This window comes from Delphinus delphis, chromosome 5, assembly GCF_949987515.2.
Source record: "Delphinus delphis chromosome 5, mDelDel1.2, whole genome shotgun sequence".
NCBI classification, from domain to species: domain Eukaryota; kingdom Metazoa; phylum Chordata; class Mammalia; order Artiodactyla; family Delphinidae; genus Delphinus; species Delphinus delphis.
The window spans coordinates 65,816,600-65,888,352 of NC_082687.1; the positions used below are offsets into that span (position 1 = coordinate 65,816,600).

General features: G+C 46.4%; 1 protein-coding gene across 3 annotated transcripts; it reads right to left on the minus strand.

Moving 5' to 3' along the window:
* Positions 1-3,417: 3,417 nt before the first annotated feature.
* PDGFRA (platelet derived growth factor receptor alpha) lies at positions 3,418-49,481 on the minus strand. Of its 3 annotated transcripts, none has more exons than XM_060012518.1 (23): positions 49,374-49,481; positions 39,820-39,880; positions 38,040-38,357; positions 34,319-34,579; positions 32,958-33,088; positions 30,822-30,993; positions 30,539-30,728; positions 27,286-27,401; positions 26,232-26,358; positions 24,981-25,174; positions 24,103-24,197; positions 23,751-23,883; positions 21,950-22,054; positions 21,454-21,564; positions 21,055-21,208; positions 20,047-20,213; positions 17,726-17,841; positions 17,242-17,364; positions 16,196-16,307; positions 15,006-15,105; positions 14,786-14,891; positions 13,316-13,557; positions 3,418-6,797 (listed from the first exon to the last, which is right to left on the minus strand). In XM_060012518.1, exons 2-23 carry the CDS (start codon positions 39,866-39,868, stop codon positions 6,650-6,652), a joined length of 3,270 nt encoding a protein of 1,089 aa, XP_059868501.1. In that variant the 5' UTR covers positions 39,869-39,880; positions 49,374-49,481; the 3' UTR covers positions 3,418-6,649. The 3 variants fall into 3 exon arrangements, with proteins under 3 accessions (XP_059868501.1, XP_059868502.1, XP_059868503.1); XM_060012519.1 differs by lacking the exon at positions 49,374-49,481 and adding an exon at positions 48,195-48,368; XM_060012520.1 differs by lacking the exon at positions 49,374-49,481 and adding an exon at positions 45,698-45,759.
* Positions 49,482-71,753: the final 22,272 nt, after the last annotated feature.

The following is a 71,753-nucleotide window of genomic DNA, read 5'->3' on the forward strand; positions in this document are numbered from 1 at the left end:
CACTTATCCGTTCTGCCTCAGTTATTCTGCTATTGATCCCATCTAGAGTATTTTTCATTTCATTTATTGTGTTGTTCATCATTGCTTGTTTCATTTTTAGTTCTTCTAGGTCCTTGTTAAATGTTTCTTGCGTTCTCTTTATTCTATTTCCAAGATTTGGATCATCTTTACTATCATTATTCTGAATTCTTTTTCAAGTACACTGCCTATTTCCTCTTCATTTGTTAGGTGTGGTGGGTTTTTATCTTGCTCCTTCATCTGCTGTGTGTTTTTCTGTCTTCTCATTTTGCTTATCTTACTGTGTTTGGGGTCTCCTTTTTGCAGGCTGCAGGTTCGTAGTTCCTGTTGTTTTTGGTGTCTGTCCCCAGTGGCTAAGGTTGGTTCAGTGGGTTGTGTAGGCTTCCTGGTGGAGGGGACTAGTGCCTGTGTTCTGGTGGATGAGGCTGGATCTTGTCTTTCTCGTGGGCAAGTCCACGTCTGTTGGTGTGTTTTGGGGTTTCTGTGGACTTATTATGATTTTAGGCAGCCTCTCTGCTAATAGGTGGGGTTGTGTTCCCGTCTTGCTAGTTGTTTGGCATAGGGTGTCCAGCACTGTAGCTTGCTCGTCGTTGAGTGAAGCTGGGTACTGGTGTTGAGATGGAGATCTCTGGGAGATTTTTGCCGTTTGATATTATGTGGAGCTGGGAGGTCTCCTGTGGACCAGTGTCCTGAAGTTGGCTCTCCCACCTCAGAGGCACAGCACTGACTCCTGGCTGCAGCACCAAGAGCCTTTCATCCACACGTCTCAGAATAAAAGGGAGAAAAAGTAGAAAGAAAGAAAAAGAAAGAAAGAAAGAAAGAAAGAAAGGAGGGAGGGAGGGAGGTGGAAGGAAGGAAGGAGGGAAGGAAGGAAAGAAAGAAAGAAAGAAAAATAAAATAAAGTAAGATAAAATAAAGTTATTAAAATAAAAAAATAATTATTAAGAAAAAATATTTAAAAAAACAAAAAAAGGAAGGATAGAACCCTAGGTCAAATGGTGGAAGCAAAGCTATACAGACAAAATCTCACAGAAGCATACACATACACATTCACAAAAAGAGAAAAAGGGAAAATATATATATATATATTGTTGCTCCCAAAGTCCACCTCCTCAATTTTGGGATGATTCATTGTCTAGTCAGTTATTCCTCAGATGCAGGGTACATCAAGTTGATTGTGGAGATTTAATCCACTGCTCCTGAGGCTGCTGGGAGAGATTTCCCTTTCTCTTCTTTGTACGCACAGCTCTGGGGGTTCAGCTTTGGATTTGGCCTTGCCTCTGCGTATAGGTCGCCTGAGGGCGTCTGTTCTTCGCTCAGACAGGACGGGGTTAAAGGAGCAGCTGTTTCGGGGGCTCTGGCTCACTCAGGCCAGGGGGAGGGAGTGGCACGGCGTGCAGGGCGAGCCTGCTACGGCAGAGGCCAGCGTAACGTTGCACCAGCCTGAGGCGCGCCGTGCGTTCTCCCGGGGAAGTTGTCCCTGGATCCCGGGACCCTGGCAGTGGCGGGCTGCACAGGCTACCCGGAAGAGGGGTGTGGAGAGTGACCTGTGCTCGTACACAGGCTTCTTGGTGGCGGCAGCAACAGCCTTAGCGTCTCATGACTGTCTCTGGGGTCCGCGCTTTTAGCCGCAGCTCGCGCCCGTCTCTGGAGCTCCTTTAAGCGGCGCTCTTAATCCCCTCTCCTCGCCCACCAGGAAACAAAGAGGCAAGAAAAAGTCTCTTGCCTCTTCGGCAGCTCCAGACTTTTCCCGGACTCCCTCCCGGCTAGCCTTGGCGCACTAACCCCTTCAGGCTGTGTTCACGCCGCCAATCCCTCCCCGCGCTCCGACCGAAGCCCGAGCCTCAGCTCCCAGCCCCGCCCGCCCCGGCGGGTGAGCAGACAAGCCTCTCGGGCTGGTGTGTGCCGGTCGGCCCTGATCCTCTGTGCGGGAATCTCCCCGCTTTGCCCTCCGCCCCCGTGTGGCTGCGCTCTCCTCCGCGGCGCCGAAGCTCCCCCCTCCGCCACCCGCAGTCTCCGCCCGCCAAGGGGCTCCTAGTGTGTGGGAACCTTTCCTCCTTCACAGCTCCCTCCCACTGGTGCGGGTCCCGTCCCTATTCTTTTGTCTCTGTTTTTTCTTTTTTCTTTTGCCCTACCCAGGTACGTGGGGAGTTTCTTGCCTTTTGGGAGGTCTGAAGTCTTCTGCCAGCATTCAGTAGGTGTTCTGTAGGAGTTGTTCCACATGTAGATATATTTCCAATGTATTTGTGGGGAGGAAGGTGATCTCCATATCTTACTCTTCCGCCATCTTGAAGCTCCTCCCTCTATTTTTTTTTTTTTTTTTTTTGCGGTATGCGGGCCTCTTACTGTTGTGGCCTCTCCCGTTGCGGAGCACAGGCTCCCGACGCGCAGGCTCAGCGGTCATGGCTCACGGGCCCAGCTGCTCCGCGGCATGTGGGATCTTCCCGGACAGGGGCACAAACCCGTGTCCCCTGCATCGGCAGGCAGACTCTCAACCACTGCACCACCAGGGAAGCCCCTCCCTCTATTTTATTTATTTTATTTTATTTATTTTTGACTGCGTTAGGCCTTTGTTACTGTGCGCGGGCTTTCTCCAGTTGAAGTGAGCAGGGGCTACTCTTCGTTGCGGTGCACGGGCCTCTCATTGCGGTGGCTTCTCTTGTTGCAGAGCACGGGCTCTAGGCACGCAGGCTTCAGGAGTTGTGGCATACAGGCTCAGTAGTTGTGCTCATGGGCTCTAGAGCGCAGGCTCAGTAGTTGTGGTGCATGGGCTTAGTTGCTCTGCAGCATGTGGGATCTTCACTGCGCCACCAGGGAAGTCCATGAAGTCATTTTAACAGCGAAGGATTGGAAACTATAAATCTATCTATAGGAACGAGATTGCATAAATTATGGTATATTTACACAATAGGATACTATGCAGCTGATAAAAAATTAGGAAGGTTTACCTATATATACTTGTGACAGAGATCTCTAAAAGATAGCACTTAAAGAGAAGAAACACTGTGGACTCTGGTGATAATGATGTGTCAATGTAGGTAACAAAGGTACCGCTCTGTGGGGGATGGTGATAATGGGAGAGGTGGTGAATGGACGGGGGCGTATGAGGGAAATCTCTGTACCTTTGCTCGATTTTGCTATGAACTTAAAACTGCTCTAAAAAAAATTAAGTATATTAAAAAGAAAGAACAAAGCACATTACAAAGCATTACATAAAGTACAACCCCATTTAGGTAAAATATAAAGCAAAGTAGAGATGTGTATATATGTATATAAGCAGATGAACAAAAAGGGGGCTGAAAGGATAAAAGAACACACAAAAAAGATGCAGTTCTTCCTCTGGGAAATGGGACAGGGACAGGGAAGAAGATACAGTGAAAAAAGACTTTAACCTTTTATTTTACGTACTTGAACAATGTTTGAACCGGGTCCAGAGTAAATGCAGTCTTGTATTCCTTGTGCAGGGGAAAATGCACAAAATGCTACTATAACAAACAATAGACAGGATCAAAGATGAGCTAGGTGCCAGTCATCTTTAAGCCAAATGCCGGTTCTGAGAACTAACGACCTCAAATAATGTTTGAAACTAGAATTTTCTATTGGTTTCATTAAAACCATAATACAGAGTCCTACTAGAACGTCACTAAAGTAAATTAAACAGGATTGGTTTAATTTATGGTTAAACTAAAGACAAAAATGCTAAAACCTTAGCATAATTTAAAATTATATATATATCTCATTTATTGAAATATAAAGATCTTCATTTACACGTTTTAAAACAAAAACATGAACGGGGCAATTTGTAATACAATTGTATCGGTAGACTCTCCTATCGAGTTAGTTCTCCAACATTCACCACACCACCGTTTTGGGAACATTTACGTATTTTTCTCTTTATTATTTCTAAAATATAAATTTTGGACATTCAAAAGTGCAACAGTTAATGTGCCTGTGGGGAATATCACAGTTAAAAAAATATAAACAAAGGCAGTGATACAGCTTGTCATAAATGTTTTGGCAGTATTCTCCAAGTCTATATAGAAATACATATATACATATTGATGTATAACATCATTTTATCTCACGTCCCTCTTCACAAAAATAGGACCATTTTGTACAGATTGGCAGACCACATTTTAAGGACATAATCAATCATTTAAAAAGTCACAAATTGTGTTTCTCAGGCCAACTTTGATTGTCTTCATAAAAATAGAAAGCAGGAAGGATTGACAAATTTTCATCTGGGGTCTTTGCAGGAGGCCAGAAAGGAAACAAATCTGTCATACACTGAAAACACTATTTAAGAGAGAAAAAAAAAAAAAAAAAATGCAGCCACATACAAACTCAGGTGACAGCATTTGTCAGGACTAGCTCCTGCTGGTCTGAGAATTTTCATCCAGCCTCATGATGTCATGCAAGACTCAAAGGACATCAAAATGCAAAGCACCAACAAAAGGAGGCTGTATGATAAACAGGGAGCGATAAACAGAGTGCTTGAGCTGTGATCCTAGAAACACAAACGTATTTCAAGTCCAATTGGCTCTACAGAACCTAGTCAGGTTTTCTTTTTAAATTGGCCAATCTGGCTCAGTCTTCACACTTACCATGAAAAAGGTGGGGCTTGCATTGAGATTACACCAGTAGGTAGTCAAGTACCTTGTTATTGCTTCTACATCTTCCAAAGCATCACCTGCCACGAGTACGCACAGTGATTGCAGTAATCACAGCCCATGTTTCATTCATATGGTGTCAGCGATTAAGTGGTATCGCACAGAATGCCAATGAACCCACAACAACCGGTTTGACAATCTGGATGGATGTGACAATCTGTCCTCCCCTCTAACCCCAAAGTATCAGTAAAACTTAAAAAAATTTTTTTCACCAAAATAGTGACCTGGTCATACAGAGACTTGGTACACTGAATTGCATCATTTTTGTACATGCCTTTTGGCGGGAAACTGGTGGGGAGGGGGTTCAGTTCCCCATGCAGTGAGATCTACTAAACCAAGACTTGGCTTGCTCAGTCGCAGCTAAGACTGTGATATTAAATTAAGTGTGGCAATTGCCAGATATATGGCATTAAATGTCACTGACCCAGAGCCAAAGATTTAAATGGAGGCTTCCTACGTGGTTGATTTCTATTTCCAATTATTTTTTTCCCATGGCAACTTCCTGTCATCTACGCCGGTGTTCCCCAAATCTGGCTGATCAGAACAGCCAGGATGTTTATAAAAATACAGGTCTCTGCTCCCCCAGACCTAATTAATTCAGAATCTCTCGGATGGGGACACAGAATCTCATGATTCTGGTTGCCGGTTCCATATGGGGACCAAGGATCCAGGCTATGGCATACACAGCCTTCACTAAACAATGCCTTTATTGTCTCAGAGTTCCAAACTATTCCTCCTGGGGGTAAGGAAGGGGGCTCCTGTTCAGGGCATCCTTCTGACTTTTTCAGGGTTCGCAGAATTTAAAATATCTATGTGTTGAGATCCACCAGAATTATCACCAGGCATGAAAAAAAAATCTCTGCAAATCCAGTCTTTTTGCTGATGATTACTTTTTCCACTGGGTAATAATATGAGAAGTCATGTTAGGCAGAGACTCATGCCTTAATATTGAGAACATTTAGGATTTAGGGGTTTTGTTTATTTATTCCAAATCGCATTACTTCAAAGGGCAGTTAATTGCTTTTAGTACAATGGATTAGGGAACTATTCAGTACACAGTTAAAAACTCTGACTTGCTGGAAGACACTACTCTTACTTTGTTCTCTATGTTCAACTAAATTTAATCCACTAAAGCTATAACCATATTTTATAGAGAAACATGTTATTTAATATAAATGTCAAAAACTGTCAAACTTGTCACCTACTTAGTAAGGATTTTTTTTAAATTGTGCTTTTTCTGTAGGGAAAACGTGTTACATATTACACATTTAGCGTTACTGATAACAGTAGCATTATTATAAACGTAGATTACAATATGAAAATGAGTTGTCGGGCTTATAAATGACCCAAATCTAATAAACAAAGTTGGTTAATTATTATCTTTTATCTCCTCAACACTAAAAAAAAAAAAAAAATGTAAAATGCTATAGTACCAGTACCTTTTAAGGTTCAAAAGTGGTTTTGCACGTACTTCATAAGAAAGTCCAACAGCAGCTGATACCAGGTTTCAAGCGTGAAGTACATGGGTGGACTGAGTGGTCTCTCCAGAAGTCCAGAGAAGATAGTTAATACAAATCAAAACACATCCTTGGTTAGAGTTATTTACATAATTACAATGCTGGAGTTTTGTTGCAGTAAAAGTTGTGTACGTTGGAATCTCACCAATGCCCCTGAATCGCAAAGTTTGTCTCCTGTGGCCCGTTATCTCCTTGTCCCTCTACCTCCATACTTCACATGCCAATGAGATGCTACTGAAGCATTGCCAGAGGCCACAACAAAAAAGTTCATTTCAGAATATCCCATTCACTCGTATTTAGAAGGTTCCCTGAGGCCCTTGGCTGGGAACTTCTCTTTACACATCATCCAAGTCCTCCCCTCAAACTTTGCATTGCAGTAAAGTGGTTTTCTTAAAAGGATCCAAGTTGGTTCCAGGAGTGGAAGGTCCCCTCCGAATCTGCCAGTTACAGGAAGCTGTCTTCCACCAGGTCCGAGGAGTCTATGCCAATGTCGTCCATCATGTCGATGTCCTCGATGGTCTCATCCTCTCTCTTGATGAAGGTAGAACTGCTGGAACCTGTCTCAATGGCACTCTCTTCAGAGGTCTGCGAGCTGGAGAGGGGAAAGAATAGAAAAGATCACAGTCAGACCAACTAGACCATGGGGGCATTTCCAAGGTGGCCCCCCCAAAGGCAAAGGAGCTCTTCCTGCAACATCCTTTGGCATTCAAACCCAGGCTACCCAGCTGGGCAAGATTTTGCCGCCAAGCCAGACGCAGCCCCCATCACACTGCAGTGGGCCGTATGGAAAACCCAGATCCACAGGTCATCTCCACACTTCAGCTTCCCTTCTCTTCTGCCAGATCTTCCATCAAAGTTGCTAACAAGCTGTGACAATTTCTATTTTCCCTACTCAACCCCAGTGGAAGAGAAAAGAAGCAATGCCCGATCAAAAGGCCTGGGGAAGAAAAAGCAGAGGGATGAAATTGGGGCAAAGTGCAGCCGGGTCAGTCACTTGCTAGCCCTGAAAGCTCCTGAACGTCCAAACTGTGATCTCAGGATTTCACCCCACGCCCCAGGAATGCCCTCCTTCCCCTCCTCTTACATCCAATCCCCCCTTGAGTCCTAAAGGCCCAGGTGAAGGCTCTTTACTTACTAGAGTGGCGTCTGAGAAGGGAGTTCTAGAGTCAGACAGCCTTAGATGTGGAATGGTCCACCACTTACCAGCTGTGGGACTTCACACAAGTCCCTTAACCTCCTGAACTTGTTCCCTTGCCTATAAAATGAGATGACAACAGTGCCTGACAATATTCCTGTTTGTTAGGGAGATTAAATACAGCAGTAAGGCAATAACCATACAGCACTGAGTAGAGTACCTAGCACATAATAAGTGCTCGATAAATGTTAGTTACGATTATTGTTTCTGTTATCCAAACTCTGAATTTGAATAGGGCCCGGATATTAGATGATATCAAGGAATAGTTGTCAATTTTCTCATGTGCGGTCATGCTATTATGGTTATGTAGGAGAGTCTCCTTATTCTTAGGAGATGTGTGCTGGAATCTCAAATGATTTTGTTTCAGGTGACTTAGCAAGAAAAAAAAGTATGAGTGTATGTTTGTGATACACACAACACCTACCATATATATGTATATTATATATATAATATATAGGTAAAGCAAATGTGATACAGTGTTAACAACAGCTAAATCTAAGTGGTAGATATATTCTTACAATTTTTCTGGACACTTAAAATTTTTCACAAAAATTTTTAGAAAATATTCTCTAGGGTCTCCAGACTGTCACTATTGCCTGTCTTCCCTTCTCTGAACTCTTACTCTCTTACTGTTATCCTGCCCTGTGTTGCTGAATTTTCATGTATCTCTTTTAGCTCCAAGCAGATTATCACCTGCTGATAGGCAGGACCACAGCTTCACCTCCTCATGGCGAGGCTGCAGCACCATGCTACACACACGGCATAGAAGCCATACCATCAGCTGGGTGGCCACATGACGGAGTCTCACACATGCACACCAAAGAAGAGGCTCTCTCCCCTCCTTTCCGTATCAGTTTCCAAGCAGAGAACCAAGCCTGGCCAATAGAAGCCCACGGGAAACAGTCTGCTACCCTCCACCGTGGGGCCCCGGTGGCCCAGAGAGCTCTTAGAACCTATGGGGCTACTGGACTGAGTTCCCCTTCATAACCCTCCAGATTGGGCCCTTCCTTAAGACTGAGCTTTTGCTCAGTTCCTAGTCTGTACTCCACCTTCCCTCCCCACTTATACCCTGGTCCTAAAGCCTCACTGTGAATCCTAGTCCACTTGGCTGGTCTTAATAACCATCTAGTCCCGGCAGCCTCTCTCCCCAAGAGGCCAAACCCAGTTCCTGGGACCTTGGCCAATGGCTGGACTGTGGGCACAGAAGAAGCTAGCTTCCACCAAGACTCAGCACCACATCATCCTGGCTGCTCATCAGGCTTCACGGACGGGGGTTCCTAATGCTGATGACTGGGCTTATTTCTGGTTCCCAAGCCACAGTGCTCATCTTGTAGCCCAGGACCTGACTCCTGATAGGCTCTGACCTAGCATCCCCAAGTCCTCTACAGCAAGGCCCTTTCTTTCTCAGGCCCACTCGCCTCCCAAGGCCAAGCATCCTGAGCCTGAGGAGGGTGTTCCACAAGACCACCATGCTCACTCCTGCCTGCCTACACCCAGAGCATCCCAGATCTGGAATCCCCCATCTTTTATGGGCTGAATTGTATCCCACCAAATTCATATGTTGAAGCCCCAACCCCCAATGTGAAAAATGTGGAGACAGGGCCTTTAAGGAGGTAATTAAGGTTAAATGAAGTCATAAGGATGGGGCCCTAGCCCAGTAGGATTGGTGTCCTTATAAGAAGAGACACCAGAGATGCACACACAGAAAAAGCCCATGTGAGGACACAGCAAGAAGGTGGCCGTGTGCAAGCCAAGGAGAGAGGCCTTGGGAGAAACCAAACCTGCCAACACCTTGATCTTGAATTTCCAGCTTCCAGAACTGTGAGAAATTCCTGTTGTTTAAGCCCCTTAGTCTGTGGTACTGTGTTAAGGCAGCACAAGCTAAGACACTCACCATCTCAGCCCACCTGTCAGGGCCACAGTCTCGCTGACCTAGTGTAATCATTTGGGACATACTTTGTGTGATTCAGAGAAAACCAAATGTATCACCCTTACAGAGGTCCCAGTTTTCTAATACAACAACTACCTACCAACTAGAATTGCTCTCTCTGTGGAATACATGTCAAATTCTGAAGTCCAGCCTTGTGTACCCCTAGAACAGTTCTTGGCACCTTTCTTATGTTATTTATCCCAAAGTGATTTTCTAACTTTATTTAGAAGCAGAACCCTTTTTTACAGTTGAAATATTCAGGGCCCTCAAACACAAAGTAACCAAATGGATGACAGATCTGGGGTATAGCGAGCGCTCCAAGACCCACTGTTCAACCTTCTTCCCACCCCCAAGAAGTTCTACAAAAACTACCCAAAACTTGGAGAAACACTGTTTACTAAAGGAACATAAACACATTTAAAAATTGTTCTGAGCAGAGGATAAACAGAAAGGTAAGTCAGACAGCCCACTTTTCTTCATCTCCAAATCTCATCACAAAAACAAACAAACAAAAACTATATTTTTAAAATTACCTGGTGCATACACATAAACAAGGGCTGTCTCTATCTTATACCTAAATTGGTTGAGAGAGGTCACAGTTATAAGCCTCCAAAATAATAATGTCATGTGCTTCTGCCTAAATATTTATACGTATTCAACTGAATGAGAAAGAGACAGCAATATCCTGAATGAAGAGAGAAAGAGAGAAACTCATAAGCAACTTGGACCTTGAACTTGGGGCCACTATCACCACCTACCTTCTCCTGCCTCTGTCCAAGGGTTATGCAAAGAGAGCAAGGAAGTGGGGCATGGCCCCTCCCCCTGGACCACACAAACCAATGGTGCATTAGCATCACGTTGGTAATAAATTAATGGGTCTAGGTATGATCACCATTGGCTGCTATTGTCACAGAAAGAGACAACGGTACAGCATGTAACTCCTGTACACTGCATCATCTTTGAAGCACACTTACCAAAAATCTACTGAGTCAGATCAAGCCTCTAGACTAACTACCAATTTCCAACAAATATAGGAGACAGAAGCATGTGATAAAACTCACAACAGTAATGCAAGCAGCAAAATTCTGAATGTGGGAACTCTAAAGGCAAAGGCTCTGGTTTTTACACAAACAATATGCAAGGGGGCTAAAAGAGGCAGAACGAACTTATAGAGCTCTATCAACCAAAGTCAAGGTGTGACTCTTATTTGGGTCTTGAACAGAACAAACTAAATGTAAAATAATATTTATGAGAGAATCAAGGAAATTTGAACACTGACTGGATATCGGATGCTTTTAACTATTTATTGTCAATTTGGGGGGTGAAATAATGGTACTGTAGTTATTTTTAATAACTATAGTTATTTTTAAAAATAGAGCCCTTATCTTTTTGAGATGTATGCTGAAATATTATGGGTGAAATGATATGATGTCTAGGATCTGCTTCAAAATAATCCAGAGGGAAGTGGTAGAGGAGGAGTAGATATGGCTACGCAAGCAGACAGGTCATGGGTTCATCAACACTGAAGTTGAGTGGTGGGTACCTGACAGTTCACTATACTGTTTGAATTATGCACGTTAGAAATCTTCCATAATACAAAGTTAGAAAGAAAGAAAGAACAAATCAGCCAGAGAGTGCTGTGCCTCACTCCCAGAGATTATCATTTGTTGGCCTGGGTGAGGCTTGTATAGCAGTAGTTATCAAATCTCCCCAGGTGGTTCCAACTTGCAGCCAGGGTTTAAAACCGCTGATGGGGACTTCCCTGGTGGCGCAGTGGTTAAGAATCCGCCTGCCAATGCTGGGAACATGGGTTTGAGCCCTGGGTGGGGAAGATCCCACATGCCGCGGAGCAGCTAAGCCCGTGTGCCACAACTACTGAAACCCGCACGCCTAGAACCCGTGCTCCGCAACAAGAGAAGCCACCGCAATGAGAAGCCCACTCACCACAATGAAGAGTAGCCCCCGCTCTCCACAATTAGAGAAATCCCAGGCGCAGCAACAAAGACCCAACGTAGCATGAATGAATGAATGAATAAATGAAACCACTGATGTAGCGTCAAATAGCCCAGTACAGCCCGCCTCTCAATTTTCTCCTCGGTTTGAATTAAGAAACTAAATAAGAAAACAGGAAGAAGGATTTCTCTGGCAGTCCAGTGGTTAAGACTCCAAGCTTCCACTGCAGGGGATGCGGGTTAGATCCCTGGTCGGGGAACTAAGATCCCACAAGATCCCACCCACAGGCTGTGGGGCCAAAAAAGAAAAGAAAAAAGAAAAAAAAACAGCAAGAGAGGCTTATATTATTTCAGTAATCATAGTTGCTGTGTCAGTTTGATCAAATTACTTGAGGACTTAGGTCAAAGGTTCTCCATCAGGGAAACATGTCCCTTCCTGCCCCAGACCTCCACCAGCTCCAGGGAGCAAATATAGGCAGTACACTCTTTGACACTGGTCTAAGCAATATGTTTTTGGACCTGTCTCTTCAGCCAAGAGCAACAACAACAAAAATAAACAAATGGGACCTGATCAAACCTTTTGCACAGCAAAGGAAACCAATAACAAAATGAAAAGGGAACCTACTGAATGAGAGAAGATATTTGCAAAAATATGTCTGATAAGGGATTAATAACCAAAATACATAAAGAACTCATACAACTCAATATCAAAAAACCCCAAACAATCCAATTAAAAATTGGGCAGAGGACCTGAATAGGCATTTTTCCAAAGAAGGCATACAGATGGTCAACAGGCACATGAAAAGATGCTCAACATCACTAATCATCAGGGAAATGCAAATCAAAACCACAATGAGATATCATGTCATGCCTGTCAGAATGGCTATCATCAAAAAGACAAGAAATAACAAATGGTGGTGAGGATGTGGAAAAAAGAAAACCCTAGTACATTGTTAGTGGGAATGTAAATTGGTGCAACCACTATGGAAAACAATATGGAGGTTCCTCAAAAAATTAAAAATAGAACTACCATACGACACAGCAGTTCCACTTCTCGGTGTTTATCCAAAGAAGATGAAAACACTAATTCGGAAAGATACGTGCACCCCAGTGTTCTTAACAGCATTATTTACAATAGCCATGATATGGAAGCAACCTAAGTGCCCATCAACCGACGAATGGATAAGGAAGATATGGTATATACACACAATGAAATACTCAGCCATAAAAAAGAATGAAATCTTGCCACTTGTGACAACGTGAATGGACCTGGAGGGTGTTACACTTAGTGAAATGAGTCAGAGACAAATACTGTATGTTTTCACGTATATGTGAAAGCTAAAAAAAGAAAACAAATTAACAAACACAACAAAAACAGACTCACAGAGAACAAACTATTGGTTACCAGAGGGGAGAGGGGCAAAGTAGGTGAATGGGATTGAAAGGTACAAACTACCAGTTATAAAATAAATAAATCACAGGGGGCTTCCCTGGTGGCGCAGTGGTTGGGAGTCTGCCTGCCGATGCAGGGGACACGGGTTCCTGACCCAGTCCGGGAAGATCCCACATGCTGCAGAGCGGCTGGGCCCGTGAGCCATGGCCGCTGAGCCTGCGCGTCCGGAGCCTGTGCTCCGCAACGGGAGAGGCCACAACAGTGAGAGGCCTGCGTACCGCAAAAAGATAAATCGCAGGGATGTAATGTACAGCACACATAGGGAAATAATCTATAATTTATAATAACTTTGTATGGTGTATAATCTATAAAAATATCAAATCACTATGTTGTACACTTGACACTAATATAATATTGTAAGCCAACTATATTTGAGTAAACAAACAAACAAAAAATTTAAAGAATCATCTGGGAAGCATTTTCAAAACTAAACAGACCCCTGGGGGTTCTGCCACTGGCTCCCCCAGGACAGATTGAGCACCAGGAGGGCCTCACAATGGGGCAATGGCTCCTCCCCTTCAGGTGCGCTGGGAGAGGGGAGGGGAGAGAGCTCGGCGGGAAGCTGAGGTCTCGTGTCTACCTGTGTCTGTTCCTTTTGCCCAGGTCTTCCTCTTCAGGAACAGGGTCGATGTCAGGCAGAGGGATGATGTAGCCACTGTCTGCGCTCAGCCTCTGCTCGTCGAGGCCACCCTCCCAGTCCTTCAGCTTGTCCTCCTCGTTTTTGTAGGTGACGCCAATGTACGCATTGTCGGAGTCCACGCGCATACGTGCCACGGCGGGATGGTCACTCTTCAGGAAGTCCAGGTGGATCTTTTCATAACTCTGCAAATGTTCATTTCACATAGTTACTCAAGGGTTACTGACAGAACTGCAAAAAAGAACACTGATGCTCAGAGCTTACTATTTTTTAACTGTTGACAACTGAAGGAGAGTCAGGTGTTAACTGTTCCGCAGAGATGTGTAACATGAAGAAAGGGCCACCCGTGGCAGAGATCTCCTGCTGGTAGGTCTTGAGATACCAAGAATCCCTTCTCAGTCAGTAGCTACAACTGTGTCCCCAAACACACACACTCCCTTCTCTGGGACTAGCATGGACCCTTCTGGTCCCCATCACACAGTCTCTCCAGGGCTTGGATGAGTCCCAATAAGAGGTGAACAGGGCTTCCACTGGGAGCATCATACCAGAAGTCTTCCTAATCCCCAAACACTGGAGAAATGTAATTCAAAACTTAGGGACCATTGATCTAAAAAAGACCCCATTTTCAACAATAGTTCCAGTCTGTTCCCATCAACACGATTTCACCAACCAGAGTGTCTCTGACTTTCCTATCGTTAATTTCCTTCCTTCCTTCTGCCTCACTTATGGCGGTTGTAAGGCGCAGTGAGATAATCGATAAACAAAAGTATTTAACTTCCAGTTCAGCTAACACTGCTCTTCCTCGAGAAGAAGGAAGAGAAGCAATAAGTATGGAAAACCTACATGGTGACTGAATCTAAGAAACTGAGTTTATTCCACAAGTGTGTCTGGGTTTCCTTCTCAGCATCTCAGCAAAAATTTGTTTCATTCATTACCGTATCCTGCTTGGTTCCATGAAATTACATTTGTTCCTTTGAACAATGCTTCCTATTCCACAAAAAACCAGCTGGAGCCACAGATAACAGCTGAGGTTGTTCCTTCCAGTCGGCTGGTAAAAGCCAATTTCGCATGGGTTTAAGTGCATTCAAATTAGCGATTTAATGGCTGTGGGTGCTCTGAGACTTCTAACTGCACAGTAGCTTCAGATACTCAAGCATATGGAGAATGAAGTGCTTACAGGTGTCGCACACTCAGGATGAAAGGGAGCCGTGCAGGAAGAGGAGGGTTTCTACTCATCATTGCTACCAAGGGCCCAGGGAGCACTCCCTGAAGCCCCGGCCACTGGATCACACAATCTTTTTCCTCCTTTAACATAGTGTTGAACAGTACTGCTCTCCTGTGCAATGACCAGCTGTTGTCTCCTCCCTTTGCCCATTCCTTTCCACTCACCAATCTTAAGAGGCTCAGACAAACCTTTTTATATTGTCCAGGCAGCAGATTCTCCACAATCTCACTCAGGTGGTAAAAGGAGGGTCTCTTCTCTGGCTCACTGTTCCAGCACTTCACCATGATCTCGTAGCTGGAGAAGCACAGGACTCACAGTGGGCACAGGGAGGAACGTCAGGGCACCCCCTACCCCCATAGACCCACCAGGCATGAACACAGGCCCACGGGATAGCAAGGGGGGGCTCACACTTCACTGGTGGCGTGGTCAGGCTTGGCCATCCGGTACCCACTCTTGATCTTATTGTAGAAAGTAGAATCCACCACCATGCCAGGGTAGGGCGTACCACCTGAGGACCCAAGAAGAAAACGACCAGGACTGACGAGTGTGTGGTACACTGTTGAAACACTTGACACCTTTAGAAAATGTTTGGGGATCCCCGCCTTGAAGTAGCGGTTCTTCCAAAGAAATTAAGTGTTATCATCTGCTTGATTTCACAGCCTTGCCCAATGGAAAGTCATTTCCATCCGAAATGTTCAAATAATTAAGGCAGCAGTCTTGAAATGTCTAGATAATTCTCTGTTTGTCACAGAATACGAGACTCAGTTAGGCCACACACTTGGGTGACCCACAGTGACATCTACGGAGGGATGAACTAGGGTCGACAAAGGAGAACAGGCAGGGAAAGCCCTTTACTGTCACATCAGGACAATAGTGGATTCATGAAACATTTCCCATTTTTGTGGCCAAGGCCAGGTCAAGTTTAGTTTCCTTCCAAAACTACTCCAGGACTCCTCTGTTCTCTGAGCTTCCATTACAATTTTAAATCAGGAACACACAGCTTATCATTAAATGTGTAAGTTTCACCTCCCCAGGTGAACCGTCTGGAAGTCAGGGGCGTGAATCACCCCCTCGCAGGGCCCTCACCTGGTAGCTCGGGGCACCTGTGTTCTTCAGTAACCGGTGCCTGACTTACTGAATGACTAGAAGGTTTCTCTCCTCCAGAATGATGACCAGGAAGGGAGTCACCATTCCCCTTCCCTCACTGCACTGCTTTCACTGAGTGTCCACCACCATGAGGTGAGGGAGGGCGAATCCCCACCGGTGAACCCACTTAACCCAAAGTCCAAGGTGAAGAAGCAGCGGGTGAGTGAATGTCATCATGAGCATTTCCAGCAGGAGACAGTCCCTCTGATGTAGCTCAGAGGAGAAGGGGGGCAAAGGCCAGGGGTGAGGGCACAGTTCCCCAAGACCCCTTCTCGGTCTGCTCGGAAACACACTAGCCATCGTAAGTGCACAACGTGTGAATCGGCTGCAGTGCACCTGACCCACACTAGGTATCTTAACACTGTTTACATCCTGGAGCTTGGCAAACACAGCATCTCCCTTCCAGTGCTGTTCCAGAACAACCCAAACAAGCAGAGATGTCAGGCCCATACCGAGGGAAAAGATCTCCCAGAGCAGAATGCCGTAAGACCAGACGTCGCTCAGTGTGGTGTAGAGGTTGTCAAAGATGCTCTCAGGAGCCATCCACTTCACCGGGAGAAAGGTCTGCAGGGAAGCGGGGAGGACGTTAAAGCCAGCAGATGCAGCTATGATCTACGGCAGCAGGAATAGAAAGGGGTCCTCTCTGGGCTAATAGCTTGCACTGGCAACCTTGCCCCACAGGAGCGCCTCTTTAGTTCACTTCTGTACTCTCGGCACCCAGAAGAGTACCTGCCACCTAGTGGGTGCTCAATACGTATTTAATGAATGCTGGATGGTCACTGCTGCCTCTTACCCTTCCAAGGAATAACATGCCAAGATATTTAATCCTGAATGTCTACCCCAAAAGCGTGAGCCCTGAATGGACCTGGCCCCTATTTTCAGGTCTTCCTAGGAACGAAATTAAGAACAGACCTAGTGACCCGAGAACCAATTACATTTTTGAACTATAAGAAACAGTGGGGAGAAGGTTCAAGTGTAGGACAGAACGACTATCTTTAAGGAAACTGCGCCTCTAAGATGTATTAACTCAAGTGGTTTTAACATTTTAGGGGTCGTAGACACCATTTGAACATTTGATAAGAGGTGCTCTCCTTGGAAATAAATGCACAACTTACGTATTAATGACTAACACTTACGGGCTTTGTATGTGCCAGGCACTGTCCTAAGCATTTTACATGAATCCAGTGATCTAATACTCTGCAGCAACTCAGGAGATAGGTACTAATGTCACTTCCCTGATACAGACAGGGAAACCGAGGTACAGAATGGCCAAGTAACTTGCCCCAAGTTCCCACACTAGTAGGTGCTGGAGATGGTGCTCACACCCAGGGAGTCTGTCTGTAGAGCCTGTGCTTTTCATACTGACCCCTGGAGCCCATTCATGAATGTCACGGACTCTGTGGTAAAAATCTGGGCACTGAATGGCTGGAAGCAACACCTGCTTTCAGAGATGCAAGTGAGGGACGGCGAGCTTGCCAAACAAGGTGAGAGCACGTACGCTGCCTTTTGACACGTAGTTCGAATCATGCATGATGTCTCTGGCCAGGCCAAAGTCACAGATCTTCACGATTTTCCCTTGCGCCAGGAGGACATTGCGAGCGGCCAGGTCCCGGTGGACACACTGCGCAGAAAGGGAAGAAATGACGGGGAGTGTTAGTCCACCTGCGCTAGACAGCATCACCCCTGCAAGACTGGCCACTTCACGGGGGCGCTTGGAGCTGCCTGGCACACAGCCTCAGGGAGGCTGTCCTGGCATAAAGAGCTCCCCTCTCTCAGGCTCTCATCCCAGTCCCTCCCGAGAGGGACAAAGCTCTGGAGAAAAGTAGACACCTGATCCTGTTGGATGCCCCGCTCTGCTTTGGGGATGAGGAAGAGAGAAGCAGCCATTGCTACAGGCTTCTCCACGATCTCCCTTCCACGCTCACCTTGCTCAGATCTGTGGCCTGGGTCTAAAGAAGTCTCTGTCCCCTGAATACACTTACATTTTTTGAAGCCAAAAACTCCATTCCTCGGGCAACTTGATAGGTAAAGCTCAACAAATCCAACAAAGTAAGGCCTTCTGAGTTATCATCCGAAAGCAGGTTTTTGACTTCTGAGTCTGCAGGAAAGGAATTAAGTGTGTTGGTGCTGGCGGACAGCATGAAACATCACCCACCTCGATGCTCCCGAAGGGCTGGGCCGCTCGTCAGACTGCGGAGGCTTGTCCAAAGAACACACTTAAGATCATTTTGTTATAGTTTCTAAACCTCACAGCGGTGTGTGTAAAATATGCAAAAGTGCTCTCTTTAAAAAGAAATACATCTGTAGAAACATATACCTGGTTTAAGTATATATATAAGTATATATGATTCCATAAGGACCAGTATCATGCGTTCTCACACATATTTTGTTTGCCTCCCAAATTTCTTTTTTCAATCTTAGTTAGCAAATCACCTCAGCCACTTTAAACACACACACACACACACACACACAAATCCGTGAGGAATGTACACGAGGGCTCTTTGAAAAAGCAGCTTCTAGGAATTGCTTTTTTTTTCTTTTTAAAGCCACCTTCATAGTACTTGGCTTACTTTGTGAATAAAATTAGCCACCAGTCCAACTAGAGATAGCGATCTTAAAGGTCAGTGCCAAAGACTTCGCGCGTAGTTCCCTTTCTTTGTAACTTGTCCACTTTCCCCAGTTGGTCCCCTCTGGAAGGGTCCCAGGGTTTTCGAGGAAGGAGGCAATCTAGGCCAGCAGTTCTCAGCACTTTTTCAAAAAGTTCAGGCATGTGAAGAGTAGCTGCAGCCCTTCACATTTTTCCAGCCAGAAAGCAATGGTCTGCCTGCCAACTGGGCCTGGGTTGAGCATGAATCAGGTTCCCCTGACATCTAGAGCCACGTCCAGCCTGGGAAGCAACGTAAACTATTTTTAACAATACAGGAGGGGAGAGGAAGGACTGGTTCCGACAAGTCTCACTGGCTAATCTTTTAAAAGGGCTTGGAAGTTTACCCAGTTGGCAATGAGATGTGAATGGACCTTGGAGCTGCAGGAGTGGAAAATATTATTCCGTACTGCGCTTTGCAGAACAAGCACATTCTTTTCTTAATGACTGTACCTTTCACTTAAGAACCCTGAAAGCATCCAGAGTACATTAATGATTTTCAAAACAATTTCCATGACAGCTCAACACCTTTTTGCAGGGACCAACGGGAGGTCTCAGACCCGGTAATACAAGATTATGGAACAAGGCATCGTCAGATCTATCTAGCAGCCTCCTCCCTACTCCAAGCCTGTGATGAGAGTAGAAGCCTGGAAGGACCACCCCCAGCAGATGTGGGGTGGTCCATCTGCTATGGGCATCAGCTAGGCTCCCTGGAGTTTACAAATCAGTTCAACCCTGCCACATGCTCATCTGCTTTGAAAACAAACGGATCTTCCTTCAAACAACATTCAGTAGAAAAACCCAACACCCTTGTCAGAAAATATAACCTCAAATTGCCCACTTTCCAGTTTCTAACACAAACTGGATATTAGCAAAGCTAAAAACGAGGGCTATGGAACTCACAGATATTAGAGATTTATATAATTAAATTAAAAAAAATATTAGGAACCAATATAAGATTGCCAGCTTTTAATTGTTCCAAGTAAGGGTACTGAGAAAAAACATCAACTACCACCATACTTTCATTTGAAGAAGAAAAAAAAAAGTCATGCTAACACCAAAAAATGAATATCATTATGTCAGAATAAACAATTCTTTAAAATGACTACATTTTAAAATGTACATTACAGGGATATAATGTACAACATGATCAATATAATTAACACTGCTGTATATTATATATGCAAGTTAAGAGAGTAAATACTAAGAATTCTCATCACAAGGAAAACAATCTTTTTCTTTTATTTTGCATCTGTGTGAGATGATGGATGTTCACTACGCTCACTGTGGTGATCATTTCATGATGTCTGTAAGTCAAATCATTATGCTGTGCACCTTAAACTTACACAGTCCTGTATCGCGATTATATCTGAATAAAACTGGACAGAAAGATAAAATTAATAAAATAAAATAATTACATTTAAAGTCTGAAAAATTTATTACATGAGGTCTATCTTTATTCTTTTTCTTTTTTCAATCCACAGGCCACAGACCTTCAAAAACATGTCCTAGACTCAGGTGTGCAGATCTGCAGTTAGGAACCATGTGGCCTGGCGGTCCTACTTCCCAGGCCTGCTCAGCATCTTCTGAGTATTTTAGGTATCGTACTAAACCACCGGAAGATCACAACACCCAAAGCATAAGCAGAGACGCCTTTACCTAACATGGATTTCTTCTTATATGAGGCTGGGCGATCATACAGCGCTCTCTGGATGTCTGAGTACTTAGAAACCTCTTTCCTTTCCAGCATGGGGACATACTGTGTAGTGTCAGCTTGCTTCATGTCCATGTAGTCACCGTTGTTTTCAAAAGATAAAATAACGTAACTGTAGAAACAGAAAAAGAAACCTTAACCAGGCTGTCCTCTGGAGTGATCGCCCGACATTCAGTAGATGCCAACTAGGTACCCGCCGCATGCGAGGCAGTGGTGGCCATGGGGGCGGCACAGGGAACAAAAGCACAACCACCCATACCCTTCACGACGGTGGTCCAGTCGGGGGGATGAGCATCAATCAATGATCACACAAACCCATGGACCATCTCAACTCAGCTGTGTCTGTCTTTATTCTGTTTTTCAGTTCACGGGCCATGAACCTGCACCCCATGACCAAGTGGCTTGGGCAGACAAATCCTGCTACTCAATACATTTAGCACCAATCTGGTGTCCACTGAGTAAATTAATATGAAGTGAACTCACATCCTTTCTGATCTTACAGAACGTCGTATCTACAGAGATCTTTTTAGCCACTTTAGACTTCTGCAGTGGGGACTAATAGGCACAGGGTTCAGCAAGGACCAGTATCTCAAACTTAGAAGTTTCTCACAAGGTACGAGTACTGGGGCATCCCTGGCCAGAGATGCATTTAGAGGTCTTAAGTAGAACACACATAAACAGCAAACTGGTTCCCAGAACTATTCCAACCCTCACTCTCATTCAAACCTATCAGCAAACCTATCCCCAACATGATATCCTGGTTCAAAACACCTGCAGACATCAGGTATCTCTCAGCACCATGTTACAGGATGATGGAGCAGGGTAGTTGACTCTAAGTCTTGCTACCTCCTGGCACTGAATCTGCAGACATGGCCTCTATCAGGACATGGGTTCTCTCCACTGGTGAAGCTCATAAGACGACGATTCACAACAGCGTCTCTCTTCGCACCTACCTTCGTGTGCTTTCGTCAGCAGGGTTCAATCCAAAAATGTCCAGCTCTTTCTTTGGCTTCTCTGGGTGGCGGCTCAAGAAGCTGTCCCTATTCTTATGCAAATAGTTGACCAAATCCCCGTAGAAGCAGTACTCAGTGATGATGTAAATGGGGCCTGTGGGGTCCAAAACCAGTTGGAGGTGAGCATGAAAGTGAAGAACAGAAGGGCCATGAATTACACTGTGTCTACACTGCTAAGAGACGCTGCTCAAGAACAGGGAGCTTCCCTCAATAGAATCTAGTCAACAGCTCCATTCAAGGGACTTATATTTGCTGGCGTGTTTGGGCATTTAAAGCCTAGACAGTCTTCACAACCGTAGTGTTCTATGAAAATCCTCACTCTCAGGTGAGCAAGCCTACCTGACTTGGTGCAGGCTCCCAGCAAGTTCACAATGTTTAAATGCGGCCCCAGGTGGGTCATTATCTTCAGTTCAGACATGAGAGCTTGTTTTTCACTGGATCTGGCTGTGGCTGTTGAAGAAATCAATCACGTATCGGTTCAACTAAACTATTTACTACCCAGAAAAAGCCCAAAACATGGCTAACCCTACGACTGGACATCATTTTATTTAACAACAGTCTAAAAGAGAAATAGGGACTCAGTCTAGACGCTAATAACTAATCCCTAGGCTTCAGGGTAAAAAGAAGCCACTACAAATAACTCTTGGTTTTCCAACATATAGGCAACAAGAACAATCTAAATAAAACTAACTGACAAAACAGTCTAAATATGCATAAATCCTAGAGTCAAAAGAACCAAGATCTAGTCCTAAACGTGGCATTTACTGGCTGTGTGATTTTGAGCAATTTACTTAATATCTCCATGTTCAAAAAATCCCCAGAAAGGGGCACTTACGTTTTAGCATCTTCACTGCTACCTTCATGACAGGTTGGGATCGACTTAATCCATAGGCAGTTCCTTCAACCACTTTCCCAAATGCACCAGAGCCCAGGATACGACCTGTGGGCAACCAGCACCATCAACACATGCAGAATCAGGCATCTCGTCAGCTTCATTTACCGCGGCCAGCGCTCATGGGTACACAGCTGGGTGGTGTTTCTCCCATATGGAGGAAGCATAATGATTCCTCCGAGTCATCATGTCAAAACCAGAACTGAGCCCACAGGGAAGGAAATTAGTATAACTGCTTTTGTCAAATAACGTTTGCAAAGGAAAGGAAAACACAGGCGGGAAGAAGGAGGGTGTAGCCCTCGCTGGTGTGAGCACTCTGTCTACCAGCTGGAGAACCGGGCCAAATCGTGGGCTCTGTGGTACTTGCTTTCTGTGGCTCTGGCCCAAACCTCCTGGTTCTCTACCCTTCTGTTTTCCGCACACAAACAGGGGCATCTTTTGCATCAATAAGCCTTTATCCACTGGCAATACTTCAGTATTCAAGACATCACGGATTCTAAGCAGTGATGAAGACAACTTCGGGCTGGCTCCCTTGCTGCCTGTTTCTTAGAAAGACTAGGAAGGGCAAAGGCTAAACATGCCCTAGGAGCACAACACTTTGCCGCACGCTGGGAGATACAAAATGAAATGGAAGCTCTGGTCCCCACTCTTAAAAGAGCTCACAGTCTAAAACAGATGTGTCTGCCAAGCCAGGGAAAGACTCGGCTCATAAAAGGGCACTAACAGCCAACACTGCCTGTGACTGCATGTCTGCACGGCTGGAAACTGTTCCTGGAAAGGTACTGCTTCCCTAGCAACTTGACAATACACGGAAGCAGAGAGACACAGGACTGCCTCTTGGTACGTTAGGGATGTTGCCCTTTTTCTCCGTATTTTATTACTTTTTAACTTCCCTAAGCTCCTCATCCCTTTTTGTAAAACAAGGGAGAAAATATAATAAAGAAAGCTTAGTTCCCAGGTATAGGTATGTGAATAGGGTGTCTCGTTTGATTTCAGTTTAAGTAACTCTGTAAGAAGACCTAACTTGGCTGTACTTTGGAATGAGACAAGTGGATAATGTTAAAATGCCTTTGGCATCCTCTGAAGTACATACTGTTAGAATAGTCATGATGACACAACCTCTAGCTCTAACTTTCATTTGTCTTTGTCCTGTTTTCATTCAATCAGGATGTGATTTTAAAAAAACCAAAAAAAATCCCTTGGACTAAGCTTCATGTTCTTGGTCTCAGCCCAAGATTGAAATATTTGAAAAGTCTGTGATAAGCTGGCTTGATGATTTTTTCATGTTTGTTTTAAAAGGAACCTATATTTTTATATTCTGTATTTTAAAGAAGTATCTAATAATCCTCAGAATGTACTGAGTCAAAATATATTTTCCGATTGGCCTCATTCATTTCTCATCTGTTCCTTTTTAGTTGTAGAACTTCGTCTCATTTTCAGTTGGTGTCATTTCCAAAGCAAAGCCACTTTGATGCGTAGCTTTGGCAGGCCTCCTCATATTCTCTTCTCCCTTTGTAAAATGTTCTTTAACCGTAATTTGCTAGGGAAGGAGGTAAAAACAAGTCATTGCTGTGATTCAATTAACTCATTTTCAAGAGAGAAAACTATTTCTGAAAGCCAATTTCTAATGCTTAGCTTTTACTAAGCACAAGCGCAGATCCTTTATTCCTCCACAGGCCCGTAAAGAGTAAAGTTGCGTACAAATCAAAGGGAGTCTTGGGACATCACCCCAGTAGGAGCTTACCAAGCACTAGTCCATCTCTTGGAAACTCCCATCTCGAGTCATAAGGCAGTTGCATCGGGTCCACATAAATATATTCATGTCCATCGGGGCTGATTGATTCAATGACCCTCCAACGAATTTCATACCTTGGTTTCTATAAATGACCAGGACAGGTAACTGGTGAATTACCAACGTCCGAATGTACCAAAGCTTAACCGCAGCGGCAGAATGACTGGACACAGTAGGATTCAATAACGTTCACTCATCATCTTGTTACTGAGCTCCTTCTCTGTGCCAAGCCCTGAACTAGGTTGCTCTTCTTCTTGTTCTTATTGGTTTCAAATAGTTTTAGTTCTTTAAAAAGAAAATCTACCTGTTTCCAAATGACAACCAGGACAATGAGTGAGATGATTACAATCACCAACAACACCAGGACTGCGGCCGCCACCGTGAGTTCAGAACGCAGAGCTAGAGGACCAGAGAGAGAGAGAGAGAGAGAGGCACGGTGGAGAACTTGCACAAACACGCGCGAGGGCAGGAAGGCAGGGTGGCTGTTTCTGGGCCAGAAATCTTTCACTACTGGTGGAGAAGCATAAGAGCCGCCAGGCTTATTTGGAGGATGGGCAAGACCATCTCTCAGTTATCTACATGCATGAAACTACTCCAGCTCTTCCCTTAGACGTGAAAGGGACAAAATTCAGTTGGGAACAAAATACCTTCCCCAAAGGTCCTCCAACATTAACCTTCTGGACAAAATATGAACTGGAATATAAATATTAATAAGTGAGATTGAGAGCTACCATTAGTAGCATAAGTTCAGAACGTAAGTTCAGAAAATCAAGTTCAGTTATTTTGAAAGGTTGCAGTTTACTTATATTGCTTTTGGCTTCATTGATTTTTTTTTTTTTTTTAAGAATTCAACCTGTCTCAACTGTTATGAAGAGCAACAAGGAGGAAGACCCTTCTTCCCCATCCTCCATCCCCACATGCTCAGACCAAAGAGACTGGGTAGCTATACGGCTAGACAATCAAAATGCCTAGGGGCCTCGCACAATGCGGTTTGGGATTTGAATCTGAAAGAAAGGGCTCCCACAGAGATGCCCAGAGAAGGCCCGTTAAGAGCATCGGGAGCTGAATTTCCACCGAGGGACCTTCATTCCTACGGGACCCCATCTGGGATTCAAAGTTCCGCTTGAGAGAGGAAGGGCTCGGCTGCTGACTTGGCCGTGTCCTGACCCATGAGCTACTCACTGGGAGCCACCAACTTCAGCTCTCGGCTCTCCACCCCGAGGAGATTCTTAGCCAGGCATCGTACTGCAATGGTCTCCTCCACCTTGGCGAATGTCACTTGGCCCTCCACCATGCTCCTGTCTCGGGGGTGGACCTCCGTGATGATGTTTGAGACATTGTTGGCCAAAATCGTCCATGAAGTTTCGTTATTACATCTGGAGACGGAGAAAAAGGGAATAGGTATAGAGCCAGTTACGGGGAGTCATGGGGGTGGATGGAGCAGTGAGAATCATCTAAGACGGCAAGCAGCCCTGACTTTGTCTGCATTTGGGGGGCTACAGGTCAATTTTCTTATTTTATGTGCAGATTAACATTCAACACCTTGTTCTCCAAGAGAGAATAAGCTACATGTGGGTATTTAAAAGTTAACTGGTTATGAGGACAAGGCAGAGATAAACAAGTTCAATCCAACAGAACTACCCATCCCAAGCCTTGAACCCATGAGCAACCTGGACTTCAAGAACTTAACTATCCCAACGTCCCACCCCTCCGAAAAGGCCTGCTGCCCTCCCTTCTCTCCACCCACACTGTGAGGACCCCCTCAGGTGTCACTAGGGTGAGACCTCGACACCAGCTCCAGTCTGGATCCAAGTCTGCTGCCTTGTGGCCTGCGGGGGGCGTAGGTCTAGGAGTCTCCTTCTCCAGGAGAAGCAATGAGGTTTCTGAGCACAGCAGTCACTACAGGTGGGAGTGCAAATGTGCTGCTCACGTGCCCGCCGGAGAAGGGTGAGGGGTGGGGGCTGAAGGAGGGACGGGGACCTTAACTCCCGCCACAGAGCAGGTAGCGAGAAGTCACCTGGGCAGTACCTTCATTTATTTTCACGTGCCAGTCTAACCACCAAATAACATTCACCACAGATGAAATGGGAGATGAAACTGTGGGCCAGGGTAGTAAAAATCCTCTTATAGCAGTTCTTTAGATTCATGCTCTTTTCAGATTAGAGACCCTTTGAGAATCTGCTGAAAGCTGTCGACCTTCTTACAGCTACTCAAGGACACAGAAGTGCACCTGCGTGCATGCACGCCTGCATGCACGCACACGCGAGGTCCATGTTTGGAACCCTATCTTGCAGTTTATGAGACTTAGGCCAAATAAGAATCACAAACACAAAAACAAGGGCCAGCAAAAGAAGTAAAATGCACTTGAGGTCCTCTGTCCCAAGGAAGAAACATTCTGACCACAAATGGAAAGGGAATGTGCGATTTCCATACTTCTTAATATCCTTGCAAATCAGCCACTCAATATCAGGAAGAGGGGTTCCTTCAGCTGTGCATCTCACTGTCTGGCCCCCATTAGAGCCATGGTGGTCGTCGACCAAGTCCAGAATGGATGACGGAACTGCAAGAGGTGAAAAGAAATCAGAATTGAATTGGTTCGTGTCCCAGAACTTCTGGGAATTACGAAGTGGAATTCCAAGAGTTCAGAACTTGTCCGCGTGACATTCAAACCTACAAACCAAGCGGCCACTGAGTCATGTGCACAGTTAACACTCCAGTTTGGACAGACCCACTTGGGTAAGAGCATGGTCACATTTTCAGTGATTTGGCATTTATGCCCCGTGGTGTTTTAAATCCTCAGTGAAGAAAGCAAAAAGCCCCTGTGGTTATTTGGCTTGAAAGGCAAGAAGGCTCTTAAAATTATATTATAGCTTGGGAATCATCTAATGGATTCATCTAAATCTAGAGCAGCATTTACCAAAGTGCATCTATGGGGTATTATTAGGTTTTAAAGATGTTTTTGCAACCTAGGATCAAATAATTTAGAAATATGTTGATACTTGTATCATAGATTGACTGTGAGGGTCAAATGAGCCCACCTAAGACAGTATGTGGCCCAAGGTAGGTGAGAAGTTTCTGAACCAGGATGTAAAGACTTGGGCACTCCTTTCTGGGAAGGGCCACTGTACGAGGTCTACAAGGAAAGCAAAGCAAAAAGGCCAAACACTCTGGAACAATCTAAGGTCATCCAGACCAAAAAGCATCATGTCACTCTGCCCAGACCACATTGAGAAGCAGATGGTAAGGAAGCTAGTGGAGCCTAGGAATTCCCAAATGATTCCAGACTAGCCTGGAACCTCCCAGAATTATGTGGATTTGTAAGTCCAACAAAGCTATCCCTGACATGTGACATCTACAGTCCCTGCTTCTCCCCTAAAAGGGCTGCTTTTCCCTCCACGACCTGGGGGGAAAGTGCCAGGATCTCCTCGGGAGACTCTCAGTCACGCACCCACTGAGCTGGCATTATCTTTATACGGCCCTTACATACCTTGAGTTAAGAGTTCAAAAGTATAGCTCTTCACATCATCTTCATTTTGAACTACGATAGTATAATGGCCGCTGTCTTCTTCCTTAGCTCGGATCAACTTTAATTTGCTTCGATACCTTAAAAGTAAAGGACTTTGTTTCAGCAAGTTGTAGCCAAATAAATTCTAACCATTAAGTAATAACCATATTCAATTCAAATTTTGTTTTTTGTAAAAAAGTAAAAACATCTTTTTTTCTTGTCCATATCATCGCTTTTCTGGGATTTTTGATACACTTTCTACGCACTGAAGGTCTGAGTCATAGACACTTAATTCTTAAACATAAGACGGGACAACCTGAGATGAGCAATGGCTTATGTGGCTACAAGAGCAGTCAGCTCTGCTAAGGCCAGACATCTAAATGGGAATAAACCCACCAACTTTCCTTTTTTTTTTTAACCCTTGATTTTTACCTTCTAAAAAAATACTTGCTTCCCCTAAATATTCATCATTTGAGTGATTAGCCAAACAATGGAACATCCTTGGAAGAAAGAACGAGGACACTGTCTCTGTATCGATACGAAGAGGTCACTAGGGTATAAAATTCCTGCTTGCTTGTATCTGCTTTAAGAAACTCTGGAAGGTTTCATAAGAACCTAACAAAACTAACAAAAGTATTCCCCTGGGGGTGGAGAGGAGCGGGTACGGAGGAACACGAGGACAGGAGTGGAATAAGGTTTCTTGCAATGCACTGTCTTTAGGCTTGAATGATTTTAAAGCACAGGATTCATCTTAAAAAATAAATAAATTAGAGAAACATAGTCCTTCATACTTCACTAATGGGAAGTTTCTCCAAAAGGTTTCTTACACGTACAATAAATGACATTTGGCCATGAGTGTGTGTGTGCGTGCACGTGTGTGTGCGTGCATCTATAAAGTAATGGCCCATTTGGCTGTCATTAACAAAACAGCACAGTGTGATAGGCTTCCCTGGTGGCGCAATGGTTAAGAACCTGCCTGCCAAGGCAGGGGACATGGGTTCGAGCCCTGGTCTGGGAAGATCCCACATGCCACAGAGCAACTAAGCCTGTGCGCCACAACTACTGAGCCTGCGCTCTAGAGCCCATGAGCCACAACTGCTGAGCCCTCGTGCCTAGAGCCCGTGCTCCACAACGAAGAGCAGCCCCCGCTCGCCGCAACTAGAGAAAGCCCGTGCACAGCAACAAAGACCCAACACAGCCAAAAATAAAAATAAATAAATTTATAATTAAAAAATACAGTACAGTGTGGAACTGTGAGTGAAAGGAAGGTGGAGTGAGGGGAAGAGCACTGGTCATGAAGGGAGGAGATCTGGGGCATGACTGAACTTCTCCATGCCTCAGGTTCCTTATGTGTAGCATTGGAAAGCTGTATGCAAGTGTCATTTTGAGCATTAATTACATGAAATAATCTAAAGCATTTCACAGGCTCCAAAATACCCTGCTAATGTAGAGTCTTCTAGCCCAAGACGCCAGGTGCTGGGACCTGTGAAGGGAGCATGCTGGGCTGGCTTTCCCTCTGCCACACCACCCTGGACACACTCTGGAATAGACTTCCTTAGAGTCCCCTTAGCGACCCTGGCTGCCAATGACCAGACAGTCTTTTGTTGTTCATTTTCTGCACTCGTTCGGCCAAGGAAGCTGGTGGATCCAGTAGTTTGTTTGGGGTTTTTTTGGTTTTATTTATTTATTTATTTTTGGCTCTGTTGGGTCTCCGTTGCTATGCGTGGGCTTCCTCTAGTTGCGGCGGGCGGGGGCTACTCTTCATTGCGGTGCGCAGGCTTCTCATTGGGGTGGCTTCTCTTGTTGCAGAGCACAGGCTTTAGGCACACGGGTTCAGTAGTTGTGGCTTGCAGGTTCTAGAGCACAGGCTCAGTAGTTGTGGCGCACGGGCTTAGTTGCTCCGCGGCATGTGGGATCTTCCCGGACCAGGGCTTGAACCCGTATCCCTGCATTGGCAGGCGGATTCTTAACCACTGCGCCACCAGGGAAGCCCGGATCCACTAGTTTTAAGTAAGCCAGACACCCCTCCATCATATGCATCCTATGTTCCCTTGCCCTTCATGGGGATCAGATGTGCTGGAGGAACTCTCGAAGCACCTGAACAGGCCGCTCTCCTGGACCACTCAGGGGACGACCGCTACCTGGCCGTCGCTATTGACTGTAGCTCGCAGACAGCGCTCAGACGGGTGTCTCAAGTGTTGGCTGTGCCAGGATCACCCTATTCCTCTCTGGCCTCACAGCCTAGTGGAAAGTTGGGCACTGCCCACCTCTTTGTGCACCTCCATTTTGTGTCATCAGAAAGCCTTCCAGATTCAGTATCCCACTTCTTTTTCCATCACTGTTCCACAGAGGTTTCCACGTCCATTTTCCCAGATGTCGCTTCTCAATTACACATGGAATTTAGTTCAGAAAGAAGAAAGCAAATCCTGAGGTTAAGCGAACTGATGAGAGAGGGGTTCTGTGTTCTCTTCTTCCCTGAAGGCTTGAAATAGAGGACTGTGTCTCCCTGGGATGGTTTCTGACAAAGGTGCAGGGCTGGAATAGCTGAGCCCTTCAAGAGGTACCTTCTACTCCTAAATTCTAATCAGAGCTTAAAACTGCAAGAGACCTCAAAATATCATCTGGTCCAGTGCCTTGCCTTGAAGGACACAAGGTATTATTAACCCTACCTTATAGATGGGAAAACTGAGGCTGAAGGGTGACTTACCCAAAACTCCACCACTGGTTAAGAGATGACAGCAGTCTCCCGACTCCTCAGAGGGCAGGGATCTAAACTATTCACTGTATGTCTTCTCCTAACCACATTTAACCAGACACTACTCTTATTTCCCATGGAGGCCTCACTGGGGCAAATGCGTTTCAAATGAAGCCAGCAACGTTTTGTTTCATGTAGGTTTATGTGCTAATTGCCCTGGAACTGTAATCACCATACAAGTGGGTCCAATTTTACTTTCTTTCCTCCATCCCTTGCTGAATCCAGGAACGTATCTTTCATCGGGAGCAGAGATTTTCAGTTCTTCTTTCTCTCGTGTGATCATAAACTTACCAACACACTATTATTGCATTGCAATGTCATCGGAAGAGGTACTTGATTTCCACTATCTCCTATTTCTGACTGCTAAATTTTCTATATGGACTCTTGGTTTGGGTTGTAAGACAAGCGCAAGCGTCAGTCTATCTAGGAATACACACACAATAAAAAGAAAAGGCATACTCAGGAAGGCTGTTTCTTTACCTGATTTCCTGAATCTTTTCTATGTCAGTGGTGATCTCCGTGAGATTCTCAATCAGAGTCAGGTTGTCCTTGAGCCAGGCTATCCTGGGAGGGGGGTAGGCCTGCACGTCCACCACAAAATGTTTGACTTCATGCAGGTTGACGGCTTCCAACGGGCTGAAGTTGGGTCTGATTTCAATAAACCCTTTCTCTGTACAGGGAAAAGTTTCCGTTAAACAACGCTTACTGCATAGTGGATCCCCGAGCAGCACAGTCAGTGGACATTTTGGAAAGCAGAATGTACCGTGCACAGAGATGGTGACTTTCTTCATTTCTTTGACCTCCTTGGTGGCCTGGCGGGCAGCACATTCGTAATCTCCACTATCTTTCACCGTGGCCTCAGGGACCATCAGAGTGTACACCAACTTGATGGACGGGACCTTGGTCTCCTCCAGCATTGTGAGGCCTTTGCCTTTCTACAGAAAAAGGGGAGGAGAACCGACTTTAACAAGCTAGCTCCTAAGAGCGAAGCCTCACGTAGGCTACGGACCCTGGGAGATAATGACGCACCGGTATGGGTTCGCGGACTGTAACAAGGGTACCACCCTTGTGGGGATGTCATGCGGGAGGCCGCTCTCGTGTGAGCCCAGGAGCTATGCGAGAAATCTCGGTACTTTCCCCTCAATTCTGCTGTGAACTTAAAACTGCCCTAAAAAATAAAGTCTAATTGACAAAAAGGGTTTTTTCAAGCTCACTCCTTTGAAAATCCTGTTTTACAAAGATATTTAATGACATAGGAAGGTGTCTGTGCTCTACTGCCGCAGGAAAAATACATAACAAAGTACTATTTAAAGTATAGTAGCTATTAATTATTACATTTATAAAGTATTTATCTCCCTAAAATTATAATGGAGGTGTTCTGGGAAGTGACTTTTCCTCTGTTTCTCTAAATTTTATGAAGTTACAACAATAAGCCTACGTTATTTTTAATATCAAACAAAAATATGATTCATAAACCAATACTTTGATCATATATTTGGGGCCAAACAGCACATAGTTTGGTTTCGAGGGGAAAAATATTTTATCTCCAATAAATGAAAAGTTTCTGTTTTAAGGATTAAAGGCAATCAGGTATGAACAGAAAAATCAGATAGCTTTACATTTCAGCAAAGATATATATATATATATATATATATATATATATATATATATATATATAGGTCTATGAATGTCTCTTCAAAACATGAGGTTTATAAGGCAATATGTGAAAATGCACAACTTCCAATCAGACGCCCTGGAGAGAAAGGAAAGGGGCAGCAAAAGCATGGGGGAGAGAAATGGGTAAAAGAAGAGACACTATAAAATGCCAAAAAAAAAGAGCAAGGAGCCGAAATTTGCAAACTAGGAGTGAAGGGGACAAAAAAGCGTATATATACATATATGTTTTTTGTTCTCCATGAGGCCCCTGCATTCAATACTGTTCATTGTTTCTGCGTGGGACCATCATAGCCTTTCACAATGGTTCACATACACTTACCACAATGCATTAGAATGAATGAGACCCGGGATTAACATATATGCACCGCTATATATAAAACAGGAAAACAACAAGGACCTACTGTATAGCACAGGGAACTATACTCAATATCTTATAATAACCTAGAATGGAAAAGAATCTGAAAAAGAATATATGTATGTATAACTGAATCCGTTTACTGTACACGAAACTAACACCACACTGTAAATTAACTATACTTCAATTAAAAAAAAAAAAACCAGAATGAATGAGAACCTATGTGTAAATCCCCAGGGATGAGAGATGGCACGGCGGCTCCCCTTCCCCGCTTCCATCTCCATTCCTCCCTCCTTCTCCCTCTTTCTGTACATGGGCCAGCTTTTAACAGAGTGCTTGGGATTTGGCAAACATCATTAAATCTTTGTTGAATGACTCGAGTTATGCCTGTTCACTGAAGAAAACCAGGCAAAGAAAGACCAGGCATGCAGGAGGCAGAAGTGTCATGCGTGTCCACAAAGCAGAAATAGAAGGGGGCAGACAACCAACATTATCAAATGCCTCAAAACCCAAAGGTATGAGAGCCAAGAAAAGGAGAATTCATGACTCTCTCAGCAATCAGCAAATTTTAAAATCCATTCTCTTTTTAATTTTTTTGGTTGTTATCTTGTAGCCATAGAACCTTCCGGTTTCTTTCATACTTATGAGAAAAAGGGCTCAGTGTGAAATATCTATGCATTCTGTCCAGCTGTCATCATCTCAGACTCTCCCATTGCTCCAAGAGCCATGAAGCCATCTGGTCAGTGAGCAGCTTAGAGATGGGAAGCTGGGGTCTACAGGAGGTCAATATCGTGCCCCATCAGCGATGGGTCTTTGGACCCCTCCTGTACTCCATTCCATGCCACCAGGGGCCGTGAGGGTACCTACCACTTGTCCAGGGTAAGTCCACTGAAGGTCCACAACCTCATTGTTAAAGACGGCGCAGGTGACCACAATCGATTCCCCTGCCTTATAGACAGTTTTAAGAGCTTCCATTTCCAGATCAAGTTCTGATGTTGCTATTTAAAAAAACAACAAACACAAGGACCTAAATATCCACAGTATAGTTAGGATCTTATAAGGTTTGGGCTTTTTTAAGATGACCCTGAACAATAATTTGCAAACCACCTTGATCAAGACAAAATATTGAAAATCTCAGAAACCTTGATTTGCGTTGACATACATAATTTGGCACAAAATAAGACACACACACACACACACACACACACGCAGAACAATAACAATAGTAAAAATAAACTCCAATTAAACAGAAGACATTTGAATCCGCAAGCATTTGGTTTCATTTGGGTTAATTACGACTGCAGCCGCCTTTACTGATGGATCTACTCAGTCTTTACTGACCTGCGCTCCCCTATAGGCACTAGTTCCCACCCCATCGCTCATTCTCCTCTCCCACTCCGCTCCCCAGGTATTCTCAGCACTTCGAGAACCTAGCACAGAGCTGGGCATAAAAGAAGCCCTTCACAGAAGTTCAATGGCACACTCTTGCTAACGCCACGCCTACACGTAAGCGTTCGATAGATCTGTTGCCCCCCAAGCATGGTTTATCCTTTCCCGTTTGCATTAACCACTCGCATCAAAGGGATGAAGTCGACAACCACCAGCTTTTCTCAAAATCAAAATCACTTTTCTTAAGTTACTAAAATTAACCTAGGGGTCCAACCCTCACAGGTGTGTGTTTGTTGTTAGGGCCTTTGTAGTCAGGAATGTGACTAAACAGTAAGAGGCTTATGCAAGAAAAGAATTCCTTAGAGTATTTTGAAGTCAACTGATGAAACACGAAATCTTCCAGGGGTAGGAAAGCTTTTGCCTTTGGTATTGCTAAGCTTCGTACTGTTACAGCCACAGAAGTCAGCTTAACATTGTACGGTAAAGGTGGGATCCTAAGTTCCCATATCAGAATTTGGGGTCTCCCATCACCAGGGACTAAGATCAAGGGAAAAAAAAGCTACATGCATCTGACTGTTTTGCCCGTAACTCTTATTTTAAGAAGGAGGGGGCTTCCCTGGTGGCGCAGTGGTTGAGAGTCCGCCTGCCGATGCAGGGGACGCGGGTTCGTGCCCCAGTCCGGGAAGATCTCACGTGCCGCGGAGCGGCTGGGCCCGTGAGCCATGGCCGCTGAGCCTGCGCGTCCAGAGCCTGTGCTCCGCAACAGGAGAGGCCACAGCAGTGAGAGGCCCGCGTACTGCAAAAAAAAAAAAGGGGGGGGCCGGAGAGGGCACAAGTACCTTTTAAAGCATAAACATTGAATGGGATCGTCTGGAACTTCTTCCCCCTGACGGTGGCCTCGCAGATATAGGGTCCGACAGTGAAGGTTCCATTAAAGCCTTGTCTGCTGTCGTAGGAGGCGTGCACCACCCCGTCACTGCTGAGTAAAATCACTGGCGTCTCAGGATCAGTCGTTCGACAAGGGATGATGGCAGAATCATCGTCCTCCACGATGACCAAGTAATCTGTCATTCCTAGAGGTACGAAGGCTACATCTGGGTCTGAGGTTTGAAAAAGAAAGAAAAACATGTTAGGGATTAATTTCATCTTTACACATATATGCAGAAAAATTATTCCTTTACCATTAATCAAATTCAAAGGTATGAATTTTACCTTCACACATATATATAGAAGTGTCACCCCACTGACATTAATCATCATAAAAGCTAGAAGGTTCATACTTCTTCAAGTATGAACAATACCAAATTGCCTATACCCTCATAAAAAATACTGATGCTAGGGCTTCCCTGGTGGTGCAGTGGTTGGGAGTCCGCCTGCCGATGCTGGGGACACAGATTCGTGCCCCGGTCCGGGAAGATCCCACATGCCGTGGAGCGTCTGGGCCCGTGAGCCATGGCCGCTGGGCCTGCACGTCCGGAGCCTGTGCTCCGCAACAGGAGAGGCCACAACAGTGAGAGGCCCGCGTACCGCAAAAAAAAAAAAAAAAAAAATACTGATGATAAATATAAATATTAGTCAGGAATTGAGGTAAAAATTTAAACAACTACTAAAAACAACAAAAAATGGACAACAAAATAATCAGGTCTGTTCAAAACATGAGAAAATACTTATAATTTTTAAATTATGCAATGCTTTTGACAATGCTTATGGCCTATAGTCAGTATTATTGAAAAGTAGTACAGAAACCTACCTATCAAAAAAAATGACTCTCAAATAATAAATAAAATGTATAATCCCATAGCTTGAGAATTTCCTTTTCAAAAGAAAACCAGCTACTTAAGCTACTATAGTAAGAAGTACTGAGAGTCTCAAGCATCAGTTTCGCAAAGGATGTGCAACTCTTCATAATAGCAAACAAGATCTCTGACAATGCAGGGCCTACCCAGATGATGTTTGTGCTAGGGCAAGGGAGGAACAAGAAGAACCTTTGGACTGGGAGTTCCCTGGTGGTCCAGTGGTTAGAACTCCATACTCTCACTGCCAAGGGCCCGGGGTTCGATCCCTGGTCGGGGAACTAAAATCCCGGAAGCTGCACAGTGCAGCCAGAAAAAAAAAGAAGAAGAATCTTTGGGCAATCTTAGGCAGATCAAAACTCCAAGACCCAGGGACCTTTAACAAACCTACCTTCCTACCATTGCCTTCACAACGTGGGGGGGGGGGGGGTGGTATTTATGGTGGGAATGACAGGTGACATTCTAAATACCTACTCTTTTTGAAACAATTTTTTTTGATTGGTAGGAAGAGAGGCTGATACAGATAAGAGTGTCAGAACAGAAGTGAAGAGGGTCTAGATCCATGGAGCACCCACAGTTAACAGAAGGCAGGAAAAGGAGCCAATTTTAAAAACTTGAAAAGACAGAAAGGTATGAAGATACACTTCTGAAACCCCCCCTTACTCTACCTCTGCTAAAATGACACGGATGGCAAGAGCTGTAAGTGGTTTATATGTTTATTTGAAACTAGCTACTCTGGCTGTATTCCTCTTTAATTCACCCATCTATATATTACAACTGCCATGACTTGAATTTGTGTTTAGAGTTCCAAATTCTTGAACTCTGTTAGCAAAGACTCCAGCAAAGTTAATTAAGCTGCAAGTTAATTTCAGGTTAAAATATACAGTGTGATATCCATTACACATCAGCCAGAGCTTCCTTTAAAATGCAAGTCTCCCCTACCATCATGCGTTACCTATGCAATGTTTAAATAACATGGTGGTCCTTCTTTTAACAACTGTCCTTGGAAGAAGCCAATATATACAGATACAGATACAGATACAGGTACAGATATAGATATAGGTACAGATACAGACATAGATCATTACAAAGGAGTACCCAGGCAATGCCAGGAGGGTGGCAGACCAAATGCATCTCAAGCTCATGGCTAAGGCTAGTTAATTAGGGTGGCTGCTGTGGGAAAGCACCACATCTTCCTCCAGCAACAGGGCCTGGCTCTGAAATCCATCACAACCCTAGGCCATGCCCTCCAGAGATGCTTCCAGACAATGACTGTGTGGAACAGGGGTTCCTTAGGCTGGAGGACTCCCCAGCTTTCTTTGCCCAGAGGTCTAGGACTCATCTACCCCACCTTCCTACCCACGGTCCTTCATTCAGGGTCACCCTTACAATGCAGGCAGACAGCTCTCCCAGCCTCTGCTGGATCCCTCCCCATTTTCTCTCATAAGCCTCTCTCCTAGTAAAACCCTTACATACTTAATCCCACCTTACTCCTATCCTGGCACGTGCTTCTTGGAGGACAAGAGACAACATCAACCTGAATTTTTATTAAAAAGAAAAAAAAAAATTCTAACTCATCAAGAGTAAATACAGGCACACCTCGGTGTATTGCGCTTTGCTTTACTGCCCTTCGCAGATCCTGAATTTGTTACAAATCGGAGGTTTGTGGCAACGCTGCATCAAGAAAATCTATCAGGGGCTTCCCTGGTGGCGCAGTGGTTGAGAGTCCGCCTGCCGATGCAGGGGACGCGGGTTCGTACCGCGGTCCAGGAAGATCCCACGTGCCGCGGAGCGGCTGGGCCCGTGAGCCATGGCCGCTGAGCCTGCGCGTCCGGAGCCTGTGCTCCGCAGCGGGAGAGGCCACAACAGTGAGAGGCCCGCGTACCGCAAAAAAAAAAAAAAAAAAGAAAAAAAGAAAATCTATCAGTGCCATTTTTTCCAACAGCATTCCCTCAGTCTGTGTCTCTGTGTCACATATTAGTAATTCTTGTTAATATTTCAAACTTTTTCATTGTTATTATCTTTGTTACAGTGATCTGTGATCAGTGATATTTGATGTTACTATTGCAAAAAGATTACAACTCACTGAAGGCTGAGACGATGGTGTTTCTAGCAATAAAATATTTTAAACTTACAGTACGTACGTTGTTTTTTTAAGACATAATGCTATTGCACACCTAATAGGCTGCAGTATAATTCAAACATAACTTTTATATCCACTGGAAAACCAAAAAAAAATTTGTGTGACTCGCTTTATTGTGATATTGGCTTTAATGAGGGGGTCAGGAGCTAAACCTGTAACATCTCCAAGGTACGCCTGTACATGTTTTATTGAATTTAAGAAATAGCATGGTTATTTGGAAACTATTCTAATGACTATGGGCAAGTCCATGATAAGGCCTACCTAATTACTTTGTGGCCCCAGCACTTAGCAGTGCCTGTCACACAAAGCATACACAGTAAATATTTGTTGAACTCGATCAAACTGAATAGAAATGAGTACATTTCAGACATCCTGCACAATGCCAATAAAAGATGCCACAATGACAATGATTTTCAAAACTTAATACAGTTCCAAAATATTAAGTGAATATTTCTAGATGCCGGCATGACAAATGATCTTGATTTAAGTTTGTGTGTTCGCCTATAGTTTTCAAATTTTCTCCGATGAAAATTTATGATTTTTATACTTATAAAAAACTCTCATACAATCAACAGGAGAGACGGGACGACGATAAGCTTGGTCCAGGGGATCCAGGCAACTCACCTGGCACATAGATGTAAATGCGTCTGCCCTCGATCTCGCTTTCTTCCAACTGCGTGTGGTTGTAATAGCAAGTGTACAGCCCCGTGTGGGCCGCCGAGGCACTGACCACTTCCAGCACTGTCACAAAAAGGCCACTGTTGTTCTCCTCGTCCCTGATTTCCACATTGGGGTTCTCTTCTTCAGACATGGGGTACTGCCAGCTCACTTCACTCTCCCCAAAGCATCTCAGAGAAAAGGATGAATTCAGCTGGACAATCCTCTCGTTTTCATTGGGCAGGATGGAGGGTAATGAAAGCTGGCAGAGGATGAGGCTTGGCCCTGTAAAAGGAAACATGCTCTGAATAGGATGCAGGCCAAAAGGACGGTCTCACCCAGAGCAGCTTCTATGAACAATGACCATTTCTACGCAAAAATCCGCTAGCCTGGGTGCCCCTGAAAGGCCCCCCATTATAACGGCACCGCATCTGCTGAGAGCAGCAAATGCTCCTAAGGCCTCAATAGTCCCGCTAAGCGCCCCTGGATTCACCCCTCCAAACACTCCAATGGATAGAGGACGTCTGACTCCAACTCCATATTTTAGGCTCTTATGTGTGACCATGAAGCATCCCAAGATAGTATAAGCCCAAGCACACATGCCTTCTTTACTGTGGACAGGGAACGCGGACAGTAAAGACACAAGGCAGATTCGTGCTCAAGAAGTACGCGTCTTCCGTTCCTCTCTACCCTCTGGCGTGCCTCCTCTCTAATGACTTCCAGAAACCAAAGCAGGAGGATGTGGATTTCAATTCAAAAAGAAGAGTCAAGCCCAAGAGCAAAAACGCCTAAGTTCATCTTAGAACCTAAAATGTCAGTCTAGCTGCTTCCTCTGTCTATAAAACTGGTAGAAGAGATGTTATGACTTAATTCATTATTCATTAATGTTCTCTAACCTCCCTCTGAGTCTGGTGTGGGAATCCCACCCGACTTCAGTATGTGTCCACTATGATTGAACAGCTTTTGTTAACGGGAAGTGGTAAGTACACCTGGGTCACTATCCCGCAGGTGGGGAATACTGAGTGGACTTCAGAACTCTTCAATCACTGACAGTGCTTAGTTCTACCATATCCATCTAGATACGACCTGAAGAGACTAATAGACTTAAGTTAACTCCTCAGATTAGAAAAACACTGGTGTCATGGTGAACATCTGCAATTTATAAATATCTGGATGAAAACTAAGAAAGTCCAATAAATATTTCAACAAATGGCCCCAGTGGCATCCCTCCTGTTGGAAGAGAGTTACTAAGCTTCCCCAAAAGTCAGTCTATTAACTCAATTTCAAGGCCAAAGGTGATTCTAAGATTTTGTAGCAATGAAAGCATCTTCCACCTAACACAGGTATAACTTTAGACAGGTATGATTTTCTAGATGAGATTTTTCCATTATGTGTTCCCTTTGAGCATTCTTGAATTCCCCTGATCCACCTCTACTGGAAACCCATGTCCCAGGAGATGGAGGAGGGCGGTGGGCAAATTTAGACTATTATTCCTAACAGTATTTCAACGCCATGATGACACACATAAAGAACATTCTTTTTTGAACTGGAATTAGTGCAATACAGCAGAGAGAACTGAAGGTTTGTGGTCATTCTAGATAATGTCCCATAGGTTTCTACTTCTCTTTACTCTTTTGGACTGTTTGCAGTATGCGCAGTATAGGTCGTATACCCGCAGAGCACAGAACTTAGGGGAAAAAGAGATTTCCCCTAGGACAATGAACTCATATAGGCCTGTGATCCATACCTGTGACGAGACAGCCTAAGACCAGGAGTGCCCAATGGGAAGTCCCCATAGTTCTGGAAAACTGAAAAAGTCAAACAGAAACAATGTTAGTCAATAAAACAACCCGTGAGCCTAGTTCTCTTTGCGCTTTGCACTATGGAAAATGTTTTTTTTTTCTTTTTTTAGTTATTAAATTGCCTTTTTATTTATTTTTAAATTTAATTTTATTATTTTTTTTATACAGCAGGTTCTTATTAGTCATCAATCTTATGTTAACAGCATCCTTTTAGTCAACAACATCCTGGGTTTTAAGATTCACAGTTAAAACAGGAAGATGCCTAAGAAGCAGAAATCAGATGGCCTTGTGCGGCCCCGAGATCATGACAGGAACCATCTGAAGCCCAAACCCTTTTTGATTGTCTGCAGCTTTCAAATTCCAAAAAGTCTGATTTTATTGTCTTGGAATATGTCCAAAAGTACAGAAGAACGGTTCCTCTTAAACCATTTAAATTAAGATTGCAAAAAACAAATAAACATGTATTTACTCAACTGCTAAACTTGAGCTGTTTTCACTCAAAATGCATTGATTGGCTTCGTGTTTCGCTAACAGAAAATACTTGGTCACATCCTCGGCAACTTTTGGGAAAAGATGCTTAGGCTGCCAACAAATATCTTAATACTTAAGAGCCATTCGGGTATAGACGTTTTTACAAGTTGCACTAACCCAGTGTCACTTAGAGGATGTCATAGGCAGGCCTGTACCAGGCTCAGGCCTGGGCCCCCAGCCCAAGTTCTCCCAGGACCTGCTACATTCACAGTCAAGCTGAACAAGGCACAGAAAAGCCGAGGGCACAGGCATGGAAAGAGGATCCGTAAAGGAAGTGGAAAAGGGAGAGGAAGTGCGAGAGAAAAGTGTGGCTAAATTCTTGTGTTTCAGGGATGCAGTAAACCACGGGATAAAATTCAATGGATGATTCGTTCTCACACAGGTACCTGTACCTGCAAAAGCCAAGTTCTCCACCCTGATCTCCTGCAACAAATTCTAGGGAACGGAAGAGAAGTAGAGAGAGAGAGAGAGACTGAAACTGAATGTCCCTAAGACAAAACAGGGAAAAGCAGTGGGCAAGAAAGGGGGGATAAGGAAAATTAACGGAGGGAAAAATGAAAAGCAGGACCCATATTGCCCTGCAGTAAAACCACTGAAAAATCCGTTCTGGTCCACCCTCTGAAAAGGCCCCTCTTCTTTATCCTTTTCTTTCCATGCACACCCCACAAATTTTATTATCTCCCGCTTCACTTCCCACATGAAGTCACTGAGAAAGTGATCTTCCTGAAGTCGACCACGATGAGCTTCCAGGTATTGGGTCTGCTGAGCATCCAAGTTTCAATTAAAGAGGCTCCGTGGAGGGGCCTGGGCAGGGGCGCGAGCTTTAAGATGACCCATAAAAATCACCTAAGCCTTGGCCTGGGAGGTACTGGGTCTCTGAGTCGCTCAAAACCCCAACTCATGCAACGGAAATGAGTTCATGGGGCTTGACTTGTTCCATCACTGACTCTGATGTGTGTACAGGATTCCTGAGTAAGACGTCTAAAAAACAAAACCAAAGAAGGAATTCACGTACGCCTGTGTTTAGCCCTTGTTTTCTTCTTTTTTTTTTTTTTTCGTTGCAGAGGATCCAGTTGATAATAGCCTAGTAGTTTTTGGTGGAGCACGAGAGCTTCGTCATGTATTCTTGCTTGGAAGTGGCAACTGGTCTACCTGCAGACATCAGATTAAATTCTACCAGTTAAATGGAAGAGGAAGAAAGACAGAGTGAAACATGGAATGCTGGTAGCAGTGAGTGGGCTGGACAGGAATAAAATGATAATTCTGTTTTCTCCAAAGCGGGAACGAGAAACCAATATGTATGAAGCCAAAGTTGTCATGTGTATGCCGTGTTTGTTGATAATAACCCTGTGAAATATCTGATTTTAAAAAGGGCCGCTTGTGGCTCAGAGAGGTTTAGCAAATGACCCAAAATCACGCTGTTGGTGGTAAAGCCAGGATTGTAACACCGCGTCTGTGTAATGCAAACACCACGCTCTCTGCAATCCACCATATGTTCTCTCTCAAGGGAAGGTCAGTGTTTCAACCTTCTGTGCTCCCTCCACCCCCAACTATTTCCTAATGCAAACTGGGGCCCTGCTTTCCTCCTCTGCTCTCTGCCACAGTGAGAGCAGCACAATGTGCCGTGAACCCAAATGCAATTTGCACAATGCTAGCTGGCTGATGGCTTCCAAGGATCCTGGCGTGTGCCCAGGGATGCAGGGTCCCCTCACTGCTGCGGTGACGGGCACAGCGGGCCCCAGAGCCGGGCTGGAAAGACTGACTTACCACAATTAGCAGTAACGGGCCTGTGTGTTTGTACATATAAATATCAACCTCCCACTGATAATCCACTTAGCAAACTTCAAAGGAGCCCTCCAGAGCCAGCTTGATGTCTTGGGTTTTATCACATTTATATCCTGCATTCCTTCAGCTGGGCTTGCCAATGATGCATCTTTAAAGCATTCCCAAGCTTAAGAGAGGGGCTCACTGCTTTTACAGCGCAGGCTCTGACGAGCGTTTTGCCCCGGCCAGGCCCCACCATGTTTCCTTCTGTGCATCCAGATATGGGGGACCCGATGCCAGGGAGGATTACTTACTGACATACAAAGTGGGCAATGAAAACAGGGCCTCGGAGCAAGCGATAATGATACAAATACTGAAAATCAACATGTGTTTACTTATGATTTCAACCTCCCTTCTCTGATAAGAGTGGTTCCCTGGCTAGAAATCTAGGCATATTGGTGAAGTTTCGTGTCATTACTCGTCTGTAACTCAGACAATTTACTCGTGGATAATTGCAGACTGTTAGCCCTACAGGGAGGTAATAGAAAACAACTGGAAAGAACGGAGGCTTCCCTTCCTATTGGCCCTGGAGTGAGAATCTCTAGGAGTCATGTTGCTATTTCCAGTGCTCTTCTACTCTGGGAGTAAATGGTCATCCTTAATCGGTAACCCCTATCCTAGAGCTCCTCCAAAAGTCGGACATGCAAATATCAGGAACTGAGGTTACAGATTCAGGGACACACAGCGTGTTATGAGTCAGCAAGAATAAACCACTTTGCAAGGACGAACAATGGATTTCATCCAAAAAACATTTTTTTAATCATAATCATTTCTCTCATGCCAGCCGTGCGCTGAGACGTCAGTCTCAATCCTCTATACTCACAACTCGTTGCCACGGGTTAGAGAAACGACTGGAGAAAAGAGATCTCTTCCGTGTTCACTCTCAGACAAATGAGTGTGGTCTCTCCTCCCACCCCCCATTCTCTGGTCCTTCATTCCTTCTCTCAGAAGATACGATAGAAATGGCATTAGAGCAGGCTTTGATCCCACATCTGACACCTAGGCCACCTCTCTGAACCTCAGTCTCTTCTGTAAACCAAGACTAACACCTGACTCGCTGGCTTGCCTTACTGCATTATTATAAAGACTAAATTCTATAGTGTAATTGAAAGGGCTTCAGAAACTGCAGCTGTTAGTTTTCATACTGCCTCTTTTTCTGCAGGCTCCAAAAATGTTTTAGATGAGAGGGACATCAGAGGGGCTACTGCAGCTTCTACTTACTGAGACCAGTCAGGCCCCAGAGGCCACTTGACTGGCCCTGTACCACCTGCGTAGTGGAGAACTGAATCTGAACTCGCATGTGGTGAAGCCTGGTGTAGTGATCAACACTGTTTCAAGTTGAACCAATATATACAGTCATGTAAACAGAGAAACAAATCTGTTTGCAGCCACTATTCTTTCTCTTTAACAGGTTGCCATCTCTGTCCCTGCAAACAGAAGCAAAGAGCCATTAACTATGACTCTACAGTCAAAAACAACATGCTAAGCTAGAGAGTAAGCACAGGGCAAGCAATGCAAGGGCACTATTTCCAGAAGAGAGAGCATGGCATTCTTCTCACAAAGCCAGAGAGCTGGCTTCCGGATCACCAGCTGCACAATGCATCCCGCTGCAGAGCCGCTGAATACTGAATTTCACCCCACCCTGGCATGACTAGAGGCCACAGAAGACTCTCTCACAGTCCCAAAAGTCACTGACGACCTCAAGATTCAGATTTCCGAGGTTCAGTTAATTTCAGCTCTCTTCAGTTAATTCTAACTGTGAAAATTACATGGGCTGCTTTTCCCCTGCAACAAATGTTCTTGCAACTTCAGCCCAGGCAATCCAAATGCTGGTCTACCCTGGTGGCAACTTCAGCGAGGGTGTGTTTACTGGGATCTGCACCTCACCAGAGCCTGTTTTACTGTTTTTATCTCCTTGAGTTCCATTAGACATTCCAGTGATGGGCGGGGGCTGGAGCATTTTTACATGGGAACATTTTATGGGACCGTCTGAGCTCATAAACCTTTCTGCTCTCCTGCACCAGATATTTGACCACAGGAGACTACAATGTCAACTTCCTTTTGATTGTCACCAAACTGGTGTGACACCTAATGGGACAACCTTAGGCGTAGCAGCTTGTAGTATACTTGATCTCACCAAGTCCCCAACACTAGGGCTTCACTGTAAAAGGAAATGCAAATAACCCACCTATCTTCTTCACAGGTCTGTTCTGATAATCAGATGTGGTAGGTCAGCACTTTGCTCATTAGGTAAATACAAAGGATTAACAACTAAGGCGAAAGACTACCCAGAAGTCCATAAAATAAATGTTGTCAGCCCAATGATTCTTGCAACTTCACAGAAGAAGAAAACTTGGTCCTACCGGGTGGAAAATGCATCTTCCTGGGGCCACGACTCACTTAGAATATCCGCGAAGCCCATTCTCGCAAAGGGTCGTTGCAGTTCTCAAGTAAAACCAGCAGGTGGCAGTATTGGTCCAAGGGACAGGCAGTCCGGCTTAGATGCTGCTACAATTTCCGTACCAAAATGTCCCAAATCTTAACTTCCAATCTCTTATTTTATCGGGTTGTACATTTAGGTTTCGTGGTGACCTCAGCTCAAAGCCCGCAGAATAGAAACAGGAATAGGGTAACTGCCTGCGAAATGGCTTAAAGTTCCGCGGGGCCCCAAGAGAATTCGCTGAAGGCCAGACATCACCACCACCACCATCACCATCACCATCACCCCTGCCAGAGGGTCGGCCGGGGAGACTGAGCTTCGGGAGCCAGGAAAATGGCGCTGCCATCCCAGGTCGCAAAGGTTTAGAAAGTTCAGCAGGAAAAGCCACTCGGGAGGAGGTCGGGCGGTTCAGGGTTTTGTTTCACCAACGCTCTCCCCACCTTGCAGTTTCCGCCCGCTCAGGGGAGGGAGACCACCTGGGCAGCGCTAGGTGGGGGTCCCGACGCCGTGGCCGGGCCCGCGCTGCCCAATCTGTTCGCATACCATTGTCACCCCTCGTAAAGCCCCCGGCGGGGGCCGCGACGGCCGCGCAGCCCGGGAACTACGGGCTGATTGGAAACGACTGCTCCCATTGCATAATAACGCAGGGTCGTAAAACAAACAGCAAGAGGCCGCCTGCGCGGCAGGAGAACTTTCGAGGGGCTTGACACCGACCCCCACCCAAGAGCGCCCAGGATTTTACATCCTCCGCTTCTCCCACATGTAATTACTATGACGCCCCTACCCTTATCCCCAAACCCGGAGACCTCCGCCCCTCTCGTCCACCCAGCGCCATCCGGGCACACAAAGTGCCCGCGAGGCGTCAATCTGAGGCCTCCGGGAGGGGGTAAGGTGACCGAGGTTAGTCTTCCCCTGGGTCTCAGCGCTGCGCTCCGACCCGGCGGCTGCGGGGACCGCCGGAGGCTAGCGGAGAGCCGGATTGCGAGCCGGACGCCCGCTAGAGGGCGCGGTAGCCCCGAGAATCTTACCCGGCTAGCTCCTCGCTCCGGCCGGCCGCTCTGGCTCCGGGTCCCCGACAGCGCAGCGGAGACCGCTGCTCGCCCACCTTCGCCGGGGTGGTTCCGCGCTGGCACAGTCCGGCCTCCGGCCCCGCCACGCCCACACGAACACCGAGCGGGCCGCTCCCCCTCCCGCTGGTCCACGTTCTCGTCAGCTCAGTCACCCCGGCGCTTGGGGCAACGACCGCTCGTTCCCAGGTTTAGCGCCCGCGTCCGCCGCTGCGCCCCAGGCACGACGCTAGGCGTTTGCATTGTTTTCGGCTGAGACCTGAGAGGGGGCCGGACGGGGTGGAGGGAGAAGGACCGGGTGGGTTTAGGGTTACAGTCGCACGCTAGCGCCTCCTATGGGTCGGAAAGCGCCACGGCCGCGGACAGCTGCTCGCAGAGAAGGCCGCCGTGGCTGCGCCTCCTGCGCTTTTAAGAACCCAGCCTTTCCCCAGTGTCCCCCTTGCCCGACGCTCGCTCAGCCGCGGCTGCCCTAAGCACACAAGCGCCGCCTGCGCCTCTCGCTCCCCTTTCGCGGGGAAGGGGAAGACTGCTATAGGCGGGGAAGGAAGCACCCTGATTCCGAGGTCGTCCATCCCCTACAATCTACTTTTCCAACGGATCCCTGGCTCACTGTTCAGTTTAAAACAAAAGGAAATGCCACCAAGCCACTACAGCACAAGACAAGCACCGGCAGAGCCCGGACTAGAGTGTTGTGGGGAAAAGCAATTTGCCCCGACTCTGCCTCCCGCGCTCGAGGCAAGACCACAAACCTTACCCCCCGCCTCGCGTACCCCGCTGGCTGATGCTGCGCGCGGACCCCGTAAGACCAGACGCAAGGGAGGCTGAGAGCCGTACCTTTCGGCGACCGAGCAAGCTCTTAGCTTTCCCCCATGAATTGCCACTTTTCCATCAACAACATGTAACCCTATCGCAGCTCCCCGGAGGCCAGAGGGAGTCCCACCCACCGGGGTCTGCAGGAAGGCGCCGGTCACCACGTCCCCAGGATGCGTCCCGGCACTGCGCGCCGCCCACGGCCGGTCCCCAGGAGGCACAAAACGGGCCCGCCTCGGCGCCAGACGCGTTTGCAGTTGGGAAGCCCGGCCCGATGCCCCTCCCCCTACACCCCTCCCCAGTCCGTGCCCCCGGAGGAAAGCGGACCTGGGGCCGGGAGCCAAGGCTCCGTTTCGAGTCCCTCTCGGTCTAAAGGCTGGTGCAAGGGCCGAGGGGCAGCTGAGGGCTCCTTCCTGGTGCCTTCTCCCACCTCGTCTATCTCCCACTCGCCACCACCCCTCGCTCTTGGGGCTCCAATCCTGGACCAGCTACACTTGGGTCAAACCAAAAGCAAGACTGTCCAAGAGCCCGAAGCAGGGACTCACTAGGGTGTCAGTGAGGCTGGTCGGGCCCTCGCCTGTCGGGGAGTGGAGGAAGGGCCCCCTTTACCGTAAGGACTGTGAAGAGGAGAAAGGCAAGAGAGAAAGAAAAGACGGAAGGGGAGCAAAGCAGCAGTACCAGAGCCTGGGTCGGTCAGATGGAGGTGGAGATTGGGGATGGGAGGGAATGTTAAAACCAGAGCCAGAGCGGAAACAAATGAGGTGCTCACGTCCCGGGGGCCCCTTCCTCCCCTCCAGCGGCCCCCGGGCTCGCCGGTCTCTGGGGTGTTAGTCCCGTGAGCTGTGCGGCTGGTTGTCGTGCCCCGTTTGCCCCGGATGTCTCTCCCTGCTCTAAAAACCTGCCTAGTTCTGTTCGAAGGCGACCGCGGCGAGGCGAGGCGGTCCAAAACGTTGAGCAATTCGGTTGCGGAGCCAAAAAGCCATTTCCCACACAGCGAAGCCAGGGGCTTTTCCAGGCGGCCGGGCCGGGCGCGGGGCAGTCCGGACCTGATAAGTGTCATTCACGCTCCCTCTCCAGCCCCAATCTGCCTCTCACCCTTGGAGATGGGCTGGGGGAGCAAAGGGCGGGGGTGGGGGGGCCGCTCTGGCGGCGAGAGAGACAGCGAACCGACAGCCCCTCGCTTCCTCCACGGCTGAGACGCTTGGCCAGGCTACTGGCAGCTCCTTCACACCTGGCCAGGCGGCCGGGGTTCATGGCCCCCTCAGACAGCGGTGCTCGGGTCAAGCCACACTCCCTCTCACTCTCAGCTGGCCGAGACCCTTTCCGACCTGAACCGCTGATCCCAGTTGTTTCCGAGCCAAGTGGACGCCGCCCGCTCCCCTGGCGCTGCCTGGAGAAGTTAATCTCACGTATAAAAGCCGATTTCCATGGGGATAGACGGTGGAAGAAGGAGGGGCGCGAGGAGAGAGCTCCGAGGCGGGCAGAGACTCTGGCCGGCGCAGGGAGTGGAATAGAAACAGGGACACTGGAGAGGGTGAAGCACGGGCGGCGAGTGCCACGCATCCCCGCGCGGAAAGGGGCATTCGAGGGGGGTGCAGGGTCCGGGTGCCCCGAGGGAGGTATTTCGCCTCCCATCTTCCTGTCTTACCTGGGAACCAAGTTTCTCCGTTACGAGTTGTCCCTAACTTCCCCCACAAGAAGTTCTCCACTTTTTTGGCGATCTTCCTTCTTTCCTTCCTGCGGCCGGGACTGGGCAGGAGCAGAGCCCCGGGCTTTGCATAAACGGTTCGACCAAGGAAGGGGGCGCGCAGAGATTGGTGGGGGTGGGGACCACCGCGCACAATGAGGGCCCCTTGGAGCGCAGTTCGAAATTCCTCAAATCCCAGTTGCTGGAATGCGAGGCGACGATGACTTCTTCACTCGGGGCCAAATGTGTTTGTCATTACTCCAGACCGCCTGCCTGCCTGCCCTGGCCGCCGTCGCCCCCGCGCTAGAGCGCGCAACCAGAGCGCACTGCGGGGCTGGCGCCCGCTCTCCCTTGCACTTCACTGATCCCACAAACCTCCGAGGAGCTCCCCAAACCTCGCCCAAATCCGCGCCCCCTCTGCTTGTCTCGAAGCCGCCAAGGCTGTGGTGAGTCTGGCCCCGGCTCGCACCGGGCGCAGCGTCGTCCAGTAATTACGCGCCCTGGGTCGGCGCCATGTGCACCCGGCGGGCACCCAAGGTCCGGCCCTCTCCAGCCGAGCCTTTCACGCCTCCCCTCCCTTCAACCCCTTCCGCGCCCCGCTCCGCGCTCTTCTCTCCCCACCTCCCTCGGTCCACCGGCCGCGCTCCACACCACCCGCTACAGCGCTGTCGCGCCAAACTGCGGGCGAGGAATGAAAATACTCGTTAAAAACCTGTCGCCTTCCAGGACCCAATGCCAGGAAGAGGGCAAACACCTCTGCCCCAACTCCCAGCAGTACTAGGTGCTAGTCCCAGTATACAGGAATACCACCCCCAATCCCAAAAGAAACCTCAAAAATGTAACCTTAAACAATTTCTTTGGGAGGCCATAGAGTTGCTAGAAAAACACTGCTTTTAAAAATAGGTCTGGAAAATGTGTTTTTTTTTAAAATGCCTAGACTTTCGAACTCTATAGTTATCTTTCCTCCAAGTGAAGTTTATTCAAAATAAATTACTCTCTGGACACACAACTAGAATTCAACTCCAATTTTTTTTTTTCTGATCGCCCAAACTTTAAGTGAAGTTACTTCACTTCTTGTAGCCCAAAGGGCCTGATTAGGGACTTCTCTTAGAAACAAAAATCCTTTTTCTCCTCCCTTACCTTCTCCTCCTATGTCAATTCGCAATGAAAATCCTACATATGGAGCAAAAAATGTGTCCACGGCCTTCAGTCCTCTCCTGTAGTCCCCTCCTCTGTTTCTCTCACTCTAGCTCCAACCGTAATGGGCTCAAAAACCGCGTTTTGTAATTGATTCAATGTTATAGTCCATCCTTCTAAAACTAATCATTTGCTCTAAGTAAATAGCTGTCAGGAAATGAAGGCCCCCCCTCCCCTCGGCCTCTTCAAAATAAGAGTTTCCCTCGAACTCCGTGCGCTCTGAATCTTCCAGCCCCCAGATTGCGCCTTCACTTTTCGCTCTTACGCAATCAGGGGGTCCAGCCCCAACCTCCAGACTTCGACAACAACTGGGGGGCGGGGAGAAGCAGACCAGAGGGGGTGGGTGGGATGGAAGAGGGAGGTGTGGATGCTCTGCCGGGGAAGGGGTTCGCGAAGATACAAACTGCCCATCATTTCCAGAATGAGTTTGCCTCCTGATCTGGGGGACATTTTCCTACGCAGCTAAGTTGCTTTGTATTTTCTTTGAAAGGAAGAAAAAGAACACGTTAAATTGTAGTTAATGCCCAGAGAGAATATAAATCTGGAATCGAGAAGTGGCCCTTCTGTAGGAATTCCTAGCCCGACTATAACTGGGGCCGTCAGGAGAGATCTCCGAGCGCTTGCGTCGTTTTGAACCTGGGGTCTTTTAGGGAAAGTTCCGTGCAGTTGCTAATCCTTTAATGGGATTAGGCAAACTGTTGAGTCTAATAAGAAGATGATGGGTGTTTTTTGGTTTGCTTTGGTTTTGTTTGGTTTTGTTTGAAAACGGGTTTGAAGGAGGGTACAAAGAGTCGAGGGTCTGCATAGGTTTGGAACGTTCTCTGACAGAACGACCTTTACTCCCTTGGAGCACTTATCTTGTCATGTCTTTGTTTTCATGGTTATCTGGGCGAGGTTGTCCTGGCTTCTATCACGCACACAAAAAGGCTCAGGCTTGAGCGTCTGGGGAATCCTCTACAAACAGCCTGTCACCTCCGCGCTCGGGGTGGGGGGGAGGTGTGTGGGGGGTGTTGGGGGTGCAATTTGACTCTCCCTGCGCTCCCTCCCGCCGCCTAGGTCGGACCTTACCTGTGCCCTGGGGGTTGAGAACGGAGCCCCAAACCCTTTGCCGGGGGCGCGAGGCAAGAGACAACGCCGGGAGAAAGCGATCCTGCTCGCGAAGGAAAGGGGGCGCTGACGCTCCAGGAACCAGACCTGGGCGGAGTGGGGCTGCCGAGCGAGGGCGGGGGAAGGGAGCGAGTTCACCTTCCCCGCCTTCCCTAATTTTGAATTCTCTTGCTGGGTGGAGGGGCTCATCCCTCCCCCACCCTCACTCCCCACACACAACACACACACTCCTGAGAACGGCCAGCGCGGCCTGGTTTAGGCTGGAACGTGAGACAGCCATCACCTTTACCTCATCCAGAGGATGGACGCGGGACAGCCTGCAGGGGATGGTCCCAGAGAAGTACTCCAAGGGGTGCTGTATTGAACTGGGACCGGTTCCTGGGATGTCAGGCAGGGGAAGACGCCTGAGGCTGGGCTAGGGGCCCTATACCCCCAGCCCTTCTGCGCAACCGCCTCTCCTGCATCTTCGGTTCGGGTGACTGCCCTGCTCACTATTACTTCCACATGTTCTTTCAGGAAATCATTGAAGGCGAATATATGAACAGCCCCTTGTTCGGAATGCTAACAGGATACCGTAATGTTTGTAGATAACGAACGGGAACTAAAGACACCACCCCCAAAAAAAATTGGAGTGCGGAATAATAGGGGGAACGCGGGTGCTGGCTTTCATGCAATTAAAAAAGTCAAGCTGAGATCTAAGTTTTTATACCAAGTACCCAAGAGGGTAGGAAGCGAGGCAGGGAGCAGGGCCTACCCAGGAAGGCCTGCTTTGCTGCTAAGAGATTGCCAGACCGGTCACGCCGGGATCTCCCGAACGCAGGGCCCCAGCACTCCCCGCCCACAAATGGTAACTTCACAGTTCATTTCAGAGAAGCTTAAAGGGGCCCGAAAAACGGACTGGGCGGAGGGTGTCTTCGGACCATAACTCCTCGCCAGTTTAAAGCAGAGAATGGATGAGCCAGTAAGCACTCAGTTGTCCTTCTGGTAGTAATTACCTGCCTAATTTGAATGATGCCTTTGTTATGATCATTAACAAACATTTGCTAAAGGTTTCCATGTGTGACATTCCAGACGGTTTAAAGGCCTGCGGAGCAGACTCCCGGCATAGAACACCGGTGGGGGGTGGCGCAGAGAAGCAAATGGTTGGGAGAAGTTTTCGCCGAGTCTGGGCCAAGCAAAGATGGAGAGAGGGCAACATCTGCCTCTCCAGCAAAAGCAAAATAAACCCAGTGGTCAGGAGCGACCTCGGGGCTGGAGGTCCTCGGGAAGGGGCGGTTCGTTCCTTAAGACGAGTCCCGCCCAGCTGCCCCTCCCACTGCTCATAGGCGGGTTTGAATCTTGCTGTCCGCCCTCCGCCGCTGGCCAGAGGCTTGGAGAGGTCGGGGCTGCGCCCGTCAGTCAGCCCGGGCGTCGCTGGGAGGTGGGGCGAGCCGAGTTTCGCTCCCCCCGTGTTGTTCTAAGATCCTCCAGATTGCTCCCCCCGATGCCCGGTGTCCTGGGTGGTCCTGGAGCCGCAGCGGGCAAGAAGCGTCTCCTGGCCGAGGCGGACTGAGGGGTCTCTTCTCGTCGGCTTCTGCCTGGGGCATCGCGGGTGACCGGGCCACCCTGTGCGCCCCGAGGAGTGACCCTCGCCGGCTTGGGCAGCTGAGCGAAGGTCTCAGCCTGCACCCGGATTTTGATTTTCAACCTCTTCTGCTTTTCCCTTGAGGGATCATCATGGGGTTAAGAATGAGGGTTTATCTCCCCAAACCCGGAGTCTGGGCAGCTGCGACCCTCTGGGAAGGAGGCCCAACTCGGGAGTTGAGCCAAGTGGGAAGTTTGGGGAATGAGGTGTTTCTGGCGTGACCTTGCGCATCTAGGCGCTCAAGCGACTGTGAAAGTGGAGGCAAAAGATGTAGCAGAGCCAGCCATCAAAAAGAGGACTCCACAAAGTTTTTACAACCAAATCGAAATGGTTCCTGAGAACAAAAACAAAATCTCCCCCTGCCCTGCTTCCCGGGCTCGCGCTTTCGGTCCCCACCCCACCCCTGGGAGACCGCTGCCGCAGCTCGGGGCGTCACACCTTCGGCTTTCATGGGCGTTCCCCGCTGAGTTGGCTTTTTGTTTCTCCTTTACTCCTCCCCTCCTCTCCGGCTCCGCCCCCCAATTCTACTTTCCGCGGAGAATTCAGAAGGTCCTTCGGCTTTAGGAGACCTTTGGTTGCAGCAGTTATCAAAGCCGTTAGTTAACGGAAATCACATTTACACCAACCTGCAACTGGTTTTTCAAATGAAATTGATGAGGGGGGCACATTTCTGGCTTTCTGAATTGAAAATGAAGGGCCGTTTGATGGTTGGGAGGGAAACAAGGCTCTAACTGTCCCTTTTCCCACCCCCTTCAATTCTCGATTGGGCCTGGAAGGGACGCCTCCGTGGGCCCACCGAAGGGACCTTCGTCGGGAAGGCCCGGAGGAGGCTTGTGGACGTGGTGCACAGATGTGTGGAGTCCCCGCAGAGCGCCGGGAACCCCGCCCTTGCCTCGGGTCTGCCCCGGCTAAGGCTTGGAAGCTTGCTGCGAGCCTCTGCACGCTCAGAACGCAGAGAGGCCCAAGTCTCAGAAAGGGAGGAGAAAGAGGGTCCAGACCGGCCTGTGTAACTTGGGGTGACAGTTCTCTCTGGGGCCCCTGGCACACCTCCTCTTCTTCCCAGTGTCTGGCTAAGGGCGCAGCGTCTCTTCTGGGTTCCTTGCTCTCTCTGCAGAGATTCGTCTCCCGAGAGACGTAGAAAGCGGTTCCCCGTGGCTGGAGACCAGAGGCACCCTCTGCTAGGGTCCCTAACACTTCAGCCTGCTTACCGACCTGAGGACCAGAGACTGTGGAGTTGGGAAAGATGTGGTAGGACTAGACTCCTCTGCGTCTGGATTTATTAAAAGGATACCCTTTTCCTAGGGAGAGAGCCCCACTTCCTCAATCTAGGGATGTTTCTGTACCTCCTACTCCCCTCTCCTCCTCTTAGGCCTTAGCTTTTGGTTACTTTTAATTTGAAACCCGTGTGAGGGGAGAGGGAAGGAACGAGGAGATTGGGAGGTCTGCTCTTTATTAGGGGCCCCAGCTTCCAGCTTTCCAACACACAGCTGTGGCTTGGGAGGGGAAGGAGGGCTGGCTCTGTTTAGGTCAGCTTGACTGAAGAAAGGGCCTTGTCCTCTGGAAGTCCCAGGAGTACAGCAAGGCCCAGTGATGTTATTTAAAAAAAAAAAAAAAAGCAAAGCAAAGCAAAAAAGCTTCCAGCTGAAACGTTGTTCAGGGGAAAGCCAGTGGAAACTGGGTTCCACAACTACATTAATTATAGTACCTAAGTTTGAATATGAGCCACATTATTTAATCAGGGTATTATTTAATCCCCGAGACAACCCTGGGGGTTGTGCGTGATTACCCCCCGTTTAACAGAGGAGCACACGAAATCAGAGGGTTAAGCAATTTGTATACAGCAGTGCCGGGATCTGCCTAACAGACACCAGGTACAGTGTGATCTGGTGAAGATAGGTCATGTCTCTGAACCTCAGTCTCATCTGTATGAATGGACATAATGTCTGCATCACACGCCCAGATTGTCGTGAAGGTTAAATGAAATGAGGTAGAAGAGCCCAGGAAGCCACTAGATAAAATTTCTCTTTCTCATCTTTCTTCAGGCTTTCCACAGGCACAGTCACTGTCACAGTCACCTCCAGTTCTCTGCTTCCCCTGGATTGGCCTCTAGAGCTGGGTGAAGGCCAGTCTAGTTTTCTAGTTCATATTCTCAATTAAGGGTGGGTCAGGGGCATCTTGGTTCCCAACTATTAACCCCCGATGTTTCAGGCCCTCTCAAAAAATGGGGCCTAGGCAAGAACGCAGCGTGGGAGCCAGGCAGGAGTATAAAAAGCAACTGAAATGAGAAGACAGGCCTGGCATCACCAACAAGAGGGTCTGTAAGAAAGTCAGGAAAAAGAGAAGTTGAGGGCTTAGCCTCGGGGTGGGGACCTGTGAGGGAGCCTCTGGGATGTCTTGTGCACCAGATGCCCGGACTTTGAGAGGATGCACTTGGTAGGGCAAGGTGTCCCATACATGCATCTCCCGGACAGCCACCCTCCCCCACCAGACTTCCCCCAACCTTGATTTTGGAAGTGTTTCTTTTCCCATTTTTCAATTCATCAAAAACTTAAGGCAGGGCTTCCCTGGTGGCGCAGTGGTTGAGAGTCCGCCTGCCGATGCAGGGGACGTGGGTTCATGCCCCGGTCCAGGAAGATCCCACATGCCGCGGAGCAGCTGGGCCCGTGAGCCATGGCCGCTGAGCCTGCGCGTCCGGAGCCTGTGCTCCGCAGCGGGAGAGGCCACAGCAGTGAGAAAATACCGCAAAAAATAAATTAATTAAAAACTTAAGGCACACCTGAAACTAACACAACACTGTAAATATACTCTAATATAAAATTAAAATTTTTTTTAAAAGGAGTTTAAAAAAAACCTTATGGCATGTGCCAATCAGAGTTTCCTCTCAGCTAGAGAGAATTGGTTCAGGGAATTCTTTGGTGGTCCAGTGGTTAGGACTCAGCACTTTCACTGCCGTGGGCCCAGGTTCAATCCCTGCTCGGGGAACTAAAATCCAAGCCGTGCAGCCAAAAAAAAGAGAGAGAGAGAGTTGATTGAGTCAAGAAACATTTATTGAGCATATGCCTTGTGTCTGGTTCTATATTAGGCATTAGGGTTACAATAGTAAACAGAATGGATATGGTCCTTGCCTTGAGGGACTTGCTACAATTTTCTTGTCTAGCCACCAGTGCCCCCTCCCCATTGCAGACTCACTGCTGCAATGAGAGAGCCCCCATTAGAATAACACTCATTTTTTCATGAGACTGTAATGAAGAAGATGACTAGAGAAGGCAGACCTCTTGAATCGTGGGCCACAGAACGCACACACACCCCCCACGCCCGAACTCTCCAGAATGTGTACAACTGCGATCTCCAGCCTGCCTGGAGAGGAGCTTATCTTTATCCAATTCAATATAATAAATACTTCCAGAGCCAGAAATGCCCAAGACTCCATGTCAAGGGTTGAGGATACAGCCCTGCCTGCATAGTTAGCTGAACAAACAATCAATAAAACGTAACGTTGGGATATAGTGCTGTAAGCGAATGTTAGGGTGCCCAGTGATGTCAGAGCACATAGGAGGAGCCTAACCCCAACTTGGAGGTTGGAGAAGACTTCTTAGAGGGAAGGGATGTCTCCTCTGTGAACCTAAAAGGAATAAGAATCTAGTTCAGGAAGACTCTTGTGAGTCTCCAAGCATGGGCTTGGAGATGAGAGACAGCAGGAGGCCATCAGCAGTGAAAGAAGTTTGGAATGACTGGAACTTGTAAAGGTCCACACGGGGAGGAGCTAGAAAGAAGTCAGATCCTGGAGGCCTTCCAGGCCATGTTAAGAATCTGGACTGAATTCTATGGAGATACTAGAATTGATTTAAGGAGGGGCAGGACGGGAGCAAAGTTGAATTTTAGGCAAGATTAGCCTGGAGGATGCCAAGAGGCAGGGAGGCTACCACTGTAATCTAGCAGGACCGGGTGCTTCCCTGGCCTGGGGCTGAGGGCAGGGAATTTGGAGAAAGTGAATCGGGAGAGAGGGAAGTTGAATGTGAGCTGTGAGAGAGAGTGGAGTCCTTACCTTAGGCCATAGCTGGTGCTGTTGACACAGCTGGGGGACAAAAGGAACACAAATTTGGGAAGGAAAATGGAGTCCGCTCTTCAACCTGATACATTTGAAAACAACTCAGGCAGGGAAGGATTAAAATGAGGAGAAAATCCAGAACAGAATCTTGAGTAACTCTAGCATTTTCCAGTGAGCAGAGAAGATGCTGAGAAACAGCTAGGAATCTTTATCTCCCGAATGTTCAGCTCTTGTCTCTGAATCCATAAGACGGGCTTTGGTCAAATTTAAAGAGCTATCTATGCTTACCATCTAAGTTCAACATTATAAAATGTGGCCAGACATATCAGGTGATTTTATACTTATGAGTGATTATAAACATTCTATGAAAACATGAGAGCTTTAATTGTTATGTGAGTGGCAATACTAGATTATTTTTTCCCTCACTCATACTCTTCTTCTTCTTTTTTTTTTTTTTTTTTTTTGTGGTACGCGGGGCCTCTCACTGTTGTGGCCTCTCCCGTTGCGGAGCACAGGCTCCAGACGCGCAGGCTCAGCGGCCATGGCTCACGGGCCCAGCCGCTCCGCGGCACGTGGGATCCTCCCGGACCGGGGCACGAACCCGTGTCCCCTGCATCAGCAGGTGGACTCTCCACCACTGCGCCACCAGGGAAGCCCACTCTTTTCTTTTAGACAAGTATGAGAATTTATTTGCAATTGAAATTTTTGGAATACAAATCAATAATAATCATTATTTTACAAGGTTTTCTAACATGAATAAATAGGCAGAACATTTTAATAGTAACAAACAGAATTATGTAAATTAACTGCAAAAACTACCCCCAAGCTGAAGAGATGCTTTTCCATTTAGACAATAACTAACCTTTGTTTTTTTCATACTCTTAAATATTTATATCCATATTTGTATCCACATTTGGATTTCAGATCACGGAGTGAGGTTGAAGCCAGATTCTTGTCCTAAGGATACACAGTGCTAGCTCTGTACCCCCCACTTGCAGTCTTTGGCAGGCACTGGAGAACTTAAGGCAGGGCTCACTTTCAGAGACAAAAAAATATGTATGATTCCAGTGACCAAGATTGCATATTGTCCTCCAGTAATCATTCTCCCCTCCTACTCAGTAATTGAGCCTCTGGGTCACTGTTGTTGTTATTTTGGTTTTTTTGTTTTGTTTTGCTTCTTGGGACAAAATCATCCTTTCACAGTCTCTCTTGAAGCTAGATGTGGTCATGAAGAAAAGTTCTGGCCAATAGGATGTAAGCAGAAGTTGTGGGTGCAACTGTCAAGAAGTGTCCTTAATAATAAAGGGCATATCGTTTTCAATCTGATCTTTTTGCTGGATGGAAAACAGGTGATGACTGGAGCTTCAGCAGCGATTTTAGACTATGAGGCAACCTTGAAAATGGAAACTACACCCTGTAATGCAGTAAAATGGAAGGTCCCTGACCCAAGAAGCTCCAAACAACCCCTTATAAACTGCCTATTGTCTTCTGGGAAATGTAGCAGAGATACAATTCTATCTTGTTAAGTCTCTTCTTTTGAATTTTTCTGTGACTTGCAGCCAAGCTTGATCCTAACTAATGAAGTCAGGAAGGGTTTGCTCGTTCTAACTACAAATACAACTACCCTCACTCAAAAATGAAAGCTGTCTGGGGAGAGAAGGGCTGAAAGCGTACACACAGCTGCATGACATCCCCATTAAGCCTACCAAGACTGGATGTCTCCCTGCGACGTGCTCACATTTACGACGTTCCTGTGGAATTCTAAGTGTGTGTGTGCGCGCGCGCGCGTGTGTTTTAAAACTCTCATTCCGAAGCGCTGCTTGTTCAACTTAATTTGTCTTTAGATAGTTAGTGACACAAAAGGAAACGCAAAGAAGACAAAAGGAAGGACACATTAGCTCTCTTTTCATCTTCTTTCTCCTGGTCTCGTGGTTTCATTTTTCGTGATATCCTTGTTCTTACCCCACATACATTCTTACAGTCTGCACATTTCTGGCCTCCTCTCTTTGCCACTTTCAGATCCTCAACATATTTACATCCTCGTTCGATTTTTCATGCTTTAAAAATATGCCTTCAGAGTAAACTTCATGCCCACATTTCGAGGTCATAAAACGATCCTGCAGGTAAACCGTCCACAGAGTTTAGGCCAACTTCCACCAGGCTCTTGGCAGAGAAAGGCAGCCCCACGAGGCAAGGAGATGACGATTCCTGACTGACTCAGGAATGGAATGAGAGAACTCTGAGTTTCTCCTCTCCCTGCCCTGACACAGCTACAAATGTACATCGACCTCTGGGTGCCAACTCCAGCCTCCAATCCAGCTATCACTGAGTCTTGAATCATATACTTTTTCTGCTCAAAATTTGAGGGAAGGGAGTCCTTCATAGCCTTAAATAAGAATCAAAATCAGTTTTCCTCTGTGGCCTGTCTCCTCAGCATTTACCCCACTGGATTGCATCAGTCAGCTGACAAACGTTCATTCAGCCCCACCTGTGCCAGGCACCGTGCTAGACTCTGGGGAACCGTGGTGGAGAAACAAACAAGATCTCTGCACTGCGGGGCTTAGCTTCTGTTGGGGGGAGACAGACCAAAAACAAACCAGGCCCCGATTAAAGTGCTCTGCCATCATCTGGGGCTGTGTGAGGCTATCCTAGGAAGCCTCAGCTGGTCCAGTGCCTCAAAGGATCTTCCCTGCGTGCCATATGCGTGGAACCTAGAAAAATGGTACAGATGAACGGGTTTGCAGGGCAGAAATAGAGACACAGATGTAGAGAACAAACGTATGGACACCAAGGGGGAAAAGCGGGCGTGGATGGTGGTGGTGGTGGTGGGATGAATTGGGAGATTGGGATTGACACATATACACTAATATGTGTAAAATAGATAACTAATAAGAACCTGCTGTATAAATAAATAAATAAATAAAATTCAAAACAAAAACAAAAAACTTCATGCAAGGGCTTCCCTGGTGGCGCAGTGGTTAAGAATCTGCCTGCCAATGCAGGCGACACGGGTTCGAGCCCTGGTCCGGGAAGATCCCACATGCCTCGGAGCAACTAAGCCCGTGCACCACAACTACTGAGCCTGCATTCTAGAGCCCACGAGCCACAGCTACTGAATCCTGGGCGTCTAGAGCCCGTGCTCCGCAACAAGAGAAGCCACCGCAATGAGAAGCCCGCGCACCGCGACGAAGAGCAGCCCCCGCTCGCCACAACTAGAGAAAGCCCGCACGCAGCAACGAAGACCCGACGCAGCCAAAAATAATAAATAAATAAAGCTGCGAGCAATTCTGAAGAAAGTAGCTATATTCTGCTATTATTTTTAAGTCATTCAGAAAGTTAGGTCCCACAAGAAGTGTATGTTTGGGGCAGTTACGAAGATAGCAAATCACACTCTCCCGTTTCTAGAAATGAGTTTTGAGTGCCCCCAAAGGAACTGTAATATTCTGAGACTGAATCACAAAATGATTGAACACACTCAACTGATGAACTGTCCTTGTTCAACAGAGACAGTTTGGAGAATTCCCTGGCGGTACGCTGGTTAGGACTCTGTGCTTCCACTGCGGGGGGCATGGGTTCCATCCCTGGCCTGGGAACTAAGATCCCACAAGCCATACCGCGCAGCCAAAGAGAGAGAGAGAGAGAGAGAGAGAGAGAATTTGTTTCCCCTGGGATTGGTTATCGTGATATTTGAATGTAATCGAGACTCTCGTGATCTCATGACAGCCCCAAAGCTGGTTCTTCAGTCATCCTGGGGGTGGAGTTGTCTTGGGGAGATGAGACACTTATACTGTCATCCGGCCCCCTTAGCTAATGTTTCACAGGCTGACAATGACAGAGTGATTGCCTTTGATTAAGGCACATTTTCGATTATCCCCTGGGTGCGTACAGCCTGTTAGAGTTTGTGCTACAAAATAAAAAACCCAAGACCCTTCAAGGATCCCACAAGAGGTTCCAAATTCCTGATCGTGTGTGTATTTGGTTAATTATTTGATTGCTCTCTAAGCGTATTTATGAAATGACTTCACTGCGTGGTAGATGTCTGAATGGTTAATGATGATTCCTGCTTGGAGAAAACCCAACCAGTTGGTTGAGTTCTAGCTCTGCTCAGCTGTGATTTGATACCACCAGAGGGCGCAAGAGGCCATCTCAGAATCTCAGTCCACTCCGGGTGAGCTCATAATTAGTGCCTGAAACCAAGCCAAGTGTTCCCAAACGTTCTGGAGAGAAACCAGGTCAGGGCCTCTCCCTTCCCCCCAAGACTCCCCAGTCACCCCTAGAAACCGCTTCAGTTCCAGTCCAGCCCTCAACAAGCTAAGGTTCCACCGGAAGGACTGACCCTGTCTGGAGTCATCCCTAGAACACTAAGGTTTGTGTGTCAGTACAAGGGGGAGGGGAGGACGATGCAATTAAAACTACAGCCAGTTTCCATCCCCAACCAAGTGTCAGGCTCTGTGCTACGTAGACAGGTAATTTCTATAAAAAGGTCAGCGATAACATAGAGGTACAAATATAAGGCCATGAAAGCACAGAATCGGGGCGCTTTACCAAACCAGACGTTAGGGAAGACTTCCCCTGGCTGTGTCTGAGCTCTTTTTTTTTTTTTTTTTTTTCCTGAGCTAAGTCTTGAAGAGTAAGTAGAAATAACCCGGGAAGAAAGGCGAGAGATGTGTTCTTTGCAGAGGGAATGGCTTAAGCACAGGCATAGAGGCTGGGGAGAGGGGAGGCCATGTACCCCATCAGAGGCAGGGACGGGCACCCCTTGCTTTTGTGAGCAACTCTAGCAGATTTGAAATCTGACAGCCCCTAGGGACTTCAAAGAGACAACTCAGGACCTGAACTTAAGTTCAACTCAAATTAAAATGTCCCAAATGGGCTCCTGTAACAAATATCACTGCCTTGTAATGTTGAGTCTGCATCGATTGCTAGAATTCTCAAACACTGAAATAAAAACCTTAGCTGCTGGCAAGGAATGTCATAGTAGGTTCTTCATTTATCACCACAAAAACAGTACAGTATTTTGACAGACTGTCCTGCATCGTGGAGCTACAAGATGTAACTTTCTGAGGCTCTCCCATGGAGATAGTACTCTAAAATCAGCAGGCAACATGAGAAATATTTCTTATCAAATAATTTTCCATGGCAGCCCTGTGAAAAACCTGATATTATTACTGTAGTTTAGCCCCATTATGTAACTTGGGAGCATTAAGGTCAATTGAACCACAGTGATATAAAGAGACTCATGTTTTTATGTTGTCATGTTACCATAGACACAAATAACACTTGACTGACACATGCACACATCTTTAAGAAGAATCTTAATAATTCAGATCCAATACCTATTTCCATTCTAGTCAAATTCAGGCATGGTTGTGATGACTTCCAATCTTTCTTTTATTTTGAATTTTATTTTATTTTTTTATACAGCAGCTTCTTATTAGTTACCTATTTTATACACATTAGTGTATACAGGTCAATCCTAAACTCCCAATTCATCCCACCCCACCACCACCACTCCCCGCACCCGACTTCCAATCTTTGAATTGAATTCTCTACCACTAACCCATCTTCTACTAAATAAGGGTGCAATGACATGATTTTATTTGTAAAAGCACATGAAAGTAAGTTTCTTTTAAGACGTATTTCAACACTCCTTGAGATAATTAGAGACACACCAGACTATCACACACACACACACACAAGAGGAATGGCTAATATAAATTTCATCGAAGTTTCCTGTGGGTCACCTAAATTTGCCAGTGACAGAATCGCTATTAGGTTGACAACTCTACCATTTGTAGCTGCTGTTTCTATAGGTCTAAAAATGGTTGGACATCAGCAATTTACATGGTTTAACCTAATACCTAGCCTACTAAACTAGTCTATTATTGCAGGTAGAAATGGACATCAAACATTTCTTCTGCACACTTAATGAAGGAATTGTCTATAGCTGGATGCTTGAATATTTAGGTTTTACCCTGGCCTTCAAATGAGATCGAATGTATTTCCAAATAGAAGACAATTTAAAACTGCAGGCTTACACTTCAAATAGTGGTTATCTTATCTACATGAGTACTGTTTGCTTTCCCCTAAGCCACCAATAAAACTTGAGAAAGTAGAATTGGCCACTCAAGAATTCCCTGCCCCTACATACCTGGAAGACAGAGAAAGAGCTTGTCTGATTGGGTGCTGCGTAATCCTTGGTGTTTGAGCACAGCGACCTGCCAAGATGACTGGTTAAAATGCACAGCCGTGACCGTACAAGTCTCATTCTAAAGCTCAAACTTATTACAACCACACATACCATTCAGAGGATAAATGTCTCAAGTCTACATAACACCTGAAGGTTGGATGAAAAATAAATATTTCAGTTATCCTAAACTTTCAAAATCCTGACAAACCACTGGAAATATGGGTCACTTTTCTTTCATTTCAGTTTTTCTGTTCCTTTTGTGTGTGTGTGTGTGTGGTACGCGGGCCTCTCACTGTTGTGGCCTCTCCCGTTGCGGAGCACAGGCTCCGGACGCGCAGGCTCAGCGGCCATGGCTCACGGGCCCAGCCGCTCCGCGGCATGTGGGATCTTCCCGGACCGGGGCACGAACCCGTGTCCCCTGCATCGGCAGGTGGACTCTCAACCACTGCGCCACCAGGGAAGCCTTGTTCCTTTTTTTTTTTTTTTTTTTGATGTGGACCACTTTTTTTTTAATTAATTGATTTATTTTTATATTTATTTTTGACTGTGTTGGGTCTTCGTTTCTGTGCGAGGGCTTTCTCTAGTTGTGGCAAGCGGGTGCCACTCTTCATCGCGGTGCACGGGCCTCTCACTATCGTAGCCTTTCTTGCTGCAGAGCACAGGCTCCAGACGCGCAGGCTCGGTAGTTGTGGCTCACGGGGCCAGTTGCTCCGCGGCATGTGGGATCTTCCCAGACCAGGGCTCGAACCCGTGTCCCCTGCATTGGCAGGCAGATTCTCAACCACTTCACTACCAGGGAAGCCCGATGTGGACCATTTTTAAAGTCTTTATTGAATTTGTTACAGTATTGCTTCTGTTTTATGTTCTTTTGGCCGCGAGGCATGTGGGATCTTAGCTTCCCGGCCAGGGATCGAACCCACACCCCCTGCATTGGAAGGCAAAGTCCCAACCACTGGACTGCCAGGGAACTCTCTCTATTCCATTTTAAATGCCATTTTACACCTTCCCAAAGTATTTCTGAATATGCTAGCTTATTTGATGCCCTTCACAACCACTTACAATGCAAATCTGACTGTGTCCCCCGCAAAGCTTTTCAGTAGTCCTTCAGTACTATAAGATCCAGTTCCAGAATCCTTGGCACTGCCTACGAAGCCCACCATAGAGCCCTTGATCACATTCCCAGCCCTGCCCTGGACACCCCTGCCTGCACCCAGCTGCTTTCAACATCCCGTTGTTTGGGTCAAACCTGGACAACTCAGAAAACACTCATTTACTTTTTCTTCCCTCTTGTGTTCTCCGGTTGGTATTTGGGCTCCTTTCCTTTTTTTCCAACTAAAAGATTTTTCTTTGATTTCAACTATCTATGACCTAAGGGGAAGAGCTGGAGATTTTCTACTTTCTGGCCAAGAGAGAATAATGTTAAAGATATCTTTGCGGCCTTCCTGGTGGCAAAAGCTTGCTTGTTTATCCAGAGCTACGGAGGTGGGAAGAAATGGGAGAGGCTATGGACTCCCAGGAAGAGAGTACCTCATTCCGAATGGGAATGTTCCTCCTTTTTCTTTCCTGAGAGTTCAGGGCTGGCAAGGGTGTAGGTGTTCTGAGTCATTTTGACCTTCTCCATTTCCCTGGGGATCAGCCTCGCACCAGCAGAGGTGGCGGGAAGTCCTGATTCACAAACTATAGATTTTCACCCAAACTTGATTCTCCCCTAGTCTTTCCCGTCCCAGGCAACGACACCACCAGCCATTCAGTTGCCCAAGCCCCAAATCTAGGAGTTTACTTTGTTCTTTCTTCTCCCTTATCCCCCATATTCAGGCCATTAGCAGGTTTTATTGATTTTTCCTTCCAAGAGTGTCTCAAACCTGTTCATTCCTCTCTATCTCCACCATATCCCCCTATTCCCATGAGATTCCTCTCACCAGTCATCACCTTCCAATTGCTTCTCTACACCTACTCTTGCCTACTGTCAATTCATTCCCCACATAGCAGTCAGGGTGCTCCTTTTGAAATGTAAATTCTTTTTTATGCAAATGAAAAATATATTGTTGAAATACATATACAAAAAGAACACGAACCATACTGTATAACTCAGTGATTCTCCATAAAATGTGTGACAGTGATTTTTCATAAAACAAACACATTTATGATCAGTATCTGAGAAATCCCTTCACACGCTTTCCACGCTACCCGCCTACCAAATGTACCCACGTCCTAACTGCCAACATCATAGATTGGTTTTGCCTGCTCTAAAACTTTATATAAATAGAATCATACAGTGTGTTCTCTTCCGTGTCTGGCTTCTTTCACTCAGCATTTTGTTAATGAAATTCATCCATGTTGTTGCTTGCAGTCGTCGTTTGTTTATTCTCATTTCTGGGAAGTATTCCATTTTATGAATTCACCACGATTTATTTACCCGTTCTGCTGTTGATGGATACTTGAGTAGTTTCCAGTTTTTAGCTATCAAGAATAAAACTGCTACGAACATTCTCATGCCTGATTTCTTGGTGAGCCTATGTACGCATTTCTGTCAAGAATATACCTAGAAGTGGAATTCCTGGGTGGTGGGGTGCGAGCACTTTAGTAGATGCTGCCGATTTTCCAAGTGGTTGTATCAGTTTATGCTCTCACTAGCAAGATGTGAGCACTCCATTTGCCTTGTATCCTTGCCAACTCCTGATTTTACCTGTCTTTTTCATTTTAGCCATGGGCAGTGTGCCCTTCCATAAATCTGACCAGTGTCACTTCCTACTTAATGGCTTCTCATTGAATTTTCTTTTTCTTTTTTTGGCTGTGCCACACGGCATGTGGGATCTTAGTTCTCCAACCAGGGATCGAACCTGTGCCCCCTGCAGTGGAAACGTGGAGTCCTAACCACTGGACCACCAGGGAAGTCTCTGGCTTCTCCCTGGATTTAAAACAAAACCCAGACTCCTAAATATGGCCCTGTGTACCCCTCCAATGTCACTGCATGTCGCTCTCTTTCTCTCTTTTTACACTAGCCTTTTCCTTCTTAAAATCTATTAAGCTGCTTCCCACTCTGGACCTGCATACAGCTCCCTCAGCCTTCAGAATTTCACTGCACCCCGCCCTCGTCACAAGCCTTCCTTCCAACCCTTCATATCTCAGATTTAAAGTCTGTCCGCAAAAGGTCCCCGACCCCTCCCTCCTGTTTTTCCCTTCACAGAACTAATCGCATAGTGATTAAAGCAGTTTGTAGTTACATATTTCTCTCTCCCCCGCCCCCTTGTTTTGGTCTGATTGTAAAGTCCATGAAGATTGTGAGTCTGTCTGCTTCATAAACCACTCTAGCCCCTATGCCTGGCAGACCGGGCACTCATCAATTGTTAACTGAAAAAAACGAGTGAATGACTCCAGTCTATTTTAGACTATAAGTAAAATAATGTTTAATATCGTCTTTGGGTGTGGAGTTTTGACATCCACTCAAAGAAGGAATATTTTCCTGGGTGTGTGGCAAAAACATGGCCAGTCGTGGACAGGGAGAGGGTTTGAGGGATGAACCAGCAACACTTAGACAAGCAGCCCAGAGCTTGTCCACGAGTGAGGAGTCTCCAGAAAAAGACAGTTTACCTATAAAGAAGGGTAAAAGACCTAGTCCTTGGGGGAAGGTGTGGGTATTCCAGTAAGTGAAATTTTTAAAAAATTTATTTATTTATGGCTGCGTTGGGTCTTTGTTGCTGTGTGCAGGTTTCCTCTAGTTGCGGTGAGCGGGGGCTACCCTTCGTTGAGGTGCATGGGCTTCTCATTGGGGTGGTTTCTCTTGTTGTGTACCATGGGCTCTAGGCGCGTGGCCTTCAGTCGTTGTGGCACACGGACTCCAGAGGGCAGGCTCAGTAGTTGTGGCACTTGGGTTTAGTTGCTCCGTGGCATGTGGGATCTGCCCGGACCAGGGCTCAAACCCATGTCCCCTGCATTGGCAGGCGGATTCTTAACCACTGCGCCAGCAGGGAAGTCCCCCAGTAAGTGAAATTTTTAAAAGAATCAAATAGTCCTTCCTATCCCCAGGAAGCATCTTAATATCTTCCAAGAGGGAATGCCCTTTTCTTAAGGGCTTCAGTCATTCCTAGGGAGTGGTGCAAGCATTAGGGATCAGCTGGCTCAGATCCTAAAGCCAGTAACTTTAGTGTAAGAAAGAATATCCTTCAAATATTTCAATAACATTTCAATAACAATGGGGACAGAATTTGATATTGTGAAAAGTATTATTCCTGGCAAGAATTTTGAGAATACATTAATTACTATAAGTTGGTAATTTTGTGCATTTCTTAAGTACGTTCAGTCTCTCTTGTGCTAACCTGATTTCCCTCTATTGTCTATTCCATCAAATAGCACCCATCTGACAACCACTACTGTAGATTTCCTACTGGACGGAGAGGCTAAGCACCCTCTGGATATGAGTAGAATAGAAAGTACAGAGTATTCAAATGAGAACAAGAGAAGGATGTATTGTCATTTTCATTTAAAATTAACTTGCCAGATAATTGGAAGGCATTTATCCTCCATGGCATGTACATTTAAAAGGTTTACTTTGGCTCCAGTAATCCTACTGATTTACCCACAAAAGTATGTTTCAAATAATGAACTGCTGTTCAACATATCTTAGCACTATGTAAACAGGCATTTCTGTAGGGCATATGGTATTTTAAATTAAATGTAGTCATTTTGTTGTGTAAAATATCTTATTTCAGGGGGAAAAAAACTTGGTGGGAGATCATATCAGTAAAACCTGAGGGTCTCCAAGGTGCTCAGGATAAAAAGATGTCCAGAAAGGTCTCTGTCCTCAAAGAGCTTATATTTAACAAGGGAGGAGACAGCTAAACAGGCTATTGCAATAAAGGGTACTAAGGGTTACAACAGTTTACCCCAGAATGGGGATCACTGTCAAAGTCTCTAGGAAGCTGTTCTCTCTTTTGACATTCCTTTCCCCCAGTCTTCCAAAATTCAGCTCAAATGCCAGTCCTTGGAGAAACATTCCCAATCTCTTGGCTGGAATTTTCCCACAGTGGGTTTTCTTACCCCTCCCTAAAGTTTATACTTGTATTACTGCTATTTGCATGCCCTTAGAGGGGGCAATTTAGTGTAGGGTCAGGAGAGCAGACTCTGGGGTCAGACAGCTTAGAATGGAATCAGCTGCTGCTTGCTATCTGTGACACTTTACTTAATTTTCCTGTGCCTCAGTTTCCCCTTCTGTGTGAAGATTAAATGGAGTAGTATAAGCAGAGCACCTAGAACAGTGCCCGGCATGTAGTAAGGGTTCAGTAAGAGTTCTATTATTATTCCATGAGTGTCTTGTCTCCTCCTTGTACGTTCCTCAGAAGCAAATACTCTGCTGTTCGTCTTTGTACCCTACCCATGGGTCCCAACCATTCTCCACCCCCTCCAGTGTCTAAGATGGTCCTTTGTGCATTTCAAGTGCAAAAAATAATGTTGCTGCGATTGATAAAGTTCTCCCAGGTGCCTTGTGGATAAAACCTGAGTTCTTTGTGTAGGTCATTTAAAAAATGCATACAGGACTTCCCTGGCGGTCCAGCGGTTAGGATTCCATGCTTTGACTGCAGTGGGGGCATGGGTTTGACGCCCGGTCAGAGAACTAAGATCCTGCATGCTGTGTGGCATGGCCAAAAAAAAAAAAAAAAAAAAAAAATGCATACAGCTCATCATTTACATAGAATGCTTACTTAGATGTATGCTTTTGCCAAGTGGACACCTAATACTGAGCACTTACTACATGCCAGGCACCTGGCTAAGCATTGTACACAGATTATGTTGCTTAAATCACACTTAAATCTACAAGGCACTTTCCTACTCTTAAAGGGAGCCTGAAAAATCACCATGACTAATTTTTCCTGGCATCAAAAATAAAATATTGTCAATAACATTAAATTTTATATTATCTAAATACAACACAAATTATATACTATTTCAAAGCCATTTCTTTCTGCAAACTTGCTATAATTACAGTGGTATTGTACATCTCCATGTTATAATTCTAAAATTACCATGTGCATAGAGGGGAGATGCCTTTGTACTTTCATAATAGATTTTTCCACCGCTCTCAAGAGTGCACACACACAAATGCACAGTCAGCTATGTTGTTAGAATATATTGTACAGGTCAAACCATAATTAAAATAATTATTATTTACGTAGCACCATAAACATATCCACTACTTGAGTCATAATCACAGTAGTTAGAGACAGAAAATGGTAATTATATAATCCCGTCAGCCCCAGCAAATGTATGTCAGCCAGGATCCCAGCAGAGAAGATCTGAGAATTAATTTCAAGCAAACATAACAGACACACGGAATCACACCCCACTCTCAGATGTCCATTCTCTTCACTTTATGGTGGTTTTCATTCATTCACTCACTCATGCATTCATTCATTCACTCATTCACTCAAAAACATTGTTTCTACATTGTTTACCATGTGCCAGGCCCTTTGCTAAGGAACAGATATCTACAAGAATAAGAAAAGGTCCCTGCTTTCAAGGAGCTCTTAGTTCCTAAAAAAAGACAAAGATAAGTAGACTCAGAGTCTGCCCCCAAGGGACTTATAATCAAATGGGAGTGACTTGCCGATATGCAAACTACTCTACTAGGAGTGTCATGTGAAACAATAAAAACCTGGTAATTATGGAACTCTTACTACATGTTAGTCGCTGTGCTAGATGCTTTACACGTGTTATTTTATTTAAACCCCCACAACAGATATTTTTTTAATTTTTTAAATTAATTAATTAATTTATTTATTTATTTTTGGCTGCATTGGGTCTTCATTGCTGCACGCGGGCTTTCTCTAGTTGCAGCGAGTGGGGGCTACTCTTCGTTGCGGCGCGCGGGCTTCTCATTGCAGTGGCTTCTCTTGCTGCCGAGCACGGGCTCTAAGCGCGTGGGCTTCAGTAGTTGTGGCACACAGGCTCAGTAGTTGTGGCTCGTGGGCTCTAGAGCGCAGGCTCAGTAGTTGTGGTGCATGGGCTTAGTTGCTCCACGGCATGTGGGATCTTCCCGGACCAGGGCTCGAACCCATGTCCCCTGAATTGGCAGGCGGATTCTTAACCACTGTGCCACCAGGGAAACCCCCAACGGATTATTAAGTAGAATTTTTTTTTTTCAAATAATGAAAATGAGGCCCGGAAAGATAAAGTAACCTAGTCTCCAACGACCCCCACTCCCCAACCCCTGCCCCTTAAATGTCTCCTGAGGCTGTAAATGTCCAGGGGGACATCTGGACTGCCTTGAAGGAACTAACCAAAGGCTCAAAAATGGATGGGGGCCTGATCTGAAATGGCATCTTGCCTGGGTGAGGGGCCTAGAACTTGGTCCCAGACGAGTCTGCTATTCCAGCTCCTGTCCTGGGTACTGTCCCCACCGCAGTTCCTTTCTCTCTATGGTCCCACCTGCAGAATGAGCCCAGAGCTTAGTGTCAGTGTGCTTCTGGCAGCTGCAAGCTCACAGAAATACATCCTTCCTCGCACACACTTTCTTCTCCCCTCCTACTCCCCCCGCTCCCATAGCTTGCTTTGAATCCAAACCCTCAGACAGTTAAATTGTCTGCCAAACTGTCTCCCAAGGGCCAAAGTGTCTCTCCCAAACTGCAAAGGGGTTTTCTGAAGCCTCTCTCCTTAGGCTGGGAACACACACACACACACACACACACACAGGCTCAATCTCCACCTGGGCTTTGCTCCAAAAGATTTCATGATAGTAAGCATATTTAAACATCAGAATGGCTCCTAAGTATGAGGCTTCCTTCTCCTTGCTGAGGAGACAGAGGGAAGGGACTGGCCAAGCGTCCCTCGAACCTGGCTATTCTCAACCATCTACGTGCTGGTGGATCTTGCCTACGGCGCGTCTGCCAAGGCTGATCTGCTTCCTGTTCCCTGGATGTGGACAGAAGAAATGGTGGTGGTTGGACAGTGGATGAGCCCTCTGCCCGGCTGCCTTCATACCTTCAGATAGGGTCCAGTAGCAGTATCCATGGGAGGTGATGGAGGAGGAGAACATAAGGTGGCAGGGCGCTCTCTCCTTGATGCAACCATTCCGTACCTTCTAATTAATCCCGCATCTAGCTCTCAGAGCCTTTTGTTTTATGCTGATTTCTGGTTCCAAAGATGAGGGCAGTCAGGATGCCATCATAGTGTATCTTTTTTTTTTTTGCTGTACGCGGGCCTCTCACTGTTGTGGCCTCTCCTGTTGCGGAGCACAGGCTCCGGACACGCAGGCTCAGCGGCCATGGCTCACAGGCCCAGCCGCTCCGCAGCATGTGGGATCTTCCCGGACTGGGGCACGAACCCATGTCCCCTGCATCGGCAGGTGGACTCTCAACCATTGCGCCACCAGGGAAGCCCCATCATAGTGTATCTTTAAAGTTCTGTAAGAGATGCACTGAGGCTTCTTGGAAAAAACTTTCTGTGTAACCTGATAATTGTTTCTGTCACCTACCTATGACTGTAAGGTGCTCTGATGGCTGTCAACAAACATGAAATAGAATGCGGATGACTAATCAACACTGGCTTGCTGTTGGTCTTTACCTGGCCACTGACCAACTGGTAGGACATTTGGTAGGAATGATGGTTCAGTCCTTGTGTAAATGTTTTCCCCTAGTAGGAGACATCCTACTAAAATTACGGCCATTAGTGGCAAGCATACACTGAATTCTCACTACAATGGTACAATCCCACAACAGCAGAATGATGGTGAATACGTCAAGCCCATTAGAGGGTAATTTATTAAGAAAGAAAAAAAGGGTATGTACTTGATGTCCTTCAGCTTGACCCAGATGATCAAAACCCTCTTCTATAAGTTTTCATATATTCTAAAACAGCAAGCAGAAGTGTTTTTATGCTGCCCTAATTCAAACAATAAGCCTCTGATGCAGACTATAATAAAATGAATCACAAAAATATTTCATCACGATTCTTTCCCACCACCCTCTTGCTTCCAAATTATGTAATACCCTGCTCTTTCATTTACCAAAGCCTCATTTGATAAAAAAAAAAAACCATGAGAGGTAGGCAGGGTAAGTAGAAGTAGCTTCATGTAGTGGATGGAAAACTGAGGCTCAGAGATGTTCAGTGATCTGCCCCAGTCACACAGTCTGGGACAGTATCAGGCTAAAATGAAAAATCTCCAATTCCAGGGATCCAAGGTGAGTTCCTCTCTATCTGTATGCTGATGGTTTACTGAAGCATTTTGCCCTCTAATGGGCTATCAAAGATATGGCTAATATCAAACACTATGACCATCACAGTTAATCAAATGTAAATGAAGTAGAAATTTGCCACCAAAGGTCCTGGAAAACAAGCAAACACACACACACAATAACTTTT

Coding starts and splice junctions, on each gene's coding strand:
- PDGFRA (XM_060012518.1), bottom strand. CDS start 39,868: ATGGGGACTTCCCATTGGGCACTCCTGGTCTTAGGCTGTCTCGTCACA. Junction 30,729..30,821: donor AGTCACCATCTCTGTGCACG/GTACATTCTGCT, acceptor TTCCCTGTACAG/AGAAAGGGTTTATTGAAATC. Junction 17,842..20,046: donor TAAGAAGAAATCCATGTTAG/GTAAAGGCGTCT, acceptor CCTTTCCTGCAG/ACTCAGAAGTCAAAAACCTG.